This window comes from Onychostruthus taczanowskii, unplaced genomic scaffold, assembly GCF_017590055.1.
Source record: "Onychostruthus taczanowskii isolate IOZ18803 unplaced genomic scaffold, ASM1759005v1 scaffold31, whole genome shotgun sequence".
Taxonomy (NCBI): domain Eukaryota; kingdom Metazoa; phylum Chordata; class Aves; order Passeriformes; family Passeridae; genus Onychostruthus; species Onychostruthus taczanowskii.
Window position 1 is genome coordinate 5,447,555 of NW_024500461.1, and position 72,089 is coordinate 5,519,643.

At 39.4% G+C, this 72,089-nt stretch overlaps 1 protein-coding gene across 1 annotated transcript; it reads right to left on the minus strand.

Moving 5' to 3' along the window:
* Positions 1–21,104: 21,104 nt before the first annotated feature.
* BTG1 (BTG anti-proliferation factor 1) lies at positions 21,105–23,704 on the minus strand. Its single transcript, XM_041409737.1, has 2 exons — positions 23,557–23,704; positions 21,105–22,384 (listed from the first exon to the last, which is right to left on the minus strand). The coding sequence occupies exons 1-2, from the start codon at positions 23,702–23,704 to the stop codon at positions 22,020–22,022; spliced, it is 513 nt and encodes a 170-aa protein (XP_041265671.1). The 3' UTR covers positions 21,105–22,019.
* Between the last annotated feature and the right edge of the window lie 48,385 nt (positions 23,705–72,089).

Genomic DNA, 72,089 nt, shown 5'->3' on the forward strand with positions numbered 1-72,089 from the left:
GATGTTTTTCTTTGCCAGCTGGCTTGGAGCAACCCAAACTGCCATACAGCAAGGCTCTGAGCAGCAGAAAGGAGAAAAGCAACCGGGTCTGGAACTTCCTTGCTGCTATTGGGAAAACAGGAAAAATTAGAAAGAGAAAATGCAAATGGCTCTGCATTCACAGGTTACCTACAGACCTTCCCTTCCAGGAGAAAAGGGAATGTGAAAGCATGCTGCAGCTCTTAGAATTCCCTGTAAAAGCATGCAGCAGTAATGGATGAGAACTGGTCAACCAGGTCCTAAATCTGATGGCCAGAGGAAAATGGGAGTTTAAATGATGTATCCCATTCACCAAAACAATGATAGTAGTAGGGTCCCATGAGAAAACATTTCCTCTGCTTAGAGTCTCTTTAAATATTATGACAGCAGAGTCCAAAGACAATAATAGTTCTCACTTTGTTTCAGATATGGTAAAGTAAAAGCATCTTTCTTCAGATTTATATTTCATTAAAGGTCACTGTGAATTATGACTCTGTTCTGAACTGCTCAGCTGTTACCATGCAGGGTCACTGTCTGGACAAGCCTCCCAACACACCAACAGCTAATGAGCAATGACAATAAGTTATGAGGCACAATTCAAGGAAACAAAAAACAAAAATGGAAGGATATGAATTCTACAGAGCACACAAAGAAAAAATGGGTGGGATGCTCATTTCCTCAAATTGTGTACCAACTTCATAAGCTAGCTACAAATTTTCCCCCATTAAAGGATGAGGGTATCATCTTACATCCCACCTTTGTGTTCTTTGTCCAGCACTCCACTGTGGATCCAGATCTCTCCTTCTTCTGTTTGGAGAACTGTAACATTTTTACATGTTTTTGAAACATGGAGTATAGCTGCTGACATGATTCACATGCTGGCCTTGCAGCACAGAAAATCAACAGATGATTTCAAAATATCTGAAAAAAGAAAAGAATCTCAGTGCAGACGAACACTAACTTATGCTCAAATGATAGCGCTTGAACTATATTTAGCAAGACAACAAATAAAGGATGGATTACAACATCATGAAAACAAAACAGATTTTTCATACAAAATATTGCAGCAACTTTTAGACAGGATTAATCTGCATTTTTGAATGAGATATTTTTAACATATATTTTTAAAAGCTCTGGGTTTAGTTTCTTGTTATTTCATTGTCTCTTGTTTCCTCTCAAAAAGCAACACTTCTGTTTTCTTTTATTTTCTTTTTTTTTTTTTTTTTTGCAACTTAATAAATACATTTTAGTCCAGTTGTTTAGTTTCTTTGTTATCATTGCTGTTTTCTGCTTTCAATATGATACACACAGTAGCTAAAAATGCTGTTGTACTGTTACACTGTATGCAGTACACAGTGTACCAAGTGCATGTTTATTCTTAATCCTTAGCAGTTCTCAGTCATGAACTAACAAAACAGAGCTCTTTTTTTTTTCTTAGTTTGTGTTTTTTTTGGGGTTTTTTTGCTTGTTTATTTGGGTTTTTAAGGGAAAAATATGGAAAACTGTATCCATTTTAAGAAAGCATTTTCTCCTCTGGTATTTAGAAGTTGGAAACATTGGCAAGATGCAGGATTTCCATAAAACAATGAGAAGCGACTCCATATAAAAATACTGATTTACAAATCCAATGTATACATCTTTTACTTCACAAATATGGAATTGCAAGGAAAAATAAATGTGTTATATCTGTAAGGTGTCTTTTCCTAAGGAAATATTTACATGTTTAGGAGACAGTAAATTTATATTACCGTAAAGCAGATTGGTTAAATATCTTGTGACCATTCCAGCAAAGAACATATTTGGGTTTTTTACATCAAATACACACTCTTTATATAAGGAAGAGTTACACAGTCTATAACAAGCATGGGTTTATGTTAAGAGACAAAATAGCAAAATATGTAGTTTAGTATTTTTCAAGACAAAGCAAAATAAATTAATGTTTTTACCACTGTTAGAATTTCACAGATTAGATGCAAATCCAGAGTTAATCGAATCTGAAAAGAAACAAAACTGAAAGAGGATGCTCTTCAGCAAAGAAAACTTGCTTTGACAGTGTTAAACAGATAGCTGGGATCTGCTGGGAATACATACCTTGCTTTCATCTGATTGACCTCATATCATTGCTATGGTGCATAACTACACCTGACAGGTCATTGATTGTCAGAATGTAAAGCAGATCCTTGGGGAAATAACTTGGCAGAGAGCAGCTTCCAGTGTTTTCACATTCCCACAGCAAAAATTGAAGTCCCTATTCCAGTATTCACCACATATAGAGAAGAAAGAAAAACAATGCCCTTACAAAAGGTTTGATAAATGACAAAGATGGTTAGCAACAGCCTCACATGTCAATTAACACATTTCAAGCTTAGATCACAAATATGACAGAATAATGTTGATTTCAAATTTCAGAATGAAAAAAGCAATACTTTTTTTCTCTCTTCAGCCCAGCTTTCACTCCACAACTCCAGTAACTTCAACACTTTTCGTGTTCAGTCCTGCTTGATAATTTTGCCGAAAATATGCAGCGCATACACACGTGCACAATAAAAAGCCCCCACAGATTAGAATGCTGTTTATTCTGCTGCCACAAAAGCAATTTTACTCTACTTTGTGTGACCAAATGTACCATAATGTTTTCATCGCCACGTTAAAGAGAGTATGCCTAATGGCTTATACAGTCCTACTACACAAGAACCCTATTCAAACATTTGCTTAAGTCATGCATGGCTTTAGTCACATGCATAATAGCCTACAGACAAAAGACGCAAGAGACAAGGAGGGCTTTATGTATCAAACTGAAAGTAGTATTTCCCTGTGCTGATACTATGTAAACATCAGAGATCTGCAGGATGTCATATTAATATGATTTTTTTTATCAGAGAAAAAGAAAGATCAATGCCTATAACTACAGCACCTGTGCCTGGAAAGGATGTACACATAGTCAAAAATGATAACGAGAAATTTAGATATCGACAAAAAACCCCCAAAACCAACAACAAACCAAACCAGTGGTTTTTACGTGTGTACATGTTTACAACAAACTAAACTATATTACTTAATATAGATTAATCAAAAAGCCTTTTTGTCAGGATATAAAATATCTGTTCTTTGAGGGTTTTATTAGCTAGATGGACATGCTCACAAATTCAGGAAGAGATATAAATAGGTAAATACCTTTATATATTGAGAGTGTTCAGCAATAGCATACTTCAATGCCCAATGCCTGCATAAAGCCCTGCACATTAGCATGGGGCTACTGCTGTGCAGCCAACACCACCCATAGGGTGTCACCCCTAGAGACAAGGGTAGGCAGAGAGAAACTCTTGGGAAAAATCTTCAATTAATGTAAACTGATGGGACAACCCCTCCTCCACAGCAGCCACAGCTGCACTTCGCAACTACAAAACTGTGAGTGAAATCAGAGCAATCCCATCACAGGTCCGACATACAGACACACAGACACACAGACATTCATTTTTCTATGAATCTGGTCAGTCAGCAGAGTTGTCTCAAATCAGATGCCTACTCTGTAACACAGGACTGGCTTCAGGATAAACTATGCCAGTGTCCACGCAAAAACCAAAGGACCTGCAAAGGATGCAGTACTATGGATCAAGTTCTTGTTTCCAGCAAGACAGCTAAACACAACTCTTCTACATGGTTCAATTATTTAAGAATGGAAATAAAATGAAATATTTAAAAAAGTTCAATCTCTGAATCTCTTTAATAGACAATCTTGCCTTGTAATGTGCATTTCATATAAATAGAATACATCTGTAGCATTTCCATCTGTACATTCCGAAGTATGTTATGAATGAGATCAGTATCAATATTCCCATTTTCAAATGCAAATCAGGATATAAGGAAACGAGAAGTTAACTAGCCCCAGGCAGTCACCTGAAAATGAACCAAATGTTTTCTAGACCAAAAACTTCTGAGTCCACGTACCAAATCTACAAGAATGTGCTGTCTTCCTTAATACCATACTGGGGTACCAGCTGACAAAGACTTCACTATGACCAAGAGTTGCATAATTCTATAAATAACTGTGAAATGGAAGTTCATTTCACAATGGGAAAAAAAAATGTTAATTTATAGTTATCAAAAGTTTGATGGAAATGGTTTTACTAAAATATTGAGGAGGAAAAAATAGGGTCAGAATAAAATTTTTAGTTGAAAGTAAATAAAAATTTTAGCCAAAATTAATAAGAGAGCTGTCTGAAATAGTTTTGTAGTTCCAATCCCCAGGTGCAGTGCATTTCCCAATTAATATTTCATACTCAGACAGCCCGAAAAGACAGAGTGGTTATGTGAGGTTAATGGAAGAACTGTTTTGGCATATTTCTATCTGGTGTGCTTGTGGCCCACAGTGTCAAGAAGACTGAATTTCTGAGGTAATGTTTGTCAAATATTCTTCCAAGTGAGTTAATTCCAGGTGATCTTATTCACTGCATGGTAATAAGAGGTGAACAAAATCCTTCCTCCAAAAAGAAAAACCGAAATAAGCAACAAGAGAAGCCACGAGGCCTCACTGGGCAGAGTGCAGCGACAAGGCTCACTGGGGAGGAAGCAGAGCTGCTGGTGTGGCAGTCAGATCCAGGCACTGCCCTGTGCAGGGTGATTTGCAGGATAGCAATCAGGCTGCTGCACACAGATACAGATCCACCCACAGCGGTGGGAACACAGCAGTTCCTACTCAACACATATTTTGCTTCTCGTATCTTGTACATATGGCTACAAAATCTGAGCCTTGTTAAGGGTCTATCTCCATTTAGCACTACGTGTAGTGTGCTCTACTGTCAACATATCTTTTCTGACCTTGTACACTAACATTTCTAAAATTAGAGAAAAAAACACATGAAATGGCAGTACCTACAGATTAACTATACCCTCAGTAATTTAAAATACTAGAAAAGATTGAGCAATATTTGCCTGTGATTTCAAATAATTACTGCTCCCATCCTGAGACCTATCTTGTCAATATTATCTGCAAGACACTCCCAACAGCCAGCGCTGGGTCACAGCTCAGGCACTGTGGCTGGGTTGAGACAGGTTTGAGCTCACACCAGAGCTACAAACAAACCCTGGCACTACCCAGTGCCTGTCCTGCCCATACGTCTTTTTTTTTTCCCCAGTTCTAATTGGGAACAGTTGATCAGTGGTGCCCAGGCCAGGCATCAGGAGTAGACATGAACCAAAGGAAAGAAGCTTTGACAGAATTCCAGATTTCTGCTCTTTTGCCCTGAGTCAGTTTGAGGAAGGGTTATACCATGAATCCTAACTGGCTCATCAGGACTAACCCTTGGACGAGCCTCATGTCACCATCTGCAGGATATAAGCTATATATAGTGTTTGAGCAAGGCAAATGGAAGTGTGTTAAGGCTCGAAATTAAGGTTTTGACCTTGGCTTAAGATTTGTGACAACATATGCAGATACAGCAGGCAGCTCCTTTATTTACCACATACAAGCTGTGCAGGTATATTAACCTTAAGTTTGCTCTTTTAGTACTGATAGAAACAAATTACTTATGAATAAGTTAAATTTCCCATTCGCTTTTAACATTAAGCCCTATGGAGTGAAAATAAAATCTCTTAAGGCCAGCAAATAAACTATTATAAGCTTTACTAAACTGATTTTCAGGTTATAAGAAGTATGAGGTACGAGAAATAGCTTCTTATTTTCTTAAGGGACTTTGAAAAAGTAATGAGAACGCAGGTAAAATACAACTGAAGTTTAGTTGTTGGGATTATTTTTCCCTACTTTGTTTGCCAAAGAAAATATAAACCACTTAGAAATATCTTCCAGAGTTAAAAATAAAAGTCTTTTGCAAATTTGGATTAAATTGAGTGAATGAATTTGACAGGTGGAAATGAGGGGAAACATTGAAAACTTCACTTTCTATATTTGTTCACCAAAGCATGTAGGTTTCTGATTGCAGGATGTTTTCATTGAAAATGCTGCTGAAGCTTTGTACAAGCAGCAAGAATTTTAATAGATTTTGCTTTTGAGCAATTTGATAAATTTTCTTCCATTGTGTGGTTTGCTCTCTAAATATGTAATTCCCATAACTTTGATTATTTGGATTATTTATGAGGATATAACATGTATGTAACCCTGAGTAGCCAGCAAATCCATCTTTACTGTGAGGCCACTGCAGGAGCAGAATGTACAAGCTAGTTGCTGTCTCTGGCATCCTCACCTCTTTCAGAGGTTCCTCACCACTGCCCAAAAGCTGTACAAAGCACTAAACTGTGCATAGAAGGAGCATTCTAATGAGCCTGGGCTCTCTGGTGATGCAAATCTGGTGCAATACTTGTGCTGCTGCTCCCCAGGGCTGCTCCCGAGGCACATTTCTGTGGAAAGAGCCAGAAAAAGGCACAGGATTGTGGCTTCCAAGAGGACAAAGCTGCTTCTTTCACCACCAACAGGTCAGTGCACAAGGTTTCATGGCTCCAAAGTCCCTTCAGTCAAGCATGTCAAATTCTTTCAGTATTACAGTTCTAACGCAATTTTTATTTGTAAATTATTACTTTCAGTGTTACAGCAGCAGGACATAGACAAAGATATTTTGTATCAAGGAGCACATACAGGACAGGATGTCCAAGACCTTTAGCTTCACCCCCTTTTCCCTCACTGTCTTGAAGGAACTATTTAATATAGTTTCTTTCACAAAAAATTGACGGAAATCTCTATGGGTCTTTTATTTAAGAAATAATAATAAAAAGCAATATCCCTGGCAAAGAAAAATAAGGTAATTCTGAGCCACCAAAAGGCTTAAACCTAATGTCAATGTTAAGCCAAAATGCAGCTGTAAGCTTCCAAAATTAACTGCTTCCCAATCACAACAACAACAAAAAAAAAAAACAGGGAAAACCATCCTATGTTTATTAATGTAGTACCTGCATGTCTGATCACAGGGACCACTTCCATCTGACTGACTCACAAAAATGCAGAGGTTACAAGAAATTAGGTTTGTTTAACTAATTGATTGACAGAGTATACAGCAAAAGACAAAAGTTCCTTGTTCATTTAGGCTTCTTGTCTGAAGTTGTGTTTATTTAAGCAAAAAGAAATTAAAGATGAGTTCTGTAACTGCTTAAATAAGAAACACATCCCACAGTCAGACAGCTGGATAACCTGTATTCTCCTGTCCCCTACAGCACATCACACTATCATATTCTGGTCAATGTACCCAGAATTCTGCTGCTTTTCAAGCACATTTACTGAGCTCTTATGCTCCTTACTTGGGGAACTCTCTCTTCCTAGAAGATAGAGTACAATCTGTGTTTTAGTTTCTAGTCACTAATGTACTTATGAAAACAAAAGACAAGATCAACCAAACTTCTGTCTTTCAATACTGTGGTCCATCCTGAAATATCACAGAGACAGCTCAAAGCCATGAGGAATCTGATGCAGATTCCTAATTTGCTATAGGAAATGGCAAAACTTCTTCACTGCACTTCTGAGATGTCTTTTGGGACTCTAATATGTGTTTAAACATGCATTGAAACATCTGGGATTTTAGTCATTCAGTCACTTTTCTGATATAAACTCTGGGAATGTTTTTTGTTTCCCTTTTCTATTTATCCTATCCTCTACCCACTAAACCGTGAGCTCAAAATGATAACATAACCTGAGTTAAAAACAGGCATCAAAGCAATGAAAATATTACTTTTGAAAGGTCACAATTTCAACAGCATAAAAAGATCAGTAAAAACACCTTTGTCTTTCAAGATTCTTTGAGAACCTCTCCCCTTACTCCAGGCATCACCAGTTCAGGTGAACATACAAGGCTTAATTTTCAGGGCTTCTGCATACTCCTTTATATTTCCCAGAGCAAAAGTTTTCTTACCTTTCTTCACCTTCATAGTGACAGAAGACTTGAGTACACTCAGAAAAGTGGACTAAGACCAAGTATCTGAAAAGGCATTGTTTATTGGTACATACAGATTGTTTAATCATGCAAGTTTTAAAGAATCAGAGCTTTAACCAATTTAGTGAGCCTTGAAAACAAAAGAAGTGTCTCTAAAATGTATGTATAATTGATACTATTGGAAGGAGGGTCCTTCCTCTCTAAGAAAAAGCTGATCCCTAAATACTCATATGAAATATTTATGAGGGGTTTTTCTTTTTTGTTGTCAGCACAGCTGCATAAGGCAGAGCTTGGGAAGAAAGCACAAAAAAACCTGCATACCTTTAATGAACCTTATTACCACATGCAAAGAATGACTAACTACACAGTGTGGTATGCCCACTTACTGTTCAAGGAATGCAGGAAAAATGAGAAAATGGCCAAAATATAAAAGCTCAGATATTTGTAAACTCAGTCTAAGGACAAAAAAGAAAAGGATAATTTAATATGTCACTAATTTTTCCATTGTTTCAACATCTCAATATCCAGAACTCCACATTTCATACATTTTGAAATAATAGATTTACTATCTTTTGTTAAACTTAGATATATTTTCTAGAAAGTCACATGGCCTTGATATGCAGCCATCAGGAAATGGGGGCCTTGATTCCTTTGGTGGGCTGCTCAACCAATTAAACTCATTGTGAAAAATGTCTCTTCTACTTCCCAAAGATGCCTCAATTCAGGCATTTCCCAGACTTTTCTTTATCTCCTTTCCATAACGCTGTAGGATTCTTCCTCACCCAGTACTTGATGCCAGGAAGGTTCTTTCAGGCTGTTAAGTGGCTTCTCAGACTTGTCCTTTTGATATGCTAACCAGGATAGAGAGCTCTTTCAGCCCCTTGTCACTCCGGTGGCACTGCCCAGCCCTCTCCCCAGTTCCCGAAGTCCTTACACCAACATTGACACCAAGGTGAGAATCAGTTTCCCAGCATCTGTCATGTCCCATTTCAAAGTAAAATCACACCTTTGCTTTGCCCAATTGTTATACACCCAAGGGTCTCTCACTCTGCCCTAACATTGTGTTGTTAGCTGCCACCCTTGCTCATCTGCCAAGCCGCAAATTCAACCCAGCCACTGCACAGTTTCCCATTGCATAGCCAGAGAACCTGTTTTTCTGACACCTAAGTGACTTTGAATGTTTCAATAAAGTCATATATAACATAAACAGACTGCTTATAAGCAATACAGACCATTCAGTATCAGCACTTTATTGCCCTTGTTTGTGTTCCTCCAAATGGTGGCACACAGGCATTTTAAGAGCAGAGATTTTATGTGAACTTTCAAAACACTATTGAAAATCCTTAACAGCACTTTTACAGTGTTGGTCCCTGCAGGACCTGACTGGAAGCATTTCCATTCAGTGATGAGTCTCCATTGACAGTCTTTCTGAGAACAGGCAGTTCTGCTCCATTTATTGCGTCCTATGATACATTACACAGTTCTTAACAAAGATATTAAGGCTGGAAAAAATATCCAAAGAAATGAAAACTCTGTATGTTAGAGCACCAAGGGACAAATCCTCTTCTCTCTGAAATCAAGTAGAGCCTGAAATATTTTTTGCTGAGAGTAAGAGCAGACACAATCTAAAAAAATTAAACCACAACACATTCTTACATGCTACATTCACAGAGGAAATTAATTTGCAGCAATCAACATCTTTCCCTCTAATCCAAGGTAAAAATAATCAGTGTAATCTATGTAAAATATTTGCAATCTGAATATTTATCAAATATATAAGTATATATCAAAATATTGGCTGAATCTATCTAATTTGAACAAAAATCTACATAAAATGAATGACATTAGTCAGCTGAGAAAGCTTTTAGTGGATTTAACTAAAACAACCATTAGTATTCACTGGTATAGACAAAAAGCCAAGACTGAATAACAACTTACTTTGAAAAATCAAACTAAGCAAAAGAAAGTGAGCTGCAATTATTAATTACTAAGCCTATTACTTTGCAGGTGGGATAAATTCATTCCATGACCACATCAACACATCACCATGCAAAACCTGTGATATTCAGCTGACAGGGGATGTATAAATATCATTGTGCAATAAAACACACAGCACTAGATAAAAATAAAGAGACAGCCTCATACCTTTTAAAGGAAACACAAGTGAAAATCTAATGAGAAACAAAGAAAGTGAAAGGGCTCATGTGCTCCTATGAGGATGAGCCCACTGGCCCTTGTCAGCATCACCCAGCTTGGAGCTTTAGCTGAACAGGCAAACAGGACTGGGAGGCAGCTTTATTTACAACACATTCAGTGAGAGATAAGGTGGAGCTCAGTGCACCACCTAAAACAAGGAATGTCTAAGAGGCTATCTACTGCTCTCTGCTCCTCTTGTGACCTTGGCTACTCTTCCATGTGATGTTCAAGCATCCTCCAAGCCATAAGAAAGCCCTATTTTACATGCCAATTCAACATGAACCTCACCCTAGTTTCATGGAGCAAAAAAAAAAAAAAAAAACCCAAACACTTTGGAGTGTGCTAGCAGTCTCCTAAAGTAGGAGAAGAGGGCAGCCACTGTTGTTTCCAAAATTTATTTCATATTTCATAATGATGATGTTAGAGTTGCCCTAGCTGCCCTTCTGGACTTTAGAGCCTCAAAGCTTGGCAGCAGCACACCCCTCTTGTGCAAAACTGGGTGTGTGAGAAGACAAAGATAGCAATAATCTGGCCCTATGTAAGAAAAATCAATTTTAATCTTATTCTGACTTTTTATGGTTAACTGCTGATATCTCCATCAGTGGGTTAGAACAAAAAAAAGGTGAATAAGTCTGTGATCTCTAGGTATTACACACAAGCAGTACTATTTAAGTCCCTTAAGATCCCCCAAGAAACCAGCAGCAGCACTGGGAACGGCAGACACAATTTTTGTGAGACTGCAGAGTACTACAGGCAGCATCTATCACCCACTGGGGTTTGACTCTAGAAAACAATTATGTTGAACTGTCAAGAGAGCCCCTTCATCAGGCACTTTCCAGAATGCAATGAGCATACATCTCACGCACTTTGGTAGCCACTATGACACACTGCTTTTCTATTCCTCTGGGCTTGCAATGCCCATGTCCACTCTTTATACACAGGAGCCTGCTACTCCTGTCACAACCCCACACAACTGAACTGAGGGTTCAGTTTATCTGACTAGGATGGCTACAGCTCCAACAGCCACCACCCATGAGCAGGAGACCAGCTAAATTCCCTGTACACAACACAGGACTGATGCCTGGCAGCTGGAAAAAAAAAAAAAAAAAAAAAAAAAAAAAAAGCTTGACCATTGTATTTTACACGTAAAGTCAGTGTACCTTATATTAAAAAAAACAAAAAAAAAAAAAAAAAAAACCAAAAAAAAACAAAAAACCAAACCAACCAGGAGTGTGTTTAATTCCTATTAGAATTCTCTTTTCTCAAGGAAGCTACATATAAAATGTCCAGTGAGCTTAACTTGTTTAGCAATTAACTTTAACATCAATCCAAAGTGAATCCAATAATTTCCAGTTTACTTTGAAGCAAATCAGCAGAATTTTGCCCCTTGTGTTTGGTAACTGAGTTTTTAAAACCAAAAGAAGCATAAGATAAGGACTAAAATAAATACTTATTTCTTTCTTACATCAAGAAAACAATACATATATGTTTGAGCATAGTACACTATTCCCTGGCTAAAAATGTGCATGCCCACAGTCACAGAGCACAGGAAGATGCCATGGGGTGAGCCAAGCCCTGCAATTTCTCAGAAATAAATTTCCACCGTTCCAACTACTCGGGAACATGTCCTCGAAATTAAGGAAATACACTGCTAATTATTTCCTCCAAGGTACTGCAGTTCCAGTGCATTTCAAAATGAACATGTGAGGAGAATCAGCTGTTCTCCACCTGGGGCACTAGGAGTTAGTAAAATAGGTACAGGTACCTTAATCAATATTCTGCAAGTTAAGAAGCTAAGGTACATTACACATTACATGTGGGACCATTCAGAAGGAGAGGGTCAGACTTCCCTAGTGAGACAGAGTCAGTGATATCTGAGCAAGCTCTCGTCCACTTCATAAGAAGTGCTCACTCTGGAGTGCACCCCTTCTAGCCTGGGACACTGAAATCCATTGGAAGGTTTTCCTGTGAAGGGTCTGTGTCTTCTCTTCATTGACCATCAGGAGAGTCTAAGGAACAGGCATGGAAATTACCAGAGATTAATATTGTGAGAGAGGAGACAACAGGCCAGGGAGGGAGAGGCATTCTCAGCTGGATGCTGAGGACTAATAAGAGAGGTGAAAAGCCTCACTGAAATTTTCTTCCCCTGTGGATCACTTTCTCCAACTCCTGATAAAAACCAACCAAGTTACATCAATTCAAATTACACCTATGTCACAGACAGTTCATAAAATGGTTGGGCCATGGTTCATGGTTCAACCATATTGCAATGACATTTAACATGACCTAACTTTGTAGACTTTCATTTGACTTTCCACCCTCCAGTTTCTGTCATTCCCTCCTCCCACTGCCATTTCTCCAAAAGGAAGAACATCAGATAAAAAAACCTATGTATAAGAATTCTCACCACATTTCCAGAGAAAGACACAGGAGGCTTTCTTGCTCTTGGTTGTGCCCACCACTTTTTTTCATAAATATTTTGCAACAATAATTGCTTAACTGTATCATAGTATTAACAGAAACTTCTCACACATTTTGTGCTAATCCAGTACCTTCTCTCATAGTAATAATTTAGGTTGCTGTATACTTGCATGGGTGTAGCTCTACACACGCAGCTTGCAAGTGACTGAACTGTTAACTATTTTAAGTAACATGACCATTCTTGAAAACAGAAGGTGGTGTGCAGACGCACCACAGGAACAGCCACTCAACCACAATTACCTCCCTCCAAATAACTTCCACTTTAAAGGCTTCTTTCTCTAGGAATCATTAGCCAAAAAGATCTTTTTGTAGTTTATATTAGACCCCACCACGACCAGAATAACTGCCTTGTACCCTACTGCAGCTGCCCTGGCTGTTGACTGTGTCTGCAACACGGGCAGGATGCACTCTGCCCACGGCTCCGTCTGGAAAGCAGCCTGCAGAGAAAACAATCACTTGAGAACCTAATTCCAGCAAGCCAGCACTGCCATTTATCTTGGACTACAGTAACAGTGGAGGCAGTCAAACACATCCCAAACTCAAGGACCATGAGGAAGAAGGACAGGTTTATCCACTGAGTAGTGAATGTGCAAAGCCAGCTCCCCAAAGCAGGGCTGCTGTGCTTCCTAGTGAGCAGGTAACACGAATGCTGCCAAGTGGCACCCCATGTTCCCGTAGGTGTCCCAAAAACTGCTCTACAGTGCTTGTAAGGTTTCTAGCAAGCACACTTATTAGTTCACAGGCAAAATTTGCCAGGCTTATTAGTGCAGGAGCCTGGGGCGATGAGAGTTAGAACAAATGGAACCTTTCAAAGGCACGCAAGAAAGAGGTAATCTAAAATTGAAAGCTTGTAAGTTTTTCTCCTTTATAAATTCCCTCATTTGTCCTCAAGGACAATATATAAACATGTACATTGCAGCCCATGTGAGCAGACAATCTCTCAAGAACTATAAACAGTGTAGCTATGAATCATTACTAGGCTGGAATTGCTTTCAGTTCTTTCCCACTGACTCACCATATGGATCATTTGTCTGGTCTTTCACCTTCCCCACTTCTCTCCCTCCCCCACAGATCACAGATCACACATGACCCCTTCCCGAAATTCCAGCACGGGAGGTTTGCTCAGCTCTGGCAGGCAGGTGACAAGAGTGGCTCCCAGCACAGGTGCTGAGCTCACGGCACTTCCAGCACCCCCAGCTCTCTGCCGGAGGTTCTCAGCTCCCAGCACCGCGCTCCCGCCGCGGCTCAGGCATTCCAGTTGGACGTGACACAAGTCTAGCGACCCTCACAACTTCAGCTCATTTTGAGCAACAGTCAGAAAAGTCATTTCTGCCACCCCACCTACCAGAATGGTAATTCACACAAAGCGGAGGAAGAAACGGGTTTGGATAGTTACACATCTTAACCCACTGCAGCTAGGTCGGACTGAGCAATACATCAATCAAAGATTTCATCTTTCATTTAGAAGAGAAAGGTAAAGCCAGTTCCTAGCCTTCATGGTCGTAGAAAAAAAAATGTGTTGAAGTTATGACTTCTAAATCTTCAAAGGCAGACCGTAAATAAAAGCGCTGACATTTATTGCTTTTAAGCAAATCACATTCTGGAGTGTGACTCATGAATGTTGGAACTGGCAAGCACCAAGGCAATCATGTTGAGAATGAGATCATGATGCAGTAGGTGTGCAGCACTTTCTTTTCAGCCTATTCACTATCTCTATTCTACAGTAATAAAGAAGAAAGTTTCTTTTCAGTCAGTAATAAAGACCTTAATGTGCCTTCCAGGGCCCATGGAAATAATAAAAAGTACATTTCTGCTTCACTAAGAAAGCTTTTGATACATACTTGATCTCATAAAATAGTGAAGGGGGTATGACGTATTCACATGAGTAAGTCAAAAGGCTCCACGGTACTCATACCAGTAAAATTAGGAATGTGCAGAGGCTGAAGTCTTATATTTTAAAACACTGGAGCACCAATCTTCTTTTTATTGTTTGTAAACTGCTGGCAAAGGGATGTTCCTGTAGAGAGGAGGGTGTAACAAAAGGGGCAAGAAAAAGAAATTACATATCTGTACTGCAGAATTAGTCATGGGGTTACATCAGTTTAATAATTCAGGAGACATTTTGTACACATATCAGGTTGGCTTGAAATTAACTTCAACTTCAGTAAACTCTATGAATAGTGATTTCAAATTTGAATGACATGCACGTATTTTTCTACTGAATAATTGCAGAAACTATCGCTTTCAGTATTCAGAGCCAGGGTTCTGCTGCTCACGATGCAGGGCTTGTCAATTCTGCAAGCAACAAGCTTTGAAGATAGTCACTGGAACATTTGGATAAACAATCAAGCAGATATATTTGTTCAGCTGTCCCTTCTAAAAAGTACTTACATATCTGCAACATGTTTTTCCACAATTATATTACAAAAGCCTCACCTATGTTAAATGTATCCAGACAACAAAGAAAGTGTGATAAATACCATCAAAATTTACAGTCTGGTACTTTCATCATATAGACACAGGTCCTTTACAAACATTGAACTAAATTTATCATTTTCCTTAATGCCATCATGATTCAGGCTGATACTGCCACTTCTACTGCCTTCTTTTTTTCCCTACTGCTCCACAAACAGAATGACCTCATGCTGCCTGCAAGCAAAGGAATTAGACAATAGGCTGCAAATGACAAAGGATGCGGGAAGATAGGAGTTAAAAACTAAATTATTATAACAAAGGCTACATCTAGAGGTGGTACTGCAAAGTTGGTTAACATCACTAATATAACTTTATAGCATTAGATGCATCACACAAGCACCTTGATTTTATTTTGTAGTGAGGATAGAGTTTTTCACACTTGTAAACAAATACCTAACTTACACACTATAGAATGTGAATCTTACCATACAGAAGCAACTGCTCTGTTGTACCCATCTAGGGAAGTGTGCTAGGCTCAACCAAAACGGACCTTTGGTTGATTCTTCAGCCACCTGCTTACCAGAAAGCAGAGGAATCTCCCTGCTATGCTACAAACTATTGGCATGAATATACAAAGTAAAAAAGACCTTTTCTTTATTTCCTGTCAGCCCAGTGTCACATTGATTAAAATGTTGCAAGCATTCCTTCATATAGCTACAATTTGCTCTAGAACACAAACAATCCTGAAAATCTACTCAGCTGAATAGCAAATGGAATCAAGCTGCAAGTTCACGCACCAAAAAATTAAAGAGAAAAATAAGAATACATGTTCCTGTTAATACCAACATCTTAAGGCATAAAAAGTGAATAAGGAGGATAATTGCCCCCCACCTATGCAAAATTACAATCTTCAGAACACCTGCAGTGACTTGAATTAAATCACAGCCAGCAGGGACTTCAGGATGATCCACTGAAAAATAGTCTAATAATTAAATGTGCGCGCACATATACATTTATACAAGAAATTTATATATGCACCCATATATACATACAAATAAAACTTTGTTTAAACTTCAGTGCAGAGAAGAAATATTGTCTTTCAATATTCTTTTTAGCATACAAGAAACTCAGTAACTTGTGCCCAGCAAAACTATAAACCCACCAATTATTACATGGTCTTACATAACAAAAAGCAAAAATTGAACTTTATAGAACATAGGAAAGCAAGGGCACACTGTTGGAAACTCTTAACTGAAGCCAATGTCATCAGATGACTCACTGGTACTAGAAATCTGTCTTTAAACTGAGCTGTGAGTTAGAAGATGTAGCCAAGCCTTAGCTCCATGTTAGAGCTCCTTCGGTAAGTGTTGCTGCCTGGAACCCAACTGTGAATGCTGGGCAGCATCCCCAGCCCTGACACTGTCCTTGGGCATTGCAGACACTGCTGCTCTTTGCATACTTTCAAGGCTGCTCCAAGAAGACTGAAGTTCTCCTCCCTTGCATCCTTGCCAAGCTCGCAGGTTCATGTTTATCATTTTATTCAGTTATATAATCAGCACATAGAACAATTACATTGGATTTTACAGTGCCCCAGAGAATCTGAAAGCTTGAGGTTTCCTGCTATCAAAAAGGTAAAAGCTACACCTCTCAAGAAAATATTAGAAGACTGTTGCAAGTCATGATGAGACACTGAGCAGCTGACCACAGGAATCACTTCGCTCTGCAAAAATATAATCGACATTCCCTCAGCCTGGGATTTTTCTCATCCTGTTTCCCTTCCTCATATGTTGTCACTAGTCACTTTCAGTAAAGAAAACCTGGAAACCTGAATATGCAGCATTTTACTTGTTTTCCTTAGTTGTGAGTCAATTTTCCCTGCCAGCTTTGCAGTCACGGAATTGCAATACTACAAGGGCAAACATCTGCTGTCAGGCATGCAGCACTACTGCTTGTGTGGATTTCTTCTCAGCAGCTGGGAGGAAATGCTCCTTCTTGTTTAGACAAAAATATCAAATGGTTAGGAAATAAGGAGTTAGGAAAAGATGTATACAAGGTTCACGCTTGAGAAACCCTAGAGCACAGCCTTAGCCACTAAGAAAATTCCACTAGACATGAAGTTAACAATAATTTAGATCTGTTCATTTATGGTAAGTCAGCCATTTTACTGTTGACCTACTTTGTATCAGCAATAATTTGTCACAGTGCATTCTCCAACTGCTACTGAAAGAAAGGTTGAAACCATACATTAAGAGCAGAGTGTCAAAGCAAGTGATGTTAATTATACCCCACAATTCCTATGTTGATGAAATTGTCACTGCTAACTATTAATACAGCATTTATTGTCTAAGCCCAGCTTGCTCTACCAACCTCTGAAAGCCACTGAATTAACATCCTGCTTCTCAGTGTTCACATTGGAATGTAAATCTGAAACGTGTAAAAATAACCTCTGCTATTACACCAGGAATGTGTAAATATACATTCCTTTTTTGGGAGAACTATTTATCTCCAGTCTATACATGTTTCACTCTTTAAACTAAAAACAGCTTTAATGTTCTTCAGTCAAGTGGCAGGTTTTGCCAATATAAACTATTTTCTCTTAAAATTATGGCATTAAGTAGAGGAATCTTTATAAAATGTACAGTACTACTTGATTTATAGAAATTCAGAAATAGCTTTACATAGACACACAAAAAAGAAAAGCAGCAATGTTCTCTGTTGTATTCATTGCTAACCTGCACAATAACAAGAGATCATATTCTCCCAGCATAAACAAGGTTAATTAGAAGGACACCTTATGCGTATTGAGTGTTCATGTTCCATGACATCTGCTTAATTTGGTGACAGAAATGTTTACAATAATCAGCACAAACCAACCACTGCAGAAGCACTAACTGGACTCTTTATGGTTTGTACATCAGTAAACTGTTTTGTAAGGTTCTACTGCTGCAGTACAGTTCCCCCTGCTTCTAAATAATCTCTCAAGCTCTTCCTTCGCCCATTTAAGTTGAAGGCAGTCAAAAACATATAGGCTTAACAATATTCAGCCTTCAAAATTGTCATCTTTAAGCTATGGCATGAGACATACAACTTGGTATAATCCAAGAACACTCATTTTGTGATAAATACGGAAGACTTTCTTATCCTATGAATAAAGAATGAAGACTTTCATATCCTATGATCCAATATGAGACACAACAAAAGTATAAGCCAGTGATAGTATTTTCACATCAGAAAAGTGCCTCATGTTATTTCCAAATTCTTGTGTAGATTGATAGAACAAACCAATAATATCTTGTGGCATAGTGGCCTATCATATATAGATTTACTTGAAAATTTTTGCAGAGTCAGCAGAAAAGTGGAAAACTAAAATCAGCATTATTAGCAATCAAATGAGAATCCTCACATTTCTATTCAAACCAATAAATGACACTAAGATCTACAGGGAGAAAAAAAAATATGGTCCAAATGGCTGCTTAAGCCAGATGTACATCTCCAGAATAAGCAGGAGAAAAACACAACTGCAAAGAGAACAAAACAACAGAGCTTCTTGCAGGCTACACATAATACAACTCTCTATAGGAGGAGCATCATTACCAAACATAAATACAAAAGTATCATTGAGTGGCAGGATCTGATACCACACAGTAGCACAGTGGGGGAACACGCTGTCAGGAAAAAATAAAAATTTTGCTCACCTGGCATAAAATAGAAAGCGACTGTACACTTTATAAAAAGACATTTACTGAATGGCCAACAAGTCTGAGCAGACTGATCCGTCACTGAGAAGAGCTGTAACATCAGAGCCTCGTACAGCTGAGACTGCCCTCGGAACAACTACAGGACTATTCAGGCTCCCCAAGGAAAGTCAGCTTATTTAACTAACGTGCGCTGATCAAGCAGGTCTTGAATGTGTTCTCATGGCTAACATTTGCATTAAAATAACAGCCTTGCCTGTTTTGTAATGGCACCTTAAATGAAATTCAAAAGTGACAAGCATTTAGCTTAGTGCGCTGTTTGTTCCACCTGCAACAAAACACAGGATTGGCAACAGCCTGCTCTTATAGACATACTCCACTTCTCTCAGGAGTCCTTATGCCCTGCTGCCACAGTATGCTAAGTACTTTCAAATTCAGACAAGGGCACATTGTGTGCACATTGGGGTATATTTAAATTCCAGCTGGAATAAATCCCAGCAACTCTGAGGACATAGGTTGTACCAATTACTAGTTACAGCTGCAGTTAAAAATTATGCCATGAATGAAAGCACCTTACCGTAAAAGGACTAAAATGTTAACAATCTAAAGGAGTAGGCTCACTCTTGGTTTAGTGTCACATGCCAGTCTCACAGATGGAACACTTGCTGCCTCAAAAAGCTATGCTTAATTTACCAAAAAGAAAGTACTGACAGCTGATGCTTTCATAATGTGCACAGCTCACGTCAAAGACCAACTATACAGCTACCCCTTCTGATGCTGCTCTTGCTGTGCAGCAGAAAAGACTGCAGGCAGCACCACAATATACCAGGCATGGTTCAGTCAGCAGTGAGCTTCATGGAAGTTTAATACAGTTTTAAAGCCAAGCTCAATGTTTTCTTTCTATTTAAATACACTTCTGCTGTCTGTGAACATGTAACACAATGGAAATTGTGGTTTGAGTGCTCCTTCCACTAGAACAAATTTCTTGCTTACAGATTTAACAATTCAGTGTCATCTTAAAATTAAGAGAATTTTTAAGGTATGAAAACATGAGCCTAAACCTTGACCCTATACCTGAGCTACACCTGCACTTGACTATAACACAGGCTCACTCTGAAGCTTTGGCAATGCATCTTTTGTCAGATGCTAACAGAGCAAGATCTTTAAAGTTCACTGCTTCAGGAGCACTTATACTTCCCACCAGCCCATGCCAGAAAGCCACAGTGCCAGAGAAGCCCTAGCAATACTTTGAAGTGCTGAATATTGTCATACATATGCAGATCATTGTAAAAATCATATTTGTAAAGTTGAATTTTTGAAAAAAAAACAAAGGGAAAGAAATTAAAAAAAAAAAAATGGACAGTTCAGTCTTATGTTTTGCTTATATATAACCAGCTATATTACAGATCAGCTATATTACAAAGGCATGAACTGGAGATACAAAACGTCACTACTGCCTAATTGTAAAGGCTCATTCATAGTTGAGCAGAAGCTGCAACAACTCCTGGCAAGTCAGACGCTCAGTTCTCCCATAGCTTGCAAGCTTGGCTAGCAAGTAATGATGGCTGTCTTTTCATTCAGAGCATCAACAGCAGTTCTTGTGACTGAAGTGACCAAGGTGGGTAGGCCTTTTATTAAGCACTCACAGAACAAAGTACACAGGAGATAAGGAACAGAAAAGTCTTGAGTTTTACTCCAGCACTCTGACAAGTGTAAATAGAGTGGTAAGGAATTTCTCTCAAGTGTATCTGCTGTGCTGTATACAAATGACATTAGTGTGGTGCTGAAGTGAATCACATCTCTACATCATCCATTAACTATGAATACACATATAAGTATGGGCTTCTCACTTCGCCTTAGCCAACCTTTAAAGTTTGGGAAAAAAGATCAACGTACCTTTCGTTGAATCCAATGTTAATGATTTCTAAAGTGAAAGTCTTGCATCTGAAGAAAGCAAAAGGCAGCAAGCTGCTCTTAAGGCTATGGGACACTTGTCCCAACTCTTATTGTGCAGGGAATCCAACAGGTAAGAACTGTGAACTCGTGAGCAAGTAGGTCACGATGGACATTTAGGTTTGCTATATCCTTCATCAGGAAGCCAAGTAAACTTTAATCCTCTGGATTTATTCAAGTCATCTTTGGTGGATGTTATTTCTGTACCTTTTCCTCATATCCTGGAATTACTGGCCCTGGAGTTTTTTCCACATTGACTGATTTTACAAGGTTTAAAGTGACATACACATCGTGTTCCCCTAAACTTCCCAAGCATTTATATGTGAGGTCTTCATTAATCCAGGTCTGTACCAAGTGTTCCCTAGCATCAGGGTGCCACTGATGTTTCTTAAGCCTTTATAGTACCTATTTTATTTCTACTGCGAGACAAAAATAATTTAACTGATCCTATGTAATCACGACAAGAGATTAATTAAAATGCCAAGATAGGAAACAATTTATTATAGAGAGAAGAAAAATTTCTCATCCAAAATATAGAAATCTGTACAACTTTGCCACAATCAATATACATGAACTGTACAAATTTACACCAGTTCATAATTTACCAAATAAAAGATGACTAACAAAGTTCACAAAATAGATGGTGGTTTGTGGAAAAGACTTTTACCCAATTAAGAACAAGGAAATTACAAACCAGACCTCCACTTTCTAAAAATAAGAAGTTTACTCAGTCTTAGAAAACTACAAGCTAGCAAATGTACAGATAGCTGGCTGGTGCTAACACCACAGTTCAGACAGTGTCTTTATATGGTCTTTTTAAAGCCTGTTGCCATGGCAGATTCTGATCACTTGCTACTTTTGAGGCCAATGTAAAGATCTGACCATTTCCCCAGGTTATTCTTACTATTTTATCTTATGTACATTTATACATATTTGTAAGTGCTAGGTAAAAGTCTGAAAATTAAAATTTCCAGTACGATGGTGTTCTTAAGTCTTGTTACTGAGCTGCCAAAAATGCTAACAATTAATAAATGTAATAGTGCAAATTTACTCTGCAAGACCTACTGCAGAGAATCACTTTATAAATACAGATCGGGGTTGAAAATTGGTGTAGAAATTAAGTCAGGTGTCTTGGAGAAACTGACACTTCCTAGATCTTCTTACTCCCTAGCAAGCTGCAATCGTTTTGACTCACAGGCTATTAAATCACTGAAAGGTACTGTCCAAACTATGGCACTGTCACTTTAAGTATACCACTCTAACGTGCGCCAGATCCTCACAGCTGTGACACGGTTTAAATTCCATAATCCATCCCCAGAGGTGCCCACCCAAAGTAAAAACCAAATTTATCCATCCATTTTAAGGTGATCCATCCACAGACTATATCTTAACCTGATACAGTCATCATATTGTAGCTTTTGGAAGGGCTAGTTCTGCCCAAGAGAAGTTCCTCCTTACAGCTTATTCTGCTGTCTACCATTTGCATGTTGGTGTTACTTTGGCTACCTCCTGCTGGTGCAGCTTCATACAGCACACAGATGGAGCCATCCTCTCCAATGCGATAGGACACTTCGTACGGGTCAACCCAGAGAGTGAGTTCGCTCGGAAGAAGCTGAAACAGTTCCTGACTGCTCAATCCAATCCGCTGTGCTGCCTGTCCAATGAGAGGATCCATTTTATGGTTGATCCGGATACATCGGTAACCTGATCCCTTGCATGGCTTTTCTGGGAACCAGTGGTGTTTATAATGTTCTATAAAATAAAAAACAAACGTTATCCTCTTTAATTCCGTGCTGAAAGATAACACGCAGCGATTATTGGTCTCTTGCAAATTTCATACATCAAGATCTTAATAAGCTTATTATTTTAGCATAAAATGACTTGAAAAATCCTTATAGGTTTTATTTCTGATGGTGATTTGCGGAAGTGCAATGTCCCTTGGGAAGCACTCGTACAAAGTTACTGTTTTGTGCTACTGTATAGAGAACAACATCCACCACCAGAACGGAGTGAAAAGCAACTTCCGGGCATTCATAAAAACAAATACAAAAATACAGAAATCATTACAAACATAACAAAAAACTCAAGAGCTTCAAAACATCATAAACCAGAGAGGAAAAAAAGACCCTTTCCAGCATCCTTTTGAGATCACACCCATGCTTAGCTTCTCACATTCTAAGAACACCCAAAAATAACTAGGGAGGAAGCTGGGCAGCATTTACCGACTGACTCAAGCTGTATTTCACCACTGCTCTTCCCAGCCTGTTTTCCATGGCGAGAAACCAAGGACTTCACTTACCTCAGGAGTTTTATCCCACCCAAAACCCCATCGATCTGAGGGTACTCGTAGCCACTATCGAGCCCACTGGGACGCAGGCTTGGGATTACAAAACCCACAGGGCAGCGAAAGAACCCACGGTATTTGCTCCTAACCAGGGCTGTAGAGCGGCTAAGAGACGCTTCCCGAAGAAAGGGGAACCGAGACTCATCGTCCGCCGATGAATTTTACTTGACAAAAAAATCCACTTTCAGAGCATTTTTCTTTCTGGAAAGCGGGCTGTTTGAGCCCTTGGCGCGGAGCTCAGTCCGGGCTGCCCGAAAGCTTTGTCTAGGGAGGCAAGGACGGGAGGGGGGAGCTGCCTGCGCGACGCCCGAGCCCCTTTTGTTTATACCCCGCTCCTGCCTCCCACACCCGCCGGGGCCGGCTCGGCACCGACGGTCCCGCAAGGGGCGAGCCGCGGCCGCGGAGCCCCGGTCGCCCTCGCGGAGGAGCTCCGGTCCCTCAGAGGGGCCGACCTCTTCCTTTCCCCCTCACCGGGCGCCCGCGGACCGCGGTGCCGCCCGCACCGCCGCCACCCTGTCCGGGCGGGCGGCCCGCGGCGGACGGGGGGGAGCGGCTCCCGCCGCGCCCACGCCGCCCTCACCTGCCAGCAGCTCCTGCAGGCACTGGCTGAAGGTCTGCAGCTGCCGCTCGTTCATCAGCCCCTTGGTCCGCAGGAACTTGGAGATGAAGCCCACGGCCGCGGCGATCTCACGTATCATGCTGGCCCGGGTGTACAGGGCGGGATGCATGGAGGCGGCGGCGGGCGGCAGCCAGGTCTCCGGGGCGGTCGGCGCTGGGGCGGGATGGGTCGGGACGGGACGGGGGCGGCGCGGCTCTAACTGGGCGCGGAGCAGGCGGCAGAGCCCAGATCACATCCCGGGGGCGGCAGCCTCCGCCTCCTCTTCCTACGGCAGGGGGGCGGCGGCAGCAGCGGCGGCCGCGGCAGCGCTCCCCGCATTTCCTGCGGCGAGGGGCGAAGGGAGCTACCGGCCGGCCGCCGCTTCTTATAGCCGCTACCGACCGGAAGTGGCGTCACGGCGCAGGGGGCGCGCCGCCACCAATCCGGCGATCGCACCATCGTGACGGCAGGTGGCGGGGTGGGGCCGGCCGGGGTGGGTGACGTAATTGGCTGTAAACAAATAGAGCCGGGGGCGCGCGCGGGAGTCGGCGCACGGGGCCGCGTGGCGGCCGCGCGCTGTCTCTGGGGAGTGCGGAGCCACGTCAGCGGCGGGGGCGGCGGGGCGCGTCCGTGCGCAGGCACCGCCCCGCGCAAGGGCGGCCGCAGAGGGCAGCGGCGTGGGCGCTCCCGCAGCGGTGATCGTCTGTGCCCGTAGGCGGCGGAGGCGACGTGTCTGTGCGTCCTTGCCTTTTCCCGGAGCGCAGGGGTGTGCCGGTGCCTCCACGCAGTGCCCGGCGGTCCGGGAGCCGAGCGCGGCGCTCCCTCACGTTTGTGAGCCGAGGCCGTCAGACCGCGTTCCCAGCGGGGTCTCTGCCCGGGGGCCTCCGCGCAGAGCGAAGCCTTGCCGGGCAGCCGGCGGCCCCGGGCCGTAGTGCCGGAGCACGGCCGAGCCTTCTCACAGGCCGCCAGCCAGGCCTCGGCTCTGGCTCTCTGCGGACAGCCCAAAAGAGCGTCTGGCACTGCGCGTTCCCCGTCCCGATCAGGGGGATCGTTCCCCGTCGCACTGAGCTGTTGTCGTAGGTATCCTGCCACAAAACCCTGGGGGAGTGATGTGTCAGCTGGTGACTGCCAAGAAGAGCGTCTATCTCAGGCCTTCCAGGGATCTGTCTCCCTTTTTGCTAAACAAAAGGGGAGAGGAAAAAGCCACAGAAGATTTCTGTTTGTTTTGGTTTTGTTAAAGAACACAAAAGTCTAGCTTCTTTGGTAGAAACCTTATTCTTTCCCAAGGGTTTGTGCCCTGCCCCCTTGCAAAGTTTCAAGTGAAATACAGCCTGATGCCTGATATTTGCATGTGCAGTTCGTACAGTCAGCGATCAGAAATTAGCCCAACAAAGGCACACACAACACGATTTCTTTTTCAGTGAAAATAATTCACTAATGAAATCTATAAAAAAAACGTGTGTAAAATAATTTGAATAAAAGATGAAAGTAAAAGGGGTTTTTTGCTTATCTGGTGTGAGAAATGTAACTGTGTAGTGCCTTTTGGTCTTTTATCTGCTCACGGGATCTATTCTTAGTCCCCAGCCTCAGGGGACTCTCTTTGACTCTGTACACGAGGGAAATCTTCCAAACACCTTCAAAAGATAATGGGAAGAGCTCAAACTCACAGCTGTACTGCATATTAAAAATGCTGATATGGGTTGTAGAGCACAGTCCCATCCATTTTTCCCCTACTAACTTCTGAGTATTCACATTAATAATCATGGGCTGACCCTCCATTCTGTGAGAAGGGAAGAGCTGCCAACCTGGCCTGTGCTCTTGCAGCTCCCTAGGTGCCAGCCATCCTTTCTTCTCAGTGCTTCTGTGGCATTTGTGAGGTATATCCACAGCTGCCATTTCTGCTCTGTTCATAGGTTGGAAAGTGCTGTGCTCTTTCAAATCTTGAAGAAGCAGATGCTTCTCTCCCCCTTCACAGAAGGGCCCACCATCCTACTGGAAACTGCCACTAACCTTGTGCAAAAGTGATGTTTGAGCATCACAATTACACTAAAACAATTGCTTCGAAATACAACAAAATACTTCAAAAAACAGCAAAAGAATAATATAATGTTTGCCACCTTTGCCTGGACCTGAATTTTTTTTTTATTTGGGCCACTTTCTCATCTCTTGTCTTCTTAATTCCATCCAGAATCAAATGCTCAGAAGGAGTTTTAGAAACTCTCAAGCAGGTAAGTGGTCATATGTGATAGTAGCACCCCAAAACAGGAGGTTTAAAAAGCTGTCCCCACCATAACTGCCATAGACAGCAATTTGTTCCAATTTGAATCATCCCCCTTGAGTTGTGCTTTTAAGAACATAATGTGGCAACATGTACTTCATGTCACACTCAGTGAGAGGGAGAGAAATTTAAAATATCCTTTTAAAATTTTTTTTCTATCTTAAAAAAAAAAAAAAAAGAAGAAGAAGAAAAAAAAAAGCTTTCTGTACCATCAAGGAGTTTGTCTCAAATCTCTTGCAAAGTCAATAAATTCAGGACTCTTTAGCAACCAAGTTTTCATAGTTCCTATTGATTCCAAATAGTAACAGCATGTCTAAAAGTCTTCTCTGCTGTGCATGCAGATCCAGTCCACTGGTAAGGAATGAACTACCTTGGTGTTCATTGCTTGCAGCCACCAAGCTGCTCAAGTGTGACTTCAAGGCCGAGGCTTGAGATGCCTGCCAGGAGGATCTCATCCCTGTCCATGGGTGTGAGCAAGGCAACTGGAGCTGCTGATGCTGTTTTCCCAGTCCAGGCAAGTCCATTTCCATCTCAGTGCTAGGCAGGACAGCAAAGGAGCTGCTGCCATTTCTGGCCTGTGAAATTCTCCCAGAGATCCTCATCTTTACAGCCTGCAGGCTCTTAATTGATGAGGAGGACTTTGGCATGCAGCTCGTGGCATGAAGCAACTTTTCTTGACTGGACTCTAATGGAGAGCATCAAACAAACCAGCCACACCGTAGCCTGTTGCTGCTTTGCAGCTTAGCTTCCTGCCAGTTGCCACCATGTTTCACTGATCTGTCATGCCATTCTGAACTTCTTCAATGCTTCCACATTTTGGGATATACAAAGGGGTTCTTTTTTCTCTGGCCAGCTCCCAGCTGTCTACTCCTGTCTCTGCAGCTCCAGACACAGAGGAGGCAGTTTGCCTGCTTAATAGTGCAAGATGCTCACTGATACATTAATGGCAGGGTGCTGAAGAAGATAAATGTAAACATTTAAGAACTGCCTTATTCAGCTCATCTGATACTTTAAATGAAGCAGAAGACCTAGGGAGGAAAAATAAAGGAAAATGGTATGTGATCATGTAATTAAAGACTGGATCATAATGGATATGCACAGAAGGGTTGAATTAAGGTTCTACCAGTATCCCAGCTTCTGATATTTCCTAACTTTTAAGGAATACAATGCAACCTTTGCAACATTTCTTTCATGTTGTTTTGGCAGAATCTGTTTCTTGACATTGGCTTGAAGAGAGCCTAGCACTTTGTTGAGTTCTGTCATAATGGAAATAAGCAATAGAAATACACTTTTATCTGTGCCACACACACACATACACACCCTGTAACTATTGCAACATTCTCTTTTCACAGCTTTTTCTGAAGCTACTAAGTGAAAAGAATCACGAGTTCAAAGGAGAAGAATTAGAATTACTTGATTTTTAAAAAATTTGCTGTAGTCTTAGGGTCTGAATTAGTATATATTTGCTTATGAAAATGAATACACTACAATCAGTATGGATATTTTTTTCCAGTTTGAGAGAGTTACAGGTTTTTTATGTGGTATCTATTAAAGCCTTTCAGTGTAGAAAAGTGTTAGGTCTCTTCCTGTTTCACTGGCAAGTCTAGATAATTTTTTGCATCGTTTGGCATTGATCTAATAGAGACATAACAGTTGAGAAATAATTGGTATTTGTTTCCAGAAAGGATTATGTATGCCTTAGATTGGTATAAGCTTTCTCTCACCTGTAAGCTGGAGAGTACAGGTTACAATACATGAAATACAATAACAATCCATTCTATGCAGAGTTTAGTTTTAGTGTAGGTAAATGTTACTAAAATGCAACAGTATTTTTTTACCAAAATTTTACCAAATGTTTGAAAATGTATAGGAAGAGGTTTCCTCTTTAATTTTTACTTTATGCAGAAGAAAGCTTTCCATGGGATGCCTAAATCAGTTTTCAATGTTTTAGTCCATTTCATTCTTTGAATGTGCAGTGGCAGCTGTAGTGACATTGAGTTGCTGCTCCAGGAGGCAGACGTAACCTAGAGTCCATAGCCAGCCCTGCATGCCATGCTGCTCCTCAGGGGACACCATGGCCTGGCTGTGAGTTCCTTGTTTTGTAAAGTTTTCAAGCAGGCACTCCTCAAGCTACAGTGGTGATATGGAAGTCCTCCCTGGAAAAACTTTGGCTCCATGGCTTGGTTGTAGACAGAGACAGCTGTAGCCAGCCCCTCTCACTGCAGGTGAGTGCCCTTACCTGCATTCCAAGGGGAGTGTTGACACTAAGGCTTTTTTCCCCTGGAGCCTTGATAGCAGACTGTCATTACTATTGTTTTGCCACTAGAAGTGTTTGGACATGACCTCAGGCACAGACCTGGGCTCAGAATCATGATATGGATCCAGCCCACTGCCAAAGCAGCACTGAGGAGAGGGTAAGGGCTTTTCAACTCCAAGTGTAAGCATGTCTCTCAACCCAGCATTGCAACACTGCACCTAACTGCAGCGTTGGAGCAGTGAGTGTTTCATCCTGAAAGTGTGGGGGTGAAGAAGTCAGTCACATATTCTTCCAAAGTGGAGAAGTCTCACGTCTGAAAAGATAGACTGGTAGGAGTCAGAGAAAGGGCAAATGTCTGATTTGTGACCCCACTGGGAACTTCCCTTTCTCTTCAACATGCTCATGCTTACACGCAAACCCACACGCCTGCAGTCTGCATTTCTAAATTAGCCTATCAGGCAGTGAATTCTTCTGACCACTTCTCACATCAGTAGAGTCCTGTTTAAGCAAGTGGAACTAGTCCTGTAAGCCAGAGTCCCATTCTACAGTCTGGCAGTTGTTTAACAAACATTTCTGCCACTGCAGGAAGCTCAGGAGGAGATGGAAAGACTCAGAGGGGCAAGGGCAGGCTGTCAGCATTGGTCTTAACTATGGCACGTTCATTTCAGGAAATCCATCTCATGACATCCTAAAATGACCAAACTTTGCTGCACTTACTCCATACAGAAAAAGGTTTGCTCTATGGGGCAAGATTTCAAAGGGGGCCACTTCGCTTGGTTTAAGCTTGATTTCAAAGGGGCCACTCACTGAGAAGATATTCCTTGTGGCATGAGCTTCAGGTCTGGCCAGGATTCAACAGATTCAACAGAAAGCTTTTCCTATGCTATTAGTTTGATTTCAGCAAATAACATGCACATGTAGCAAATAAAAAGCAAATCCAGAACATAGTATTCTGTTTTGCTTATAAAGATGATTTTTTTTTTTTCCTAAATGGGGATAGTAGCAGTATGGCAGCACATGCAAGACTTGTTTTTAATAAAGCAATCGTAGTTTGGATCCAGTAAAAACAAAAATTTAAGAAAACAATAGAAACAGGTAATTTGAAAACTTGTCAATTGAAAGAACTCCTCACAACATAGCCATACATAACCATTATTACAAAGTCAGGTTTTCATTTTTATGAATTTAGGAATTAAACAGGGTAAAAGAATCTAGATGAGATAAACAGTCATTCATTGCAATCCTGAATGGAAGTTGTTAATAATATTGAAGTGAAAGTAGCTTGTAAGTCAAAAGAATAATTCAACTGTTTGTTGTTGTGCTCTGCAATCAGATGATGTCATCTCAAATACCAAATTTTTGCCTTTCCTGTAGTTTTTCATAGTAAAGCTGGGATGGAAGGGATCATAAAGAGGTTTATAGTTCTCTGATTCTCAGGGTTTTCTTTTTTTGGCCTGCCATATAATTTTAGGAAGACCTGAAATAATTTCAAACACCCTTGTCTGTAGTGGCTGCATTATGGGCTCTTGCACTGCCTGGTGACTGCCAGAGCAGCCTGTGTTGGTCAGCACGGGGCTCTTAGTCACCCTGTGGTCAGGCAAAGGAAAAACCAGGAATTTTTTATGACACTTTTATAGCAGTATTCCCTGACTTTTAGAATTAAACTGTGACTGTCTGCAGATTTTAAGTGCAAATTCCATTAAAATACTTAAATATTTTAAGAAACCAATATGTTGGTCCTGCAAGTATTTTTTTCTTAGTATTTGCACCTTACATACTCCTATTTATGATGTAGTTAAAAATCAAGACATATTTTTAAAATCTTTTAATAAACATCTGAGAAAAACTCCTTTCATTTATTTTCCAATGATGAAAAAATTCTAAGCAGCTTTATTAAGATTCGTGATTTGGAAATCAAATACACTTTTAAATAGATGGCTCCTCTGGAGCTGCTATTAAGTAGTAGCAACCAAACCTTCACCAAATCTGCCTGTCTCAAAAATCAAAACAGTATCAAAACAGTAAAACATGGAGACATAGTAATGGTAACACTGGATATTTTAGGCCAGGTCTGCACAGACTACAAAGGATATTACTACCATGCACTTATTAAAACAGAAAAAAACAGTTAAACAGTGATTGCACTATTTAGCTAGACATAAGCACCTGCCTCTTTACACTCCTAACATCTCTCCACCAAAGATAGACATGTGGGTTTTTGGCTTGTAAATCAGATGTCTGCATGCATTTCATTTTGTGCAGGGTCTGGCTTTGGAGGTAAAATTATTTCATTTTAGCTGTTTTTTTGTCCTTTTATTTTGGTCTGTCTATCTAAATCCTGCATATCAATGCAGTGAATACTTTGCTGCAAGAAGAGGCACTTATCTTTTTCCCTTCATTTTTTTCTAGCCAACACTTGCCACAACTTATTCTATTTACCACTGTCATTTGTAGTCATGGCACTGCTCCTGTTACAGCTTTTTTTCTCCTTGCAATGGTATTAACTCAGGCATTTTAATCAGTCTCAGACAGAATTCTCAAGACAAAATTAATATAATTAGTTCTCTAGGACAGATTTGGCAGGGTGAAGGAACATCACATAGAGAGTCTGTGTTATTACCTTCATTTGAGTACTAAGAGATTTTCTGGATATTTTCAGGTGGGGGAAAAATAAAATCATAGCTACGCAGCTCTTGCTTGATTATGTAGCTTTATATACAGTTCTGCTCAACTGCATTTAGGTGTGAACACTTCAGTCATGCTGGTGTGAGAATGTAGTCACTCATCCTTTTAACGGGATTGTAGTGCATGTTGCATGCCCAAAATGAAGCTGTTCAGCCACTCCTCATGTGACTTGAATTCTTTCCCCAGATGTGATGAAGAAACCTCAATAATTTATTTTCCTGAATTCAGTCATGTGAGTAATGTCCCTGACAACAATGAGATTATCCTTTTATATCCTTATAATTGCAAATGAACAGGGTTGTGATTTTAGGGCCCATAGCCCAAGACTCTGAATGTCAGAGCTCCCACTGGTTTTGCTTCTTTCTTAGACATGTGCCATAAACTGAGGAACTTACTTGGTCCTACACTGCCTATAAATTACATATTCCTAACAAGAAAAAACACAAAAACAAACAGAAACGCCACCCCCACCAAAAAATCCAACCAACCAAAACCAACCAACCAAAAAAAAAAAAAAAAAAAGAAAAAAAAGTTTTTTGAAATTAATGGTACTATTTTATAGGAAACAAGAGCTAACTGATCATTTATAAAAGTATCTTTTATAAGCATGCTTAATAACACTAGGAAAGCAGGGAGAGGGCCCTGAATATAAGCAGAGGCAGTAATCTACAGTAATTTCACCACAAAAAAAGATAAGGTTTTTTCCCTCCCTTTTTAAAGGAAACCAGAAAAGACTAACTAAAATAGAAACTAAAATCTTGACAGCAGAAACATACACGTCTATAAAATTAGGCCATCAGTTCTGACTTAGATTAACCAGATGTCTTAAACAGGCATGTGATGACAAAAAAGAAAATCACAGATTTTTAATTTAAAAAAAAGGAAAAAATAGAGATCCATAGCATCTGTGAATCAAAAAAATCCCAGCCTTTTGATGTATGTCTTTTCATTTTCTGTTTTCTACAGCATCTTCAGTGGCCATTTTTCCCCCCATGTTTGTCTCCGATGCATTTTCAGAGACAGAGGAACAAAAGCTGCTTGATACCCCTCTTACAATAGCAAGGAGATGTGCCTGGCTGTGTGGGAGGAGCCACTCAATTCTTCCGTGTAGCGCTGGGTACACATGCTTCCAGCGGCATTAAGTGTTCCTGGGAGCACAGAACAGAGTGTTCCAGCAGGATCTAACATACAGGCAAAGATAGAAAGCCATTTTCTTCACAACTATGCAGTGCATTAATACAGGATCCCAAGCTTACAAAGGATGAACCTGCTGTTTCAGAACTTTTTCTTTTCTTTTTCACATCTTAGTTCACTTTTAAATTATTTAAGAGGACTCTGTGGGTTTGGTTTTTTGGTTTTTTTTTTTTTGAAACATGTATTTTTAAAAATTTGCTGCTTTATGAAAACTTGCTTATAAAAAATTGCATAAGAGACATAGCAGTTGCATAACACATCCCTTGAGGAACTTCATAAAATGTCTTTGCAGCCACATTTTCCTCTCTTTGGGTTTTTGTGCCCCACAACTCAGCTAGCAGTCAGTGGAAATGGAACAAGTAGAAATTCATTTGAGATAACAGGGGAGAAGGGAGACCTAGAGTCATGTGCATCTACACTAAGGAATGAGAACACAGGGCTGAGCTCCACCAGAAGCAGGTGGAGTCCCACCAGCTGTCCCAGTCCTATCTGATGCCAAGTCACTGCAGCCAGCTTAGGCCCCAGAACAGTGCTACTTCATACCAAGAAAACAACATGTGCAAGGCCAAGGTGGGGAATGTGTGCCACACATTCCTTTCCTCCGTGTAGACATGTCTTTATTGTTTCCACTCAATTTTGTTGCCCTGGAGCTGTAGGATATTTCCTGCAGAGTCATCTCCTCCCACCAACTCAGAGCTTCAGTCTCATCTACCAGGCACCATGGTTTCAGTACAGCCGTGCCAGAGTGGGTGATGGGTGATGCCACCACCCAAACACTTCTGTTTCATGTAAGATTCAAAAAACCAAACCAAACCAAACCAATAAAATTTCCCAATTGTCCCACTTGTGCTGAAATTTTCAGAGGTGTTCAAATCTACCTCCAAATGTGGGTGCATACCCCTGGATTTCTAACCACAATATAAAGAGAATTATTAGGGATATCCTGGAGTGATTGTAAGAAAAGTCCTTCAGTTGCTACAGTCCTAGAGAAAATTACCTGTCAGTCAGTTATGCAATTTCCTACTTTGCATCAAAAGTAGATTCAATAGTTTCTATAAAGAAGGCTTACTAATAGCTGACATTTCCTGAAGACTGATCATATTTTTTGTTCTTAATGTAGTGGAATGTACAGTAAGAAATAGTGGTTGAAACCTGAATTTTTCATGTACATGTTTTCAATTGCTAGAGTAATGCAGTAATTTCAACACAAAATAGCCTTAGAAGGATGAACTGAGCCATACTTCACTGCTTTGTTGGCTTAAACGCAACATTTCATGCAATGGGCAAAAGTACAACAAGGATGAATTTCAGTTGCTCAAGATTTGAAGAGAACAGTAGTTACAACCCTCAGCCTAACACCGATGGGGGAAGTTCAGTGTCTTGAGAAGTTTTGATGATATGAAGAATCCCACTTTCTTTGGGTACAGGTAGAAATTTCACCTTTTGCCAAGTTGGGGTGTATTAGATAAGTGTGGATCTCATTTCATTATTGATCTAATAATCTCAAGTATTTTTGACCCTGTGTTTGTAAATACCCGAAATTTACTTTAGGTTCCCCACTCCAACCATAAAACAGTTACAGCGACCACAGAAATGCCAATTTCATCAGTGGAGGCTTTGGAACAAAGGCAACAGCAGTTTCACTACTCCTGATGAAGGTTGACAGCCTTCTTTGTGAAGACAGATAAACAAAAGATTACCTGTAGTAAATAAAGTTATGGATGGTCACATAAAAATGCAGTAATGTTGCTCATTGACTCCAAAGATTGGAGACCAAACAGTTGTTTAATGGAGGGTGGAGGAGAATTTTATGTGCACTCATTTCTGAAGCAAATGCAGCAAAAGTAGTGGCATATTTTTGTTTTGTAACTGCCATGAGTTCTCTGCAAGTATTTTTATAGTTATGGTTACTAGCTTCTTTATTGATTATGTATCAGTCACACTAAGTCCTTGAAAAGAAGCTGACCAGACTATTTATCCACACCTTCCTCTTCTGGAAGCATAAGGTCACTATATTGGTGTGCACAAATATCAGCTGTTTACTGGCATACACATCCTAAATCCAACATGTGTTCTTCTGTTGTCAGAGGAGCTTTGCCATGAAATTCTGTAAAAGATTTTTCACTGTGTTCAGTGATGTAGGAACCTTGCCTTTAAAATTTACTGAGACTATTCCTTTCTTTCACTTGGTTACTTTTAGCCTATTGACGGACTTTCATGCTTGCTTTTGTTTTGTTTGGGGTTTTTTTTTCCCCTCGGTTTTAGCTGACAAAACATTTGAATTCTGGGAGATAGATGAGTTCCTTCTTGCTAGTAGCAGAGTATGAGATCAGTAGTTGTGGAGAGACAGAGTCCAGAGGATGCTTGTTTGGAACTCTATCTTCACAGTGTTCCTTTAACTGGTAGCTCTAAGGCCTGTGAATTGAGAACAATTGTTAATTTTGCACATGATGGATGGGTTTAAAGGCTATCAGATTTATTGGAATACTGAAGGGTCACTTGAAAGGCACTTAGACACATACATTATTGAAAATTAAATTATTTTTATTTCTAGAATGTCTGAATGACCTGTTTTTACCTTGGAGATCAAGCAACGCAAACAGCAATGAATATCATCCCTATGCTGATTGGAATTATTTGAACCCCTCTACTAATACTAAAAGAACTAAGATCCACTTTGAAAAATTGGTCCCAGAATAGTTAAAGTTTTTAATGGTCTATTTTGTTACAAAATACAAGAAATTTTAGATTTTAAAAACCTTCAGATTACCACATAGATTACAGCACTGATAAAATACACTTCAACAACCACTTCTTCAACAGTTTATTTGCAATTTAGATACAAACAGAGTCTTATGTGCTAAAGAAGTTTGAAGATGTTTTCAGTTATCAGAATGTGATTTTTTTTCTGTTAAATTGGGACGATTCTATTAACATAAATAGTCCCACTCTTTAAAAGGACTAAATACATTCCTACATTTCATTTCATACACCCAAGAACTACTTTCAAGAGACTCAAGTATGTTCCCTGATACGAAAAAAATTATTAACCTGCCAGGACAGAAAGCAAGGACAATGTATAAATTCAGATAGTGAACCATTTCAAATTTATTTAAGTATGTCATTTGTACATCCCAAAAGAGCTCATAAAAGATAGGTAATTGTTTTCACATTCACTAAGCAAAGCCCTTTCCAAAAAGAAAAGAAAATAGAAGTCAGCCTCCTTGCAGATTCATGCATGCTCTCCCCTGCACCTTCTGCTTGTCCCCAGTTCTGTCTCCCCTCCAGAGATGAGGGGACATTGGGCTGATAACCAAAGGCCCTGACCCCCTCTGGTAGAACTGCAGAGGGTTTAGACAATGCAAACATCATCCAAGATGTGTACAGAGAAAATCCAGGCCAGGAGAGTGGTTTTGTTCCCGTATGATGCCTGTTTAACCACTGGGTAACTCTCGGGTTGTCTGCTTCCAGGATGACCCGAGAGTCCCTTTTTCCCAGCCTGCCGGCCGAAGAAAGAAAGGGGATTCTTCGGCTCAGGTTCACAAGGTTGTTTATTATCTATTATCTAAAATATTTTCTCTCAGAGCCACAGAGGTCTGATCTGCAGGTCTGTCAAGGGCACACTACCCACCCCTGGGCTGATGTCTACATTTTATACTACAAGTTATGTATACTTTATTTATCATTATTTTCCAATACCTATCGTCTATGTTAGACTGTCTACTTCTACTTTAGACCAATCTAAATGTGCCACCATCACCAAGATGGAGGCTAGAAAGAAGAAGGAAGAAGGACAGGACAAGGCCCAAATCCCTCCATCTTGCCTCCTAGATCCCTACAGTAAAATCTTCAAAATTCCACCTTTCACCATTAATGTGGTTAATTCTTATCATTCTACGTAAACTTCTGTGACTTGTAATTCTTCATACAAGGTCGGTAATTTGCTCCATAGATTAAGACCAAAGTCACAGGTGCCTTTGGCTGCCTGCTAGCATTCCTGAGCCCCACCTGCCAAGGACCCTGGTGCCACAGAGGAGCTGGGCCCTCAGCAGCAATCAGGTCCCCCTTGCCGCTGATAATGTGGCTGTCTAAATATATCCGTGATTAGGGCTGCCCTGCGCAGATTATAGCTCTGTATCTCTGAGCTGAGGCACGACAGTTGGCCTGATGACAGCACAAACATGAACTTTATGACCTGTTTTTTTCAAAATGTTTTTTAGAGCATGCTTTAAATATACTGGGTCACTGTCTGTAAGAGTGGATCGCAACAAATGTAATCCCTTCTCCAAGGATGGCTTTCTTTAATTCTGTAAATTGAATTGGGGTGGAGCAGGCAACATGATTAGGAGGTCATCTCTTTAATGTTTCAGATGCTTTTAAGTCTCTTTTAAGTGTGCCACCTTGTATTTTTAACAGAAAAAAAAAAAAACAAAAAAAAAAAAAAAAAAAAAAAAAAAAAAAAAAAAAAAAACCAAAAAAAAACCCACCAAAAAAAAATGAAACAAACTTACATTTTTTGTAAAAAGTATCATCAAAAGCTCACATTCAAGCATTTCATTTTATCGCCACTACAGTAATAATACGTAAGATACCCTTTTTATAATCCCACCTCCTCTTATACAAGGCCCTGTTTTATCTGTCTTATACATTTCAGGGGACAGAAATTGATCTGTGATCCTGAACAAGCCATTCTAATTGCTTGGCTGTGCAGCGTTGAATTTGAGGCACTGCTGTCTTGATACACAGGAATCCCTTTGCTCTCCCTCAGAAATCCTCAATATAATTATGGAAGATTCAATTCCTCATGCATTTTTCCCTAGGCAATGACCTGCTTTGCTAATATGTCAAAATCAACTGCAATTTTTTCATCCAGAGGATAACAAAGTTACCTTATCTTTTGCAAATAAATGCAACTGGGAATTGGGAAACAGGGAAAAAAAAGACCTTATTCCTTTAATTGTTCATTATTTTAGCATGAAGTTACACACAGGGGAGCCTTGAAACTTCTTCCATGTTCATACCCTTTAATTCAATTAAGGCCCTAAGCTAAAGCAAAGAGCTAGCAAGAATCAGATACAATTGCTACTGATAATGTAACTGCCAAAAATTAATGGCATATAAACAATTCAAGTAGCCTTTTTGTTATAGGATTCCCCTTCTGAAGCAGGTTAGTTTGCCTAGGAGATGGCAAAATTCTTTATGAATTCCTGATTGACTTTCTTCAGTCCTTGATTTAAAATAGGCCACTTGATTTAGGTACTTGAGGTGCAGAGGAGTATTTATATTTTCTAAATGGCCTTCTGTAGTCTGAAGCGATCAATGGCATACATTTTACTTGCATTGCCTGCATTTGGAGCCTAGGGGGAAAACAAAAGCACAAATAATGGATTCATTTAGATGGAATTTGGGATTATAGTCTGAGGATTTCAGACTTGTTTGGAGGATGTGTGAGAGGTCATGTAAAGATCCAGCAATATGCAGGGTTTCTTGTATGGTTGCAGTATTGGCTGCCAAATGTGGGACTTCAGATAAAATGGAATTTTGTCTTGAAATCATTAGTGTGTTCAAAAGGAAGAGTCATCATCCTGATCCCAAGACTTGAGGAGTAAATAAAAAATAGACAATAGGAAACCAGAACAATATTTTATTGACAAATAAAACACATGCATGTTGCTTTTATACTGATACACATTCATGTACTACTGAATAAAGAGCTCTTCAATACCTGTTCCGTCACAGAGGAGTTAAAAACCCACTTAAGATGAAAAAACACTCAGAAAAATGTCTAACAAATCCTATCCCCTGAAACCCATGAAAGTACCTAAATCTGCTGAAAATATGTGAATTAGGTTTCGTGATCAAGAAAGATTGAAATAATTGACACAGTGTATTTAAAGACCTCTATTTTTCTCAGGCATGTTGTTTAATTAAATAAAGAAACATTGATAATATTGTCTGTACACATTTTGGATGGTTGGAGTAAAAAAGGCGCCAAATTCTCACCTCCTATCAGGGGAAGTCAGGTAGCAGCTGTCACTCATGTATCTACATACAGATCCTCTCTCTCAACAGGGATTTCTAAAAGCAGATAGCTTTATCTCCTCTCACTTTTCACTCTCCAACATTGATTAGGATCAAACACAGAACACTCCCAGGGAAGAACTCTGAATGGACTTGAAAGCAATGATACATTGGCAGGCTGGTTTGTTCATCTTCTTCTCCCAGAAACTGTTGAGTCACAGAATATCTCAACGTGTGAAGTGGGAGGAATCACCTCCTTATGCAAATGCCCAACCTCCTTTTTAGGACAGCAAATGAGGGTCCTATGCAAATTTCTTCTGCAGGAGCATTGTGTAAGAAGTAATTCACTTCTAGTAAAAAAGCTAGCTCCTGGATTTTACTGCACCTTCTTAGTATGTCTATGCTGCCTGACCTCATTAATCTTGTTTTTCATGGTCACTGTACTGTGCAGTTATTCCATTAACATATTGTAGTGCTGCCCGAGGCTTCCTTAATGTATGTTCTATTTTATATTTGCCTAATTTATTTAGGCATTTGTAGTTCATTGACCACTGTAGGGTTTTGCTTTCCATGGGCAAATGAGGAAAGCATCTGGCATGGAAGAGCAAGCTATTGACTGTGTTCATGGGAAGCCTGCAAAAAGGGCATGGATACTTCAGTACAGAAATTCAACACATCAGCTCAATAAAAAAAAAGGATCAACCACTTTCCACATGGGAAGCCCTCTATGTATTTAGGCCTATGCATACCCTGTGTTCAAGGAAGGGAAGAGAGAAGGTGCCTACAGCCTATAATAGCTATTTAAACTCCCAACAAATTTGGGATCCAGCTCAAGGAGTAGATGTTTCAGAGTTCAGAAGCAGATCATGTTATGTGGTAATGCATGGGGCAATGCACAGTTCAATCACTGTACATTCTGGTTTCTGTTGTTTTTAGGGGGAACAATAGAACTGGCCAGATTCAGAAAATGAGATAAAAAGCTATGACAAGGTGCTAACAGACTTTTTCCATGAGATCATCTCTTCTGTATTCTTCTTTATTCTACATATATACATACATTTTCTTGCTTGGAAGTAAAGGTCCTAATTTTTCTATCCTTTTTTTGCTTAATAAATGTACATGGTCTCTTTCTTTAGGAACACAAAAAAACTCAAGATGTCAACTGACAGAACTTAAAAAGCATAAGGCAGCTTTTTCTAAACTACACTTAGGTTTAATATATGTTGGTAGAAGTTGAGAATCACATGTAAATTATTTTGATTTGCAAGAGTATGTAATCGTAATCTATTATTAAAAATATTTTTAATATTGAATTGTTTCATATCCAGTCCTTAACACCATCTTAGTTTTAGTATTAACTGTACTTAGTTGAACAAAAGGGGAGAGAAAACCTGATGTGTTACTGTTTAATTCTTTCATCATCAGTGTTTAAATTATATTCCATACTTAATGGATAATCATCAAACGGTAGCACATTCTGAGTTGTTTTCCCTGTTTGAAGAAAAATATTATGGACTTTTGATGGCAATTTTCAGAAAGGGCTGGAGTCTCTGGGTGCCAAATTTGAGACCCTTTCTTTAACAGATGTTCCCATTGTTACTGTGAGTAGAATTTACACACTAAAGAATCAGCAGGACAGTAACAGAAAGATCACTTGCTCTGAGTCTAGGAAAAATAAAGATTGGGCAGTGACTTTTGCTTAAGCCTTAAAATATCCTGGCATCTCCAAAGTAAGCCGGGACTGCACTGCTCAAAACAATGAAAATCCAGGCCAAGCTTGCTCTAAGTACCTGTCACCCCTTTGTCGCTGTCATTACATGTTCAGCTGCTGCAGGCACAAAGACACGCTTTCAAACAAGGGAGCAGCTTCCCTCTCACAGCCCTGCCTTGACCATTTGTCCCTCATTAATGGCATAAGACAAGGCAATTGTGAAAACAGAGCTTCCTACTGCTAGACGGGTAAGAATACCCTGAAAGGCTCAAAATCTGGTTCAAATTGTTTTATGGGAACAAAGTGCCCTTTGGAACCATTTGCATTACAAAGAGTGAAGGTTTATTGTAAAACCAGTTATTGTTTCTGAGCCATGGGGGATATCTGAACAGGGAAAGAAGAGCTAGAGCCAGATGGAGGAGAGAGTTGCTTACTAGCGTGTTGCCTTCATGGCAACTTAGGCAACCCAAAGATCAGATATTTGATGGGGAGAGGAGAGGAGAGCCCTCAAATCTTCAAGACTTATTTAGTTACAAGTGCTACTCAGCCTGGTGCTGAGCACAGGCTGCAAGGGAAAGGGAGCACTACGGAAATATGGGAGGGGGGATGTAGAAGTATTTACTTGCCTCCCCAGATGCATTTTCATCTACAGTATCACACGTAACTTCATCCTCCCATGTGATTCTGAATTCAGTTCTAAGTGGAACTTCTGGAGATGAGGAAATACTGAGAAAGTGTTGAAAGACAGAAAGTAGTGTTTACACCATGTGTGTCCTGAGGGAACTGAGTTCATCTTCTCATAGCTGTAAAATCTGGGTGCACATCACTGTGCTGTGAGGCACCTACACCAAGGGGATCATATGGACATAGTTTTGCTGGAGAACTCATCCTTTCCACTGATACAGGTCGAGAGAGAACACATCTTCTTGGGAAGGAACACCAGAAAGAATGTAAAAACTAATCTCATGTACTGCACGAGGAAAGGACATTTAAAAACTGCTGTACATGTAGTTCCCCTAACATGAATGATGAGATCTCCAGAGCAAATCAGCCAGTCCATCATGCCTTCTGTACTTCCAGTCTGAGAAAGATTGTGAGTCATCAGAGAAACCAAATACTTGTCCCACTGATAGGGACAGATCAGCCTTAAGTCCCTGACTGTAAGTGTACAAGTGCATCCTTGTAACAGGAGAATGTTATTTATTCAGAAACTGATGTCCAGAAATTACATGGGCGCTGACTGATCAAGTGAAAAACTGCTGTTTGCAAGTTTGAATGATTGCCATATACTTCTGCTGAGAGGACACATCATGAATAAAATTACTTCTTATTCCAGCAAAATTATGTCTGATTCCTGCTTCCAAACAACCTGAAAGCACCTTATTAGGGCAACAAGTAACAACTTCAGCTCCAGATAGGATACAGAGAAACCAACTCTGTGATGAAACACAGGAAAACCTGTATAACTGCATACACTGCACAAAGTAAATTTAGAATTTACACCTCGTTCACATAATGCAATTGCTCATAGTAGGAAGTAGACAACAATGCTGTATTCACTGAAGCTTTAGGAAGACATTATTTTCACTCTGCTTGCAACAGACAGTTGCTATCAATGGCCTAAAGGAAATTGTAGGTGTTAGCAAGCCTCACCATTGCGGACTGAACTGCCAGTTTTGTATCAGAGTAAAGTCGTACATGCTTGCTTGCACATCTAAATGTCAAACTCCTTACATGCATTGCAACTCAACTGGGTCATGTTAATGAGATCTTCAGAAGTGTGTCTTTAGGTATTCTCCCAGCCAAACCAGCTTTAATCTAAGTCTTTCTTCAGCTGCATTCTCAGTAACAATGCATCTGTACTTTCCTCTTGCCCTCGGTGTTGTCAGAGCTCTGGCTTGATGGTCTGAGATAAAATGTGTACGCGTACATTCACATGCAAAACAATACCAGCTCTTGCTTCATGAATGTCAGAGCATTTCTTTGGAAATTTGAGTTGCTTATTTCCTGTCTGAGCTTTGTGGATGTGTTTCACAGTGTGACTTGGGGTGAGTGAGTGATACTGCATGCAACAAATATATGCCAATATATTTGCAGACACCAACATGCCTGTGCCCAAAATGAAAGGCCTTAAAACAAGTTTTGTCTCTATTTACGTGGACTTTTTTTAAAATTCTCTTTCACCTGAAGTTAAGTGGTACCAAAGTAAGAGCTGTATCCACAGTGGAACTTAATTCAGAAATAAAGCATGTGACTACTTTCATGGCATGCTATTATTTTGTATGATCTTTAAGTTACTGAATGATTGTGCAAGAATTTAGGCATTCATACAGTATTTGCCAAAATGATTTTCATATTGTTTTTCTTTCTTACATCCAGTACATAAGGTAATTTCTGACCTCTATAAATGGCATACAAAAATATTCTTTCCTGCCTTTTACAAAGTTTAATCCAACAATCAAAGATGACAACAGCATAGATAAGCACAAATGTCAGCCAGCCAGCTGCACACTAGCACAGACATGTCTCATGGAGAAGGTGGTAACACTTTTTTAGGAAGAAAAGCTGATATAGAGTAATGTTGCATTCAAGCACATGTGTTCTTAAGACTTTTGTATTGCTCAGCTTAAAACAAAATAAAACAGCTGCTGATAACATGAAGACAAGCTTTAAGTGACCCTTTGTTTTTCCAGGTCACAGTTTGCTATCCTGACATAACGCATGCGTGCATATCTGCTCTCACACACAGAGATAAACTTTCTAAATACCAGCAGATTTGCCAAGTGCTCAAATGCTGTTGTTACAAAGACTGTTTTCTAAGACAGAAGGAATATTTCAAGACAAATGTAATGATTTTTATTAAACTACACTGAAATTTTTCCCTCAGAGGACAAGCACAGGGAAAGCATGGAAAGAGAAAAAAGTAGGGACTGCTCTTTGGGAAGGGGTGGCTGGCTTCCAAGGGCATAAAGGAATACATGTCAGAGCAGCTGCAAATGCTTGAACTGGGATTCAAACACATCAACCACAACCCTCATGGTGATTAAGGAATAAGTTAACTCTCTGTAGAAAGATCTATTATTTATAATGTGCAGTGCTCAGCACTGTACAAGCAAGGAGAGAAGCACCAACTCAGCTCCTTTTCTCCACTCTGACATTTATCAGTAGCTCTTGGATCATTCCAAGCGCACACTGCACTTGAGGCTTAGGCACCTGGTTATACCAGCTTTCTTAATCATGCATTTTTAATGTATTCCTCCTCTGATTTTATACTTTCAAACCAGTTCAGCTATCACCTGATTGCAGTTTACACAAAACCCTAATCAACATATTACAGCTTGGGAACTGCTGTGCCATGTCATTCCATTTAAAGGAAATGAGCTGTTCCTGCAATGCATCCAATTGCCTGATCACACAAAAAAGTTAAACTCTTAAAAAAATTTTAAAAAACCCAAATATTAAACACTTTTTGAACCATGCAGCCTCATGAGGTTAAGCCTTTCCCATCCCCTGCATAATGCTGCTCACATGGTTCCTCCCACTACCTGGAATCCCTGGCTTGGTGAGAGAGGATCTTGAAGCCACTGACATTGGCTTTCAATACACTCCTTATTTCCAAGTAAATATTCTGCAAGCATGTGATTTTTTGGCACTGCCTTAACTATTGTGGCATTGCCCTGAAGGACAGGCTAACCCAGTTTATAATAAGTGTATTTAATAGTGCAGAGCTCTATAGCTTGTCTAGTAGGACTTTAACCATGGTTTTGTAAATGATTTCAAAATCAAGTTGCAAACCAAAGGGAGTTTATTTGTTGTCTGTTTTTTTAGTAATAATTTGCATGCTGGTTGCTCTGCTGGTTGTTTTTTCTTTTTGTGAAGTATACATGTTTATTTAAATGTAAGCATATTTGTGAAGGCATCAGATTTAGTTTTTGGTTTTGAATCAGAACATAAGTTCCTGTTTAAATAAAGATTTTTATATTGAGCTTGCTCAAAATATATATAGCCACACAGAAACCCCATATACTATGGCAAGATCATAAATGTTGTTTAAGAGGGAGGTAATTTCAACTTGTGCAATCTATGTCCAGTGCATTTGTTGTATTTTATGTCAATGACAATACACAAGAGAAGGAAGATTCAAATGTTTAATGTCAGATACTTAGCTGTGGTTTTAGTAAAGGACTTCAGTTTCAGTTTGTGACCTAATAATGGAACATGCTTTAAATACATCTGGTACTGTGTCAGTGTTTTAACACAGTAAGAAAAATTACTGTCTTCAGGAAGAAACTAGCCCTGAAATTATTCAATATGGACAAAAATTACCCAAACAGTTCAAAGGGTTTCGTAACAAAACCAAAACCATGACCATTTTTCTTCTATAATAATTTTTGGACTGGGCATGCTGTAAGGTCTATGTGCTTCTTTCAAAGATTCCACACTGGATTTCTGCTGTGTTTCTTGTCAGCCACTGCATAAGCAGATTATGAGAAAACTCTGGTGTACAATTTATGCAAAATCTAGTGACTTTGAAAAATTGTGAGACCAAGACTCCAAAAACTGGCCCAGGGTCAGTCTCCAAGTACAGAGTATTAAAGACCAGCATACTGCTTCTTGCTGAGTACAAATTTCCTTCCCTTCCTATTCCTGGTGAATGACTGGTAGTGATTTTGGAATCCAAGTTAAAGCCATTAAATATCATGTTTGTAACAGTAATCTTTTTTCCAACTATTTTGTTCTGGTGGTAATGCTGTTCCAATTCCCACAATAATCCTGTATTTTTGTGTCACTTCTGGAGCATGGACAATGAGCTAACTCCAAAGAACATGAAAGTACAAGTTTGGATATGCACATCACTCTCTATTTTTGGTCATTGATATTCTTTAAAACAGTAAAGAATAATTTTTTAGCATATTCATCTACAAAAACAAAAAATGAAACTGTTATTTAGATTACATAAAGTCAAAAAGATATATTAAATTGTCCTAATATATGCAATTCTGTGTTGTGCATGCAAGACTTTGAGTGGGATTTCTAAGGACTGTTGGAAAACTGCTGAAAGCCACTACAAATCCAGAATGGATGAGGCCGGTAAATCCAGGGAAAATAGATGTTTTCCTTGCAGACTCACCTTTGATGAACTGACATATAACTTTGGTGTGATTATATTGGCCTAAGTATGGTCATGAAAATTGAAAGTGTTCCTCTTGCTAAGTGAGCATGGAGACTTTGCCTCCTTCTGCAAACACAACCATGTGGCAATTGCAGTATCAGAGCTCTGAGGCTCAAAACCTTGGTAATGGTTATGGAGACAGTAAATAAGATGAGTATTTACCCAGTATAACTGGATTTTTAAGGAAGAGCTGGTGCTCAGGAGACAGGTGTCTGGACCAGGGCAGACACCTGTCTGATGGTGGCCCACCATCTGACAAAGCTGATAATGCCAGCATAGCCCCACTCAGGTCAGCCAGCCAAAGCTTCACAAACTCCTAATTTTGCCTCATCAGCAAGATATTATTTATGTCAGGACACAGACAGCAGAAAGGTGGCACACAGGTGGAAAGTGGGTGAATCAAAGTTGAGGAGATACAGGAGGAAGTGTTTAGTCACTCCTGCTTCTTGAGGTTGAGATTATCTGCAGTAATGAATTTTCAGTTGTTTATAGATGCATATTGCTATTTGGTTCAAATATTTACTAGACCCCAACAAATAATCAAGCAAGTAAAAATTATTGTTGTTGTTTTCAAAGCTGATTACAGAGGACAGATATTGCTTGTTAATCTTTTCCATTCCTTGATTATACATTTAGAATATATATTCCTGTATCTCTTTTCAGAGCAGATGCTAAAACCACAGGATGTCGTTTTAATCCTCATTTACTGTCACAGCTATGGATCCAACTGGTTTTATTCCAGGCAAAGCACAGCCAACTGCAGTATGTCTACTTGGGGTAGCTGTCATCTAAGCAAATAATGTTTTACCTGACCCATGCACAAAATAAATCTCCTCTAGATATTAAGCTGACAGTTTCTTATCACCTTACATGGTGGAAGAGATAAGGGGCAGATTAGGAAAAAAGCGTTAGTCAACTTTTTGTAGCAGACCACAAAATGTGGAGCTTATGTGACTTGGATGGAGCCAGACTTTGACCCTGGCCAGCAGGGAAACACAGCTATTGCCAGAGTTGCAGATGACTCTAGCACTTTAACTGTGAACCCAGTATGGAAAAAAAAAAAAAAGAAAAAAAAAAAAGAAAAAGAAAAAGAAAAAAAATTAATGAACTTTATACCATAATCGAATTTGACAGAAAGTTTCAGCCCCCAAACTGCAGTAAGATTCAGGTGTGCTGAAACAGCATCTTTAGGTAGTTCATAGAGAGCAACTTGTATGACGGCAAGTAAGAATGCAAACACATTTAAAACATTTGCTTCAGTTTGTAAAGGAAACCTAAATAATGTACTTCTTGGGTTCAACCCTTTAAAGAAAATATTTATGGCATATGGCTACAAATGGGTAGCATATTTAAAAGCATTTCTTAAAATAACAAGGCGGAAGCAGCAGTTCAATTTATTGTTTGTTAATTAACAGGGCCCTGGAAATAAAAGTGTTTGCCAACAAGTAATTAAAGACATATAAGCTAAACTCTTTTTTGAGCTTCAAGTATTTCTTCAGTTTAAAACTATCTGATTAAAGAGATGACAAGCTGTATTAGAGCATCCCAGCTAAAACTGCGAGACTCACAGAAAGAAAAAATCTTTACTCTGTGGAGCACTGGAGGATGTCTATCAGCCAGCAGCACGTGTGAGATCTTTCTGTTCCTGCAGGTGTTCACAGAGTATGTTTCCCACAACAGCTGGCCAAAAGGGCTGAAAGCACCCCAAACCTCCTGTGAGCCCCTGTTTCTGCATAAACAGAAGCTGCACACGTGTGCACACCGGACAGGCGCACACCTGCCCGCACACACCACAGTGTTTGCCACTTGTTTGGTTTATCATCACAAACCAGCTCAGGATGGTGGGGGGTGGGCTGTGGGAGCACTGGCTGAGGTCCCCAAACAAGGGGCTCCTTTCTGTGTAGTCTGCCAGGAAACAGAGCTGGCAGCTGCCACTTCAAGGGCAGTAGCCCTGTGCAAACACCCACTTATGAACACCACATACCCTGGGCATTAGTCACAGTGTGCCGTGGGCTAGCATGTGTTCACACAAGCAGCATAAAAGTCAACAAATGCATAAAACCCTGCCCCTTGGTCTCGAGTGAATGTATCCCAACAGGAAGATCCATTTACCATGGGAAAGGAGGGACTGCAGGTCAGCTGCCAAGCTCCCTTTGGCCTTCCGGGCCGGCGCTAGCTGCCATTGCCAAGCCCTCCCTGTGCAAGGGCTGCTCCTGAAGCCGCCCATGCCCTCCAGCTCCCTGAGTCCACTGGGGTAGGGTTGTGGGCCACAGACAGAGCACTGCCTCAAGAAATTCCCAAGGGCCAAATCAAAGCAAAAAGGGATATTTCTGCTCAATTTTCCTCATACTGTTCACTGTTCAGAGGTAGCGAGCTACACTTGTCCGTGAAGTCACCACCTACACCCTGGGCCTTTTTCCTTGTTTCCTCTCAGTTGCATCAGCATTGCTTTGTATCCTTTCCATTGTGGACCACTTAACATTTCATGGACCAATCCTCAGCAAAAAAAGAAACTTGAATTTCTTATAAGGTCAATGCAGTCCTCCAGATTTATTTTTTCTATTGTAAAACAATGATCACTGTAGACCCTGGAGCAAAAAATGTCCAAGAGATACTTTGCAATCTTCTGTTGGTGCAGGGCATTTCCTAGATAAGATTTCTCCTGAGAAAAAAAGATACAAACCAGGAACATAAATTAATTTACAACAGACAATTTATTAAAGCAACAAGAAGTCATTGGAACCCTTTCATGAGCCTCTATGACTCATGTCTAAACAGGCTGATAAAATGATTCATCCTGCGGGAGAGTTGTGTTCAAATATGCTGCTGCTATCACACTTCCAGAACAGCCTCTCCAATGGCTTTTCTCATCCTAAGAGACACCAGTCATCCAGGCAAGGAGCAATAAAAGTTCCTTTACACTTGCAAGCCTGACAATAAGCAGACTGACACTACTAGGCTGATGGATAAAATCAAATCAAAAGGATGCCCTTTACAACTGCTCTAGGTGATGGCAGGGGGGGACAAGGAGGAAGAGGGCAGAGGTAACTGGGCTCACTGTGTGCATGTATTCGGATGAGCCTTTTGTCTTTACGCTTCATGGATCCACACAAACTTAGAAGGACGTCATCCAACAGATTTTATTTAGTCATGGAGACATTTAATAATTAGTAACAATATCACAGCTGGACAGTCTGTAGCCAAAACATGAATTTTTTAGACATAGGTATAATTTTCAAGAGATGGAGACATGATATCTAATTTATCTCTCAAAAAAAAAAACAAACAAGAAAAAGAAAAAGAAAGATAAAAATACTTAAAGTAGTACCAACACTGATTTAATATAGTTTTAAAATATTCCTATGTTTTATTCAGAATCAGAAGAGAAATACATTTCCTGTAATTTTTCTGAGTATATTACTTTAGAGCAGGAGCAGGGAAGAATGACTACATGCTCAACAGTACCCAAACAATTTTGTTTCAGCATAACATTTATTAATTTTTTGACCTTTCAGTCTCTCTGACCCAGTTCTGACAAGCTTATTGCTGTTTTCAGGTCACGACTTGCTTCAAAAAGCCAAGTGTTGACTTCCCACTTATAGATTATGCTGGCAGGAATCTGTCTGCTTACGTAGCATATGTCTTTGTCCTTGGTCTGCATTGTTTCTGTAGTTCTCTAGTGCAGAATGTTACAAAACAATTTATAAATTACATGATCAGTGGAATAAAAATTTATAGCTGATTAATTCTGCCTTCTTTTAGGAGTTAAGGAGAAAAAAACTTTCCCTTCAATGGACAGGTAACAGAAAAAAATGTTTTCTGAGAAATTGATAAAGTGATCTATTGCAAAAACAATACACAGAAGTATAGAACCCATAGAAACTATAAGATTCAGAAAATAAGATAGATAATCAGAGGCCCCTGGAATTCTAATATGCACTGGGTAAGTTTGACCTACACACAAGCTTATTTGTTAAAGAAACTGAAACAGCACTGAAGATGGTAAAAGAAACCTTGTTCACTCTTGTGATGTGTTGTGGAAATCGAACCTTTAGCCTGTATGCAATGTTATGAAGGGAAAACACGTTTGTAGAGTTTGCCTTATAAATGGGAGCACCAGCTGTAAATACTTGAAGCTTATCTCAAAAGGCAAGAGAGTCAGTGATGCAGGCACAGGTAAAGGCATATGCCAAGTAGCCGCATTTCAGAGATAACAAATACAGTTTTATGTTATATAGAGTAACAACACCCATACCACCACCCCCAAAAACTCCACGTCTAAGAAGCATTGTGCCAGTTAAGCCATTGCTTTCCAGAGGGACATCTCTGCATTCCCAGATACACCAAGCTCTTTTTAGAAGTGCCTCCATTTGGATCCCAGAAACTGAGGCACTTATCAAGTTACAAATGTTATTGAAACACAGACTGTGTTTAGCTCCATGCTTTTCATATGCTTTTTTTCCCCTTGCAGGCCAAAGAGATTTCCGTAGATGTGTTGTCATTAAAATAGTTACAGTGTGATTTGGAAAACTAGATTGTTTCATACAAAACAATTCCCTATTAAAGATGTCTCTATCAAAGTCATGAATGCTACTGATAGGTAAAATACAACACTGGTCAGTTTAGCTTGTGATTCTATATTCAGCTTTACTTATATCTATTTTCTGCATCAATTCAAGTAAATCACTGTTGCCTTTAGGAATTTGTAATTTCTTCAAGCCCGAAAGTAAAGAAACTGGATTTTGGCAATTACTTCTGAGGGAAATCTAAAAATTAAGCTGTTGTACAGGGAGTTGCGTAGCAATATAGACAATCAGGGAGCACAGACCAGAAAAAAAGCCAATGAATTTACCTGAGATTCCACAGTACATCCCTCTATACCATAGTACTCTTACTAAAGGATTTAATGAGCTCCTTGAACCGAAGAGTGAGATCATGCCAGATACAAAGTAAAAGCTGTTATTCTCTTCCAGAATTGCAATCTGTTCTGTCACTACTTTGTTTTCAGCTCCCCTGTGTCCCTTCTTCTTTCTATGTACAGTTTTTCATTGTTAGGCTAAAGTGCAGGTTCTGCTTAACCTGATCTCACTGAGAAAGTTGTGCCAAGTCAGCCCTTTCACCTTTCATGGCTTTGGCCAAGCTCATTTGCTTGTATTTCCCCCCAAGGGATTGTGCTTACAATGGAGACCTAAAGATCTCATTTCTGAGGGGCATCCTTGCAAAGACAGTTGCTGCCTGACACAGCTGTTACAGGACACCAAGGAAATCACACCATGAAAATAATACTGCCACCTCTGGGTATGTAACATATATATCATTCATGCAGGGTTACAGGCATGATGGAATGGCACATAGGGGTCATTTTAAAGTCCACCTAGACTGTAGAAACATGCCCTCTCCAAAAGCAGGGCAAATCTGCATCTGTGTGCCTTGTGGCAGGGTAGAATGGGAAAGGCAGAAAACAATAAAGTGGAAAAATAATAGCCCTCTTTAAAAAAAAAATGAACTTTATACCATAATCGATCATTGCACTGCTCTCACTGGGGCCTCTCTCTGCTCTGTTTGTTCTGAAGTCATCTACAGAGAGCAGGGAAAGGACTGGCTTAGCTGTGTGCCATGCTCCACGCTGTCTTGGGAGCATTACTAATCTCATAATAATACCAACTGCAAGGCATCCCCCAGTGTAAGAGGGCAGGGAGGTAAAACAGACAAAGGGAAGAAGGATTACTAGCATAAGATTGAGACAACAAAACAAGAAATGAAAGAGGATCAAGAGGCAGAAAAACCACAAAAAGAGAGAAATAGTAGAAGATGAGAAAAGGGGCAAAAATAGGCACGAGCAAACAAACACAGTTTTACACCAGATTAAAAAGCTCATGATATGCCAAATGGCCCCCCGGATCTTTTGGCACCTTTTTGGTGACAGTAGGACTAGTCTCCTGTTCTTTTGGCACCTTTTGGATGACAGTAGGACTAACTACTGTGTCACATCAGTGCTGAGCTGCAAACAGTCATCTCACACCGACTTTTAATCACTGACACCTCAGATTCAGAATGGCACAGCAAGAGAGCACCAAGAGGTCTGCATATCATACAGTGGCCATACAAGGACTTAATCACCTTGCTCTGGTGAATTTACGGAGCAGCTGCTCTGTAAGGCCCCAGTGCTTAAGTATGAATAATATGGTTTTAGCAATACTGCTTAGTGTTGAGGAAGATTGCCATGCATGTCCTTAGCCGTGAACAGTAGGAGATGAAAGAGCTGTTCTGCTTGACCTTTAGTCAAAGAGAGAATTTTGGAAAGTGAACTGTGATTATTTGTACGTCCCGTTTTATAGCCTATACAATGCTTTTCCAGCTCACGCAGCTGTGTTTGGTTGTCAGAGAGAGAAGCTCTCAGACTTTAGCACTTTTTATACCTAAGGGAATGCAATGTAGGCCTCCATGTTGCAAATAAATTCCTGAAGAAGAAATTACCAAAGATTGCTTCCTCTTCCTTTGTTTCCTCTTAAGTGACACATTTTAAAAAAATATTAGGCAATAGATATACTTTCTGCCTGTTCTGGTTATCATTGCTTAGGATCCTGCAGAAGTTTTGGCAATTTAGGAAAGGAGGAAAAGTCTTACATGTAAAAACCAGCCTTTACAGAAATAAACTTTTCCCCACATATGTGCTGGGTTTTGCACTTACCCAGAAAAATATTGGCACCTCCTTTGGGCTGAAAGAAGGGAGTTTCTGGTCTTGGGGATAATTCCTTTAGGTGGCAAGAAATGAGCTTTATCTAAATGTTTATGAGCATTGAATTTTGTTGGAAAAACTGCAGGAAAGAAACACACTGAGAATTCTTCTCTCAGTTTGTTTTACTGAGCTTCATAGCATGAGTTTCATAAATACCATGTAGGAAAACAAACCACAACTTTTTAATTTTGTGCATAGTGAAAGTCCTGCTATGACCTGCATAAAACCAGACAAACAGATGAATGGAAGTGTAAAACATAGCATACATAAAAATATATCCTTTCATGATTTGAGATTTGGAAAGCTCAATACCACCCAAACTCAAACCCCAGAGATAAGAGCTCCCAAAATGCTGTAGAAGCTTTAGTAATAGTGTTACTAATTGATAAAACAGGGCATTGAGAAGCAAGGACAATTTACCATTTAGAACAGCAGACTAGAAAGTGAGTAAACCATTGGCAACACCATATCTTGAATTTCTGTAAACCAACGATTTTGAAACTCATTTTTGTGACAAATTAATTGAGCCTGCTTTTTAGAAAATGTTGGTCAATGAAAATAAGTCCTTTTGAATGATTGGTAATGAAACACTAATTTTAAGAGTCAAATTTGTCCTTTCTGTGTCTAAACTCTGTAATGTTATAAAGACCTTCATAATTTAGTTTCTAAATAAGCACTGAATCAAGCCTTGCAGTGTCTTAGTCACAAGCTGTCTCCAATTTCCAAAAGAAATTAAGGTAATGAAACTATTTGCAGGGGGATGAGCAGCAGGAGAAGGTTTTAAATTAGAAGAGTCAGAAACATCTTAACAATTTTTATGCTACATTAAACTGGAAAATTATTTCTATGCCTGTCACACTTAACTTAAAGGGAAACTTTCAATGCATATCTAACATAACCATAGTTTTAAAAACTTCTTTAAAAACAGAAATGAAATTAAAGAGCTCATGAGCAGTCGTGATTAATCATTTTACTAAATGATAAATATATAATTTCATTTCAAAACTGGTATTTTCCATACTGATCCCATCCCAAATGGGAAATAGTACATATAATATTTCAAAATTGCAGAAAAATGAATACATATAGGTTTTCTATCTATGGATATTGCTCAGAAGAGACAAGATTTGATCTTCATTTGTGTGTGAAGAAAATGAGGAATTATAATGGCAAACAGGCATGCCTCTATATGTGACTATATATGAATATTGTCAATTGAATAGATTCATTCTCGTCACTAAGAATTTCTGGTTTAAGCATTGTGAGATATACCTATCATAAACAGCTTATAACAAGAACTGTTTGACCTGGATAGGAGAGAAAAAGAAGATGAGAGGCCAGACACTGATGATGTGTTAAATCTCAAGAGGCCTTAGCACACCAGCCATGACTTTAGCCAGAATGCCACAACTAACAGCCCTGCTCTAAATGAAGATGCCCTGGTCTTCCTAATATCTCCCATTTTGGGTCATCCAAACAACTTTATCTACAGTACCACATTGTTGGGTGAAAAGGAAGAGTACTATTTTATTAACTTAGTCATCTACGTGATGTGTCAGTTCCATGGAGAAACTTCCCTGCATAATTTCCCTGACCAATTATTAGTCAGAGTTGAACAAAACATCTTGTAAACAGCTATGGTTCAAGTGAAAACCTGCTTCTGTTGTCAGCTGTCTGGATGAAATGAAGGTCATAATATTTGCTGTCCTTGCTTGCTTGCTTGCAGAAAAAAACAGGGCAGCACTATCTGTAAGCTGACTTATGTTAGTGCAGCTCTGTGCAAGAGGGTCATGGCAAAAATCACCTCCAGCCTGTTGAAAACACAGTAAGTCTGTATTATGGATTAAATACATGACTGGGGCTATGTTGCCATAATGTCACTGAGCTATGATGATCCATGCCATGAAAAATCAAAATTTTTGCATTGTCATAGCCAAAATTATATGCATGTACACTAAGGAAATTTAAAAAAAAAATTAAAAAAAGAAACACATGAAACTTTGCAGCAGCGGCGGCTGACCTTAAGGTGCGTCCCGGCTAGCTGCGGCCAGCACCGCCGGCAGCACGGGGGCACTCTCCCAATCCGGGGCTCGGTCAGGGGAGCGCCTAAGGCTTTCGCCTTGAGGGACGAGGATCCGCGGCTAAGAGAGAGAGAGGGCTGCTAACCCACAGGAGGCAAATGAAGAGACGGACTCCAGAGGTAGTGCAGGCTAAGTTCAATGCCCAGGGGAGCTACCAGCTGGAAACAAGCCAACTGGGCTCCGACCTGGGTTTTTAAAGTAGGGCGGATACAGAGAGGAAAGGTTGTCTGCCAGCGAATCACAGTAAAGGTGGGAGTGGTGGGAGGATAACAGGCATGTAGGGAAAACCAATGAGGGAAGAGCAGGGGAGGAGTCCTGGCCCCTGATCCAATCACTCGATGCCCAGGATGGAAGATTCTAGACAGAAGGGCTGGGGCACCGAGTGACAGACAGGGAACCAGGGAGGGACTGAGGGAATGGATACAATGGTTGCTAGGGGTAACAGGGAGGGGAGAGGTGACAGACAGGGCGATCAAGGAGAGAGAGAACCAGGGCAGAACCATTACAACTGAAAGGGGTGTAAGGAGCAAACCTAATCAGCATATAACGTAACAAACACAATACAACAAAACTTCATATGATCTAATTTGGATTAAATTCAGAAATACTTTTGTCCACTTTGAGATGCCTATGGAGGATATTTTCCTGGTCTCCACATGTTTTCTGAAGAGGAGCTGCCTCATCTCACATTTAACCTTGTATGGGTGACAGTCTTGCCATGATTGATTACCCCAGGGTCAGCTTGAAACACAAGATACAGAGGCATTTGTTCATGCAGTGACGCAGATCCATGAGATTTTTGTTGTTATTTTTCAGCCCCTTAAGTGTTCTCAGTTCCTTCATTGGGAACCTTTTTCTTTCGCTTATTTCATAGTGACATTTCTCCCTCTGTTAGTTATCCTTTGTCATCTACTATTATTCAGAAAGTATAAAAATAAAAATCACAGTTCACAAATAATACACAACAAAGAAAAATAACAGACTTCTCACTTAATCATTGAATTATTTGCCTTCCTCAAACAGTCAACAGCTTCTTGATGGAAACATTCTGTGATTCATTTCTTCCTTGATGTCATCTTAGGGAATAATTTATCTGCTCTCACCTTAGGATACAAAGCTCTCTCATTTGATAAGTGGCTATTTGTATGGTTTGGTATTGGACACCATGCCACTGAAATACATTTATAAGCAGATGATATGATCAATTCTATAAGAGAAGAAACATAAAGTTCAATGATCTAAAATATTCCACTTGCGGTCAACCAGGGCTTGCAGAGCGTCATGACTGATTTCCATGTGCACCCCTGACTTGGACCTTCGTACAAACACATCCCTGAAGTTTCAGTGGTTGTGCCAAGCATTCATGCTCAAAAATCCCTCTTTTTGCATACATGTGTGAGCAACTGCAGCCATTTCAGTGGAGCTTTATTCACCTTTAATAATGTTTTGAAGGTGTGAATTTTAAAATGCTTTATATGCTTCATTTCAATAACCATCCACTTGAGTTAACTGATTGGCACTGAGCTCTTTGGTGATGACTGGATCATCACATATTTTTACATACTGCCATTTGTCTGTGGTTGGTTAGTGTCAATGACATGCAGGATAAATTATTTACCTGTAAACATTCTTATGTCTACTTATATGTAACTCCTGTAGATTGGTTATTATGAACACATTGCAAATCTTTGCTTTGGAATGGAGAAGTCTATGTCTGCCTTTAACAATTCTTATGAGCAGCAATCCCAAAATTTCCCTCAGATATAACCAGACAACTTTTTCTTTGTGAAAAATACTCATTAGAGATATTTTTTAATGAAAGAATATACACACAAACCCCCTTAATAACAAATAGATTTTTCTGTAATTTTCTACTGAACAAAAAGCCTATTTCCTATTATCAGGTGAAAATCTAATTTTCCCAAGCATGTCTTAGTCTCTTGTTGATTTTTTCAATAGAAATGAGGAGAGCAGCAGCATACAGCAGCACCACACCTAACAAAGACTGCTGAAGTGCCACGATGCCTCTCCAGCTGCTGCTTTATTGTATCCTCTCTTTACAAGGCCTATTATCCATGCACCATACTACTCGTTTCCTCTTCTTCACCAGAATCTTCCTTACCGCAGGTGCCCACTGCTGGCCCTGAATTGAAATTTTCTTGTGCAATAGACCCTGTAACCTCTCCTTTAAACTGCACAACCTCCATTCAGTTTGCAATATACTAAGAAATACTACTCTTCCTTTCAATTATTGTGCCTTCAGCATTATATCTGGTCATTATTTCTCTTCTTCGTTCTCTTTGTTACCTCTTCAAAATCGGAAAATAATGTCTGTGATCATTGCAGATGTGTAATCAGACACTCAAAGGCAGTTCCTATAGGCTGCAAAGATAAATTTTAGAAAATCAGACCACCTAAATATAAAAGTCTAAGATAAGTAGTCTAAATAAATTAGATAGTTTTAGACATGTTAGGATAGATGGCTCAAAGCATGTATTCTTAAATGGTGTAAATTCAGATTTCAATAGAGCCTTCAGACCGTGTGTTTTTAAAACAAATTCTTAACCTGGTGGGACAGAAAACATAATATATGCTTATAATGTCAAGCATGGCAGTAGTAAATCCCTTTAGGTTGAAAGTCAGAAAATGTAATACACATTGAAGAATAGCTTTTGCTACATTTTCATTTCACAACAACTTACTGTGTTACAAAACGACAACTATCCTACAGCTAGAGAAATGATGTGAACTGGCAGTTGAACAACATTGGGATTTGGATGAAAATTATGTTTCTTTACAGAGTTTTCTGGACCAGACCCCATTGCCTAAATAATCAGTATTAAAAAATAAGAACATTTTTGCCTTTTGCAGTTTGCTTCATTTAGATATCTGTTGCATTTTGAAAGGATATAGGTTACAGTCACTAATTTTCTTCCTTAAGGAAGAACATGCAGAACATATGTAATGACACATGTTGAAGTTTTAGTTTAGTTTGAAATATATTGAATCTGGTCTGTGAACTATCCATTCTAGGGATGGCTTCTCAACCATTTTTTCATATGGCCTCCGTCAAATTAAGTCCAGAATTAAAAGATTTTGATTAATACAGACACAAACGAGATAAAACCCTTTAATTTAGAACTTCCTTTTGCAAAGTTTAGAACACAGCCCTTGAGTGATTTTTCCAGCTATGGTCCAATGGTACAATGCTAAGCTTGCAGCTTTGCAGGAATAGGACTGTAAGCCTTGCAGAACACTCCTCCACTTGTGTTGACCAGCCACAGGAATATTTGGATAACTGAACATCTCTCTGACAGCTTCTTTTTTCCACCTTAATCATAAAAAAAAAAAAAAAAAAAAAAAAAAAAAAAAAGTGGTATGATGGAGTTGCCATTTTGCCCCAGCAGACTCTGATGGTCAGCAAACATCTTTGGCTCAGCACACTGCTTATTGTTTAGCTCTGGTTTTGAGAAAAGCAGATTGACTGTATATCTTCCTTCAGCAGTTGTGCTCATAAGGCCCACAGTAGCTCTGAGACTGAGTGGACACAAGTGTGAATAGGTACAATCTTCGCCCACCTGGCTGGAGACAGCAGTTCACAAATCACTTTTTGCCATACTGTGCATAAATTCCATGCTGCAAGAGTCAGAGCCAAGAAGAATTTATTTCTCTGTCCTTGTTCTTGGCCATCATCGTCCAGTTCAAGATTAGCTAATGCATTTTCCTCAGAAATGTAAAATAAAATAGCATCATCTAAACTAAGACCAATAATTTCTGATCAGAAAGGAACAACATGAATAATCCAAACATAGTGCAAACCCGAGAATATATTCACACACTCCCTCAGTATCATGTCTGCTACGTCAACAACACTGTTTATTTAATAAGGATATTTTCACAGAATCTAGAATTCCCAGTTATGGCTCAGATCTCATTTTGCTGTGTTTTGTGTGCAGAAAAGATAATTCTTTTATTCAGATGTTTCAAATCCCGTACTTACACATAAATCCATGTATGAAATATAGTACAAGAAGTGCTATATGTGAAGACAGTTTTTGCCAACTACAGTTTTCCAAGATGTATGTGAGATTAATGTGTTAGACTGACACTTGAACATGCTGAAGATCATAAGACATGTTTTATGGTGCATTAAAATCTCATAATAACAATTTCAGAGAGTTAGCTTGATGCATTATTCAGAGTTAAGTACTGTCTTCAGTGATAAGGGCTAACATGCCATCAGGCTATAATAAACTATAGCTTTGAAATATCAATTTTCATTTATCAGTAAGGTCATTTACATAGCTAAACTGAGAACATAATGATGTATTTTTTCACTATCTTGGAGCAAAAAAAAAATGAGCTTCTTTTCCAACATCCACAAAATGAAAAAAACATTCTGAGAAAACCGTTATTAAGTCATTTAACCTTTCATACAAAATAAATTGTCATGGATTTGGTTATAAAACTACAAGTACATGCATTCTGGTTTCTGATATTGAATGTAAGTAAACTAATTTAAACTCTAGGGGAAATACTGTATTCAGGCATAAATGTATTACTCTGACTGGGGGTTTGACAGATTGCATCTATTTATCTGTTACTTTTGTAAGCAACATAGAAAAGCCATGCAACCTTGCAGCATTCCTCTACAGCTTGACCCCAAAGAGGAATTCATCAGCATGGGTTACTTAATGCTGCATATTGTCCTTAATCCACATACAAAATACTGTGTTTTAAGGCCTTTAAGCTGATAAAAGGGTATGCTCATACAGTTAATGGGGTGGAAAAGAGGGCAGCTGATATAAGAGACGGTGAAAGGGGCACCAGATTAAAAAGCACAATTATCCTCAATCTCATTCTAACCTCCTCCTTCCTCATGCGCTTGAAGAGATTCAGGAAGCACTGCTGTTCTGCCCACTGCTCTGGAGAGATTCAGGCTACCTTCAGCTGCTCTGATGGCCAAAATTTCCTTGTTCACTAGCCATGAGTTTTTTGAAGGAATGGCCACAGACCACTAGGAATGTGTCCAGACTGCCACACACATGTGTGCCTTGGGTAAACCACAGATTTGTGCAACCCATTTCCCATGCTGCCAATGTCTTTTTATTTGGCAATTAACTTTTGGCATGTAGCAGCTTATGCACATGCAATTCCACCTCTGCCTTCAGCACAGAATCATAGCGAGGACACGGAAACCTCTGGACATGAGACACAGCCCAGGAATGGCACATGGACTTGCATACAGGTGCTAAAAAATCAGAAATTGCTCTCCACCTGGCTGGTGTGGTCCTAGGGGACAGCCAGTGCAGAAGTGCTCCTGAAAATTCTGCTACAGAAGCTATGGAGAAACAAACACCTCCTGGGCACAACAGGTCTGCACCCTGAGAGAGAGAGAGAGTGATGAGGCTTCCCATCCACAGCAGCACTTGACCCGCATCAAACCAATCATCCTGAGTCACTTGTGCCTGGATATGAGCTAGTGCCAACACTCCTTTATCCACTGTCTGCAGTGACATCTTTTATATTAAGACTAAACTGTTATTTACACGATAAACTTTAATTATAACAGCAGGCAGACCAGATCTAAAACAGTGACCTGGCACCAAGCTACCAGAGTTCAAGGAATGCCTGGATGGCACTCGTACCTAAATGATTTAGTTTTAGGTAGTCCCACAAGGAATAAGGAGTTGGACTCAATAATCCTTATGGGTTTCTTCCAACTCAAGGTTTCTGTGATTCTATGATTTAACTTGCTTCCAGGGCTTACTGCTTTTGATTTAAATGTAGAAGTTCACCCACTTAGTCAATCTCTCTGAAGTGTTCACCTGAAAGACAATATTGTGCTATTCTGTTTGTTCCATCATACAAGAAATTCAAGGTCTGCCACAGTCATTGTTGATTTTGTAATGTAATTTTACAAAGCTCTCAACTCCCAGGAAGCAGTCTATTGTGCGTGCACAAAGTCCAGTCATTTCAATAAGTAGGCCACTCCAGAAACAGTGGGAGCCCAGAATGCAGCAGCGCCTGCATCCTGATTTTTGATAGGATATTAACTTTAAGTTCAATGACAAAGACTGGCATATTTTGCACAAAGGAGAATTCACTTCTAGAGCCAGGATAATTTCTTGCCAGCTACTGTCCACAACATCCATTGTTACCACCAAAGTTTCTTCTCTGCTGTGGTTTCCTTGGAATACCTCTTCTTTCATTCATGAATAAGATCAGTTCTCTGCTCTTTCCTCTTCCTTTCTTTTGTTTTCCTTTCTTTTCCTTTCTTTTCAGCAACCGTGATATAAAAGAGAGAGGAAAGGTAGATTTAATATTTCAGATAAAAGATATTGCTAGGCTTTTTCAATGTATTTTATTTCAAAATGTATATGCAGGTGCCAGACACTTTTTACATGCTTTTGTGAAGGTGACAAACAGGCCTTCAATAATACAAGTTTAAATTAGTATTTGAAAGGTACTTTCTTTCTGTACCTGTAACCCTTTAACCTCTTCTATTTTCCCCTTCCTTCATTCCCTTTATATACATTGACATTGTTGGGGGGGGGGGGGGGGGAGGGAGGGATATTTTTATTTTTTATTACTGGTCCTATTAACAATGCAGCAGAATGAGACAGTGATGCACCTGTATAGAATAAAAGGATGTTGTTAGGCTGGTGTCAAGTCAGATTGGACTTTGAGGAAAGAATCAAATAGTATCCTTTGAAAATGATTGATGCCTTCTTCAGCTTTAGCTTAATAACTTTGTGTATTCTTATCAACAGCTTTGGGTCTGCTGCAGTGAAATTTCCAGCACAGCTCTTGTCATCCCTGCTGAAGTCGATTGTCAAGATTTTCATTTGGCTTAGGCTAGTGCAGGGAACAGAGATTAAAACTCCTGTGAGCTCCTGCAAGTTCCCTTCGTTGTTTCCAGCTGCAAGCAGGCAGAGGTAGTAACATCACTACTCTAAATCTAGTTCTGGGTAAGAATAAATATCCCTGCTTTTAAAATGCAAAGATATTACTCAAATCTGCATTTAGTTAAGGGAATGTCCCAAATTTCAATAGATCTTGTAATTAGTGGGTAGGTAGTACACTGATGCAGAAAAGAAATTTAAAAAACAGATGCAGAGATGCAGAATTAGGAGTCAAATTCTTGCCAGCACTGTCAGGTCAGAACTCCACCCCAGCTCCAGGACAACCCTTGATATGGGTACCAGAAAAGTGACATCATGCTGTAGGATTTTATTTCATCTCATTTGTTTTCAGACTCATTTGTCAACAACAAAAGACCAAAGTTCAAGCAAAATGCTAGGGTGTCATTTCTTTGGTAAGACTAGTGAGCAAGACTAAAGACACCTCCTGCAGATTAATGACTGGCTGGAACCAGCTAATCACCTCAAACCATTAACCCTAACAGTTATTAAGCTCCAGGAGCTAAACCAAGTCCTCAATCACTGTGGCTACTATTCAGCCCTCCTACTTACAGACCCATCCCCCAAATTCTTCCCTGAAACCCACTCCAAAAAATCAGCTCAAAATCTCATATGGGAATTTGTGTTACATGTGTTCAGGGAGATAAAATCCAGCTACACGGTTAACAAAGTGGTCCATTTTTCACCTATTTCAGAGTAATTTCGATTTCACATCACACACATGTCAGCACAAGGTACTTGTGGGCATTTAAAACCTGACACATTAGTTAATCAGGGCTCACTGGCCTTTCCACAGGTAATTTAGTTTATAACACAGCAGGAAACAAGAGGAACAGGACTGAGAGAAAGGAGCTGAGGGGAAGGGAAGCAGAAAACAGGGGGAAAAGCAGAAAAAAGCCTGCAGGAGATAAATCTGACCATTCAGCGTTCTGAAGAGAAACCAATTAAAAAAGTTCATTCTTGATGTATTCTGATAGACTTTTGCTTTGGTTTATTTTATAAACCTATTGTACAGTAGGCAGCCTGTTGTTTCCTCTAATCATCTGTTTCCATGACCTTCACCTTTCCATGCCTTCACCTTTATTGATTTAGTTTCCTTCTGAGTTTAATGCAGTCTCTGAGATTAAAACCATTTTTCTCCGGGATGAGTTAGTTAATAGTAGATTTGTTTTAAGCAGCAGAAATCATTTGGATTAGCAAAAAAAAAATTGTTTTTTGCACAGAAAGTATATTTCAAGTAAATAAAACCTCTTTACAAAGCCAAGCAGTAGAAGGGGGATTCTAGCACATAAACACAGCATCATTTTTAAAGTTTGAAAAAGAGAGTGAAATAAATAAAAGAGGCATTCTTTATAGTATATTTATTAGTGCTATCAAATACTGCAGGTTTAAAGAATAAGGTACATGGGATTTAATTCTCAGATGTTATTTTAATCAGTCTTATAGTTACAACAGGTAAAGAATTTTACAAGGCGAAGTAATCTTCCCCAAAAGATATAGTAATATAACTCTGTATTTTGCAAGTACAGCTGTAGAAATTATAAATCTAAACCAAAATTTATTGCAAGACTATAATAAATAGACCATAATTAATAATAAATAAATCCTTTAGAATTTATGGTTTTGATTTTATTATAGAGCTTATTTTCTCGTCTTTATTGCTGAACTAAACTCCCTCCTCCTTGGTGATATTTCATTCTCTGATGTCCACCCTCAACCTTCCATCACGCATTTTGATAAGAAAAGCACCCAGCTGCCTCTTGCACACAGTATATTAAACACTGCAAGCTGCCATCCCATAGTCATATGTACAGGGATCTGGTTCTGCAGCTCCTTTACTTCACTTGAAATCATAATGAATTATCAGAGAAAAACAGAACGAGCCAAACCCACTGCAGTAAATGGAAAATCATCTGTTGACCTCGCAGGGCTTTGAACTATTCCCTCCCTGACAGCAGACATTCATTTCCTGCTCTCAGCCTATGCCAGGGCAATACTAAATGTATAGCCCAACTCAGCTCTAGCACTTGGAAACAGAAAAAACCAGAGAGCACATGCAGTACAAATTAATATACCTATATTTATTGTAACATACATAAAATACAGAAGGAAAAAAAGTATTTGCCATTATCCTAATTGAAAAAGAAACTTCAGATAAATCTTCACTAACAATTTTTCTCAATTATTTTTTTGCCATTATTTTTCCATTATTTTTCCATTACCATAGTAAAATTTCTGTTCAAAAAAGAAAAGGCTGTCATGAATTAATTATACATTTATCTTATAAATATTTGAACTACATATTGCTTTCTGTTAAAATTGTACAAATTTACTGGAAGAGAAACCAAATGGCAGCTACAGAAACACACTTCCTGTTGATGACAAAACCTGAGCTCTGCATGCTTACAGATTATCATCTGTTGTTTAGAGCTTCCCCTGTATAGCTTCAGCTGTGTTTTCCCCAACTATTGTTTTGTTTTTATCCATGGGAGTTTTCTAGAATTCCTCTGAAATAGAACAATTGGGGGGAAAAGAATTATTGAATGTTACTATGGTAACAAACAAAAGAAAAATAAAAAGTAATTTAAGCAGACCACTGAATCAGGGCACAGACCAATGCACTGGTGCTTTGTCCACAAGGAAAAGCAACGCAGGGACCTATTTAAAGGTGTTGAACTCAGAGAATACATTAATAATGTACTCTTTTGCTTAGAATTGAGAATTTTTCTCTACTCAGAAGCTGTAATGTATTATGTGTGGCATTAATTAGCACATGTATCTTTGTGTAATATATATCCTCCTTGGAGACTGTTTTAAGATAACATCAAGGTCACATCATTGCATGCTCAAAAATCAAAGTCAAAACTAAAAGAAATCAACAGAAAAACAATTACAATTGCATATGAGCTTTTTCCCTCCTTGCGTACAAAAATAAAAGACTAATTAGTCAGTCAAATGCCATTTCTTGCATTTGACAGCAGAAAAGGCCTTCTGGGTTAATGAGACTGATCTTCAGCTATTTCAAGCAACCACACTTGTATAAACAAAGATGTGAAAACACTGGACTCCTTAAAACACCTATGAATTTTGCCATTATGATCTCGTCAAGAAGCTGTCCCAGAGCTTCAATCCTGTGATGTCTCTAAAACATCTTCCCATCTACATTCAGTTTTATTCGTTTCCAGGTCTTATCTACCTTTTTTCCCAGAGCACATACTGTCTTTAGTTTAAAAGACTCCTGTCCCTCTTTGGTGTCTGAAGTACCATCACACAGTCATACAGAACCTTATTTTCCCTCTTCAATCTTTCTCATATGAATCCAAACAGTTGGGTTTGGTCTTCTTTATTTCCAACATCTACTCTTCTTTCACTTATAGTCCTGTAGACTACAATCCTGTCATCCTCTTCAGTTGTTCCTATGTAATTCTACTCTCACTGAATAGCAACAAAGTCCAGGTATGGTTTACCTGAACTCTGTTTAATTAGATTCATGAGGTTTGACATCATTAGGAATAATTCCTATGATACATTGTGGAAAACATCATCATACTATCCTTCTCTTAGGCTCTGTATCAGTTCAGACAACCTTACCAATTCATGTGTGTTTGAAAACACCTTGCTAAACTATGTTTAAAAAGAGTATGACAGCATTATATCTTTTCATGAAAATTAGAACTGAGACTTTTAATTTAACTGGTTTTCACCTCTTCCCTTTACAGGGCAGTATATTTTATCAAAATATCTCTACTACATAAAATGACCTTTGTGAAACCCAGTGTTTACCAGCCATCAAAAGTCCTTTTTTATCCTACAATCAGAAACACAAAAGAGAAGGCATTTTATTATTTAACAGAATGGTCACAATATGGAACCCTTACAGAGATCAAAACAAATCAGATAAAAATATTTGATTCTAATTTTCAGATTCTTTGTTCAGTATATATTCCATATGTGATACTTATGTCCATATGTGAATGATGATGTAGTTATTCTCAAATCCTTCTCTTTGTTGGAAAATCCCTGAGAAACAAGGGGACAGAAGAAACAGAAGAGAAAAAGAGGTTATTTTCATGGTAGGAGCTCATTAGAAGAGATAGTGGCAGACTTGAATAGCTCAACTGTTTCCATCATCTTACTTGCAAAGAAAGCAAGCAAATAAAGCCTTGGGTATAATGGTCTATAAACAGCTTGCTTTAAAAGTAATTGACAACCTCGATTGCTATGATACTTCAGTCTCAGGGGAGAGAAGCTGAAATGCTCTCAGCACAGTGTTGGAAGCCCTTTTTCCTTATTCACTGCCAGAAAGAGTCATAAGTATTTTATCCTTGTGTTGCACATAATTGTAAAGCAGGTGAAACACAAACTACAACAGTGTAGTTTAGAAATGAAGAGTAGATTTGATAGATTTTTCACCACAAAAGCAAATTCTTTGAACCAAGTGTACATTTACATCCCTGCAATCATGGACACTTTGATAGGGATTTAGTCCATGAATGTGCTCAGCACTTTGGCTGATACATTTCTCTTTCAGAGCTGCAATTTTAGAGTTGTTCAAAGGCTACAGAGTAAAGTATGGCCATTGACCACGCTTCAGTTTAAAAACACAGAGCAGTAGCTCAATGTCACCTTGAAATAACAGAGGGCTGTATGGGATAATGGATCTGTATATTTGCAGTATAGAGTTCACGTGGGTGTGAAGCGAATGGCATTAGCAAAACTGGGCAAGGCATCAGCAAGCGAGTTGTGAGCTTTCCTTGCCTTGGTCAGGGTCTGCTTCAGCCCTGTTACTGCAGGCCAGGGCACAGACCTCCAGATGAGTCACTGCTGTGACAAGAGTTTCTCATGATCAACAAAGACAAAAAGATGAAGCCAAACTCACTGTCTCATGTTTTCTCAACTAGAATTTGGTTGCAGGTGTCTACAGAGGAATCTAAATTAATAATAGCAAAGCATTTCTTGGCTATAGGAAATAATAGCTCAAAAATACAAACTACTGCGCCTCTGTATCACCACTATGACATAATAAAACAGATATAATCACTTTTTTTTTTTTTAATTAGTGTCCTAACTGTAGAAAAGAACATTACAAATCAATGAAAATCACAAATAGCAGCTCAGAGATGCACAGATGGGTCCAGTACCAGATCAAATAGCACACTGGCACATCAGCAGAGGTGAAGCAGAAGAGTTAATGTATGAGTACCAGAGCTGGCACAGCTCACAAATGATGAGCATAAAAGCCAAAGAGCTGCTCTGCCAGCCCAACCTCTGAAAGCCACAGCAACAGCTAAGGAAGAAGTGATGGGACATTATGAAGGAGGTGCACACCAGCTCACAGCAGCTCCCTGGGCCAGAGAGTGCTCCTGCCAGCAGCTAGCTCTGAGCACGGAGGAGCAGGGATGTTAGTATTCTGTACAGACACCCACCCTACTGACTAATCAATAACGCCCTAAGGATGTATAAAGGTGCATCTTCAAAGGCACCCTTGTGACTCTTCCACTTGTTTCTGAATTTAAGATCTTGGAGGGCACGTGCTGACTCTCCCGTGCTGCTGCTCCAGCCTACAAATAATAAGAAAAACCCTATTGCAATGTTTCATGGTGGCTTTGATGCTCTATTATTAGGAAGAGAAGACTTGCCAAGGCTGAACTTGAAACCTTTTTCAAAAATGGCAGTTCTTTAATTTGCCATCCAAACCCCTCCTAAAGCTAGGGAAAAAATCTGGCTATTGGGTGATTAGTGTTTTGAATATGCAAAATTATAAAATTCTTCCACATCTACCAAGGGAGACAAAAGAAGGCTAATTTGATTTTTTTTTTTTGCTTTCTTTTCTTTTCTTTTCTTTTCTTTTCTTTTCTTTTCTTTTCTTTTCTTTTTTCTTTCTTCTTCTGCTAATGAGCCTTGAACAGATTAATACAGAATCATACAGAATAATCCTGAGGTTGCATTAGTATTACCTTCAAGCTAAATGCAGCCTTAGTCACATTTACCTTATACTTGTTTGCATTGCAATATTTACCACAGAAATATGATTTTAATTCAACTCAGACCTGCTTAATCTGTGTTGCTTATCCATATGTCTGGCAAGATGAGAGATTTAAGTGGTAACTAATCTAAACAACACTGATTTACTCATCTAAATTTATATTAATGCAAGTGAAAAATGACCTCAGCACGTGTGTCCAATGAAGCAGGATTGATAAGTAGTGTGTAAAAATCTAGAGCTAAATTGTCTTAATTGATCTAATTTGTTGGGTCTTCTCATTGTTTAATACTTAGATTCCATCCATGAAAAAGCCTGAGTTTGTGTGTATATATATAGAGAGAGAGAAAGAGAGAGTGTTCTGTAGGGAGATGCAAAAAGCATTAATTAAATTATGTAAGGGATACAATACAACTCTACAGCTTCATAATTTGATTATAATCTTGAAGAAGGCTTTGCAAATATGAAAAAAGAAACCTTTAGTCAATCATAGATGTGTACTGAGCAAGAAAATGTTCTTGATCAGAGGAATGGCGCACACTGAGACTTTCCTCCTGTAGCGTGGGCTGCTAAATATGAATCTATTCCCATAGAGATGAAAGCTGAGGATGAGGGGCAAAGCTAATCCTGCCTAGATCCTGCCTAGATTTTGACCTATGGCTCTAGGAAGAATAGTCACTTCAGACAGGAAAAGCAAATACTATTATTCAGTAGTACTACTGCTGAATACTACTATTCAGTATAGGTTTTTTTCTGTGTTTATGTGCAAAATCTTTTTTCACCCTGAATAAAGTGCTTATTCAGCTCTTTGCCCCTGAAATTTTCCCCCTTCCCCCACACCTACTCTTCGTACACACTTCAGATCAGTCGTTCTCAGTTTTATCTAGCCTAGGCATAAATTTGTTTTCTGAGGGTGGCATATCTGATGTTCATGGGGAAACACTCTGGTTTTTCAAAATTCAAAGAGCATCTTTCTCTGTAAGTGCAGTATTTGGAGTAGGTACTTAATTGTTTTTTAATTTCTTTACACCCATAGCATGAACGAGTTAAATCCTATTCCTATTATTCAGTTTTCTTATACCTACTCTATCCTACATCCATCCTATTGTTTTAAGACCAAGGTGTGAACAGAGAGGAAGATTCAAGCATTTGTTTCGTCTTTCAGGTTACACATATAATCATTGAATCATTTAGGTTGGAAAAGAGCTCTAAGATCATTGAGTCCAACTCTAACCCCAGCAGCACCATGTTCACCACTACTAAACCATGTCCCTAAGTGTCACATCAACACTTTCTTTGAAGACTTCCAGCGGTGATGACCATTTCCCCGGGCAGCCTGCACAAGGGCTTGAGAACTCTTTTGGAGAAGAATATCTCAATATCCACCTAAAATCTCCCCTGGCCATTTGAGGCCATTTCCTTTTGTCCTGTCACTTGTTACTTGGGAGAAGAGGTGGATCTCTACCTGTCTACAATCACCTTTCAGGTAGTTTTAGAGGTCTCCTCTCAACTTTCTTTCCTCCAGGCTGAACAACCCCAGCTACCTCAGCTGATACAGATCTTCAGCTGATTTTTGTGACGCACAGACAGGCACGTTTTCTCTACCACTTTCCATACAGTTCTCCCTCCCTATCCAGTCTCTCTTGATAAAAAAATGACTCCAGAATTAATTTAGAGGGGAATATGGACCTGCTGCTTTTGTAAGGGGGTGGACCTACTTACATTTAATGTGATGAATCTCCGTTTACCTGGATGCAGAAACACACACTGGAGTGCTAACCTTCACTGCCCAAAACGCATCACTTCCAAGGTCATTTATCAGTAGAGGCAGAACCAATCAAGCACTTTCACTGCTTCTTCTGCCTTGTTACAAGAACCTGGAAATGTGGGTCAGATGGATGTACCACTGTCCTGCAAAAGGCCACGCAGGGCAGCTGCTCCAGTTCAGCCTTGCTGAATCCTGTGCCCAAACCTTAGTGATTTATTTGTTTTTCTGAAGGCTCAGAGGGATGTTTTAGGGAGCTGTGTCCAAGTCACAACACAGTGCAATCTTATTTCAGTGAGAACCTCAGCTGTCCACAGCACTACCTCCCAAACTCTTGTAGTCAGCCAAAGATGCGAGATGTTCTTAAGGCAGAGGATAAATGCAAAGCTGTTCCAGGAAAAGCCACAACAGATTAGATTGAGTTATGGAAGTGTTTTCTGATGTAAATCCTTCATATTTTTAACCCTCCATTCTTGCAAATGCCTTCTTCATTTTGTCTCAAGACTTCTGGAAAAAAATAGGATCAGATCTGTGAAATTCAGGCAGTTTTTGTTAGTTAGCTAGAAATGAAGGATGAGCCAAAATCAGGCATGAAATTGAAAACTGTTCTCTCAATGATAAGGAACACTGTCAGAGACCTTCGATGAAACACTTGACCTAACAGCCTTTCTGTCTCTAATGTCATTGATTAAAGTGATCATTAGCAATTTTCTTAATTATGCATAATATTTCTGGTTATCTGGATTTTTTGCTTTGTCCCCATCAAGTTCTTGCAGATCAATTTCATCTTTTCTTAGTTTATTGCTAGGTTTTAATATAAAAGATTAAAGATATAATTATCTTCATTGCATGTCTGTAGAGCACCAGGCTCCAAATTTGCCATCAATCCACATGAAAAAAATATTTTACAGTATCCCCAGATTCACCTCCTCCAATTATTTAATTTGAAAACAACAACATAACATTTGAAAAGAAACATTAAAATAAGTAATAAATTATAGGCAAATGCAGAGGATGAGAGAAATGATCATGCTAGGTTTTTCTAACCACAATAATCTGAAAGGATTTGACATGTACAGCCCATAAATGTCCCTTATACACTTATTGGTCAGGGAAGACAAAGGCTGAACCAGAGATCCCCAAGCTAACAGCAATCTGAGTCCCTTGGCTCACACACAATGACCACTGATATTCCAGGTTATTACTCTTCCTACAGATTGCAAGCCTCAAGCCAAAGCTGCACTGCCTCAGTGTCAAGAGTTTTTCCAGCCCCTTGTTTCTGCTGCGTGCTCTCTTCCAAAGTTGCAAGGACAGATTGGACAGAGAATGGGAAGGAAGGACAGCTAACTGGGGCCAAGCATTAAGGAGCAGTCTTTCCTAAAGAACAGATAAAATTAACAGCACTCTTTTTAATAAACTAATAAATTAATAAAATTCACAAATTAACATGTAGTGTGGGAAAGTTTGCTGTACCAAACTGATAAATATCTGTGGGCTTAACAAACTTTTGCAGTAATGCTACCCTTTGTCAGCCTTGGTATTTGCCTAGAAAAAGTAATGGGATTTTTTCTGACCTACCTATTCAGATAAACTCAATTTTGGATATGATTCAGTATTCAATTCTCTATAGTCCTAAAATCCCCACATGGCATGGATGCCATGTGCTGTTTGTTTTACCTAGAACAGCTGGTCCCTGCTGGGTGGGGATATTCTCTCTAAGCTGGATGCTGACACTGAGCCATACTGCTTTTACAATTAAGCAGCAGATACATGTCACCAGCCTGCTGCCTAACATCCTTTGCTGAGCTTTGGTGATTTCTTTAGGGACAGTTATATTCATTGATGGATACAGTGATGCCTTAAATGGATGTTTCTCAAACATCTCTTTGCTCTTATCTCACTGTTTAGAAAACAACACTAGCTGTTAGTCCCAATTTCATCAGCAGATAAACAAGTCATCTTCCCAAGATTCTGTCACACGCTGACAAATAGGTATACAGGTACAATGCCTTCAGCGGAGAGGCTGAGATTATGTACAAGCAACTTTTTACTTCACTTCACTGGCCAGAACCACTTCAGTTTTGTCCAGCTGTTTTTCATCAAAATCTTGCATAACGATTTTCACCCTGTCATTTTACAGATGCAAAGACATTGGTTTTTAGCAAAATGCCTTCTCCATTCTCCTGGCAGCTACAATATGACATTGTTTTGTCCTGGATCATAAACAATGACCATATTTTATCCTGTGATATTTTCATTTTGATCTGGAATTTAGTTGATGCTTTGAGCAATATTATGAAAATATTAAACACAACAGTGCAGGGTGTGATTTCCGTTTCATGGTATTGCTCCCCTCTGAATATACTGCTACTGTACTGCGGTGAAAGGGGACTTGTCACATTGTTAGTAAGGAAATAAGTGACATGAAACTTAAGAAAAAGATTTAAATGTGTTTCTGGGTAAATATTTTGGGTTTTTTCTGATTTCACCACATGTCAGGAATTTCAAAATAATTTTCTAAGGATCTCCTAGCCCCTCTCTTCACACAGTGAAACTTGACATTATACTGTTCCACCAATACATTAGATTAAATCTGCAGAAGAAAAGGATAAATCTTCCCAGAAAAATCTGTATTTTGAAAGTCTATTTGCAGATTGGTATTACCTTACACAGCAGACGTGAAAGTGAGGAAGATTTTTTCTGAGGATTCCTCTCCCTCCTCTTTTTGCAAGTGTAAGGCCTGTGCTAAACTAAATACACTAAGAACCTTAAGTTAAAGAAATGTCTGACACTTGTAATGATTGAAGGTCCTCAGTGCTTCAAGACTGGGATCTTAGAAGAAGAACTTTGGGGAATACCTTTTTAACTTAATGTATCAGTATTTTCTGATTGATCTGCAGGTTTTTGTACTTTCTTGGTTTGGGTTGAGTTTTTTATTTTGTTTCCCTACTTTCTGTTGCTAATATTGATGACAAATGTAACTGATAATAAGGAGAATGGATGATAACATAGTTAAAACTAGAAATGCTGCGAGAATCACAGCTATAGCAAGGGCTGTTTAAATGTACTTGTCATGCTGTAATTGTCTATATACCTTTCTTTTAAACTGGTATTAAAAAGTACTAAATAATTCCATTCACTCCATCATGAGGCAGGAATTGGATATGACAAAGCAGATGAAAGTGAAAAATATCTTGTCACTCTTGGGTTAACCTCTCATAGAAATAAATGGGCACATTCTCATGTTCAACAAAAAGGAAGATAATGGACAAGTGAAAAACATTTCTTTTTCAATAGTTTATTTGGGCCTGAGCCACATCAGTTATATCAGTTTTTAAACCTTTTTTCGGTTATTTGCCACTGCATCAAACATAGTAGTCAACATAGCTGACCAACTGTGATTTCAGATGGTAATGTCTTTCAGAAAGTGTCAGCTATAGAGTCATAGCTATGGTGCAAGAGCCCAGATTAGCATTGCTCACCTCAGTAAGTGTGCCAGTCAAAATGCGTGTTTTAGTCTCATCACAAGCATTTCGCCACTGAGTGGCCTTGACAACCAATTATCTGCCTTTTTATGGTGTCTCTCCTTGAAGGAAAGAGCAAATAACCAAACTTCAAAGTAATAAGATCAGCTCCATAAAACAAGAAAAAAAATAAGCCAATTATTAAATGCTGCTGTGTTCTACTGAGGTGTTTTTAAGTCTC

Coding starts and splice junctions, on each gene's coding strand:
- BTG1 (XM_041409737.1), bottom strand. CDS start 23,704: ATGCATCCCGCCCTGTACACCCGGGCCAGCATGATACGTGAGATCGCC. Junction 22,385..23,556: donor CCTGCAGGAGCTGCTGGCAG/GTGAGGGCGGCG, acceptor TTTATTTTATAG/AACATTATAAACACCACTGG.